This window comes from Podarcis erhardii, assembly GCF_964252035.2.
Source record: "Podarcis erhardii genome assembly, chromosome: 15".
NCBI classification, from domain to species: Eukaryota; Metazoa; Chordata; class Lepidosauria; order Squamata; family Lacertidae; genus Podarcis; species Podarcis erhardii.
Window position 1 is genome coordinate 5,773,586 of NC_138505.1, and position 71,505 is coordinate 5,845,090.

Below are 71,505 nucleotides of genomic sequence, written 5' to 3' on the forward strand. Positions count from 1 at the left end.
ATGGGAGGGCATTCCACAGGGCGGGGGCCACTACAGGAAACATTAGTACAGTAATAACCTGCAGTTTCACAAGAGTATATATTTACAGTAGATAATCAAATAAGCAATGAAATGAATTTGGATATGCAGAAAAGAAATTAAGTAATTGCAGAAAGGGGGGAGGAAGTCAAATTTTTAAATGCTCAATTGATTGTAAAACCAATGAAATGTATAAACTTGAAAAGAAATAAAAAATGAAAACAAAATAAAAATGATTATATTATATACACTTTGGATCTCCCTGCCTATTGATATCTGTCAGGCATCTTCACTGTACTCTTTTCGATGCTCGCTAAACATATTTTAAATGTTTAGAAAGCTGATGTGAGTTTTCATCTGTTTTTATTCTATTGTCATTTTAACTTTTTGAACTCTCATCATTGTTAACTTTTTTTTAATTGATAATTTTTTGTTGTATCTTGTTTGCAAAACTGCTTTGAGGGTCATCGTCCTCCACCCGCCAACGTACAATTATGCTTTGTATAAATTTTGTGATAATTATATATCACGACTTAGGTTTGTTAAAAGAAGGAAGTCGCTGGACAGTCCAGTTCCACAGGGTTCTTCTCTGTAGACAGGCTGGGGTCACGAAGAGTCGGACACGACTAAATGACTAAACAACAGCAGAGAGGAAGTACACAGAGACAGATAGAGTGAATCAGTTTGGGCTAAAACAAGCCAAAAAAAAAACCCTACTGAGAAGCTGCTCCATGTGTCATAAACACGAGGGGAGATTGCACAGCTGTTTTGCTTTGCTAAAAAGAAACTTAGGTGTTCTGGGTTCTGAAAAAAAAGGAAGAAGCTGGATGGGGTGGGGTGAGAGGGAGAGAGCGAAAGGTTTTGCTCATCTATTCAGACTGAAACTAGTCCCCATCCACCCCCCCTGGCTGAACCGATGCATGCTCTAGAAATGCTGCAATCGCCCACTCCTTTTTTGCTGCCTAATCTGTTGCGTTAAAAAAAGGTCAGCTTTTCTAAATTTGTGTGAGGAAGCTGAATGGGGAAAAGAGGAAGAGGTTTTGCTCATGGTGCAGATTGTTATAAGAAAAAACTGCTCCTTTTCCCTTTATGGGGTACCCAAGACCCAGTATAGAGTCCTTATGTAGGTTCTCTATTGGTAGGAGAAAATAACAGAGGCCAAGCAGAGAATATTGAGAAGCAAAGCAGCTAGTAAGCCTGATCTTTATTGATCTGTTGCAACAGGGTCCTTGCTCACCACAGGTAGGAGAGGGGAGGAACCCAGAACAATGGTGCGCAAGCTCTTACATAGGCTTTTGAAATTGCTACCCTGTAGCTCAAGGCCACCCCCACCCCCAATATATCATACATCCATCACAGAAGGATGCGGTCTACAGCAGAAAACCTGTCTGCCAGGATACCTGATAATGGTCACTGATTGCTTTTACCTGGGCATCCTGGCCATTCTATTGTGATGGTAAATATTCAGGTCCGCAAGGGCTTCGTAAGCAAAGAAACCGTCCGGGCTCAGAGAGGGAAAGCTGGTTGTAACATCTTGTAAATAAATACGTGTGTGAAAGAAAGAAAGAAAAAAGGAAGGAAGGAAGGAAGGAAGGAAGGAAGGAAGGAAGGAAGGAAGGAAGGAAGGAAGGTGCAGCTGGGCACTTTTGTGGGTGGAAACAGATGTGGGTGAAGAATTAGGATCTCTTGCTCCCAACAGAGCAAAACTTGCAGGCTGGCTGTGTGTGTGTGTCCTGTTCTGGATCTGCTTGGCCTATGTTTGAAAGATCAGGTGTGCGGCATGGGAGCTCCTTGGGCCCATTCCCCCCCCCCTTCTGGGGTGCTCCATTCATAGCTGCTGGCGTGACTTGCTTTGCAAAGCTTTGGCCAGTGTGGTGTAGTGGTTAAGAGCAGTAGACTTGTAATCTGGTGAACGGGGTTCGCGTCTCCGCTCCTCCACATGCAGCTGCTGGGTGACCTTGGGCCAGTCACACCTCTTTGAAGTCTCTCAGCCCCACTCACCTCACAGAGTGTTTGTTGTGGGGGAGGAAGGGAAAGGAGAATGTTAGCCGCTTTGAGACTCCTTCGGGTAGTGATAAAGCGGGATACCAAATCCAAACTCTTCTTCTTCTTCTACCTACATCCTCAAGCAAGGTTGCGCTATTGTGTTAATGTTGGAGGCGAGTTCCAGAGACAGTCTTCAGTCCAGCAGATACAGAGGCTGCCAAAGAGGGGAGGAGAGAGAAGCTTTTGGCTTCTGAGTCAAAATTACTGCCTTTTGCTGTGGGTCTCTCTAACCACATAAACGGGGCAGGCGATGTGTTGCCCTGCCCCCCAGATGTTAGGCTGCCCGTCCCATTATCCCTGCTGGTTGGTCAAACTGGCTCCTGAGTCTAATGGGAGGAGTTGCTCTTATTGTTCTCTGCTGTGATACTATCTCACCCTTCTTCCCAAAGCCCAGGCTGGCAGACAACAACATAGCAAAACAATACATTTTTTATTTAAAATGAAAAGCATATTTAAAACATTCCAATCATTCAGTAATATCTGGAGAGAACCACATTGATGACCCAAGCCATGCAAAATATAACCTACCTGAAACATGAACCAAGTGTTTTGCTTTTTTTATTTATGTTCAAATGCAATGCTGTTGTATTTTGTATTGGTGAATAAACTCATTTGTTTAATTATCTGGTGTCCACGTATCAGAGGGGCCTCCTGGCTTTGCAGAGGAGGGAAGACACTCCAGTCCCTGACACAGACAAGAAATAAATAATAATAATAATAATAATAATAATAATAATAATAATAATAATTTATTATTTGTACCCCGTCCATCTGGGCGGCTTCCACAAAGACCAAAAATACACTAAGATGTCACACATTAAAAACTTCCCTGAAGGGCTGCCTTAAGATGTCTTCTGAATGTCAGGTAGTTGTTTATCTCTTTACATCTGCTGGGAGAGCGTTCCACAGGGCGGGCGCCACTACCGAGAAGGCCCTCTGCCTGGTTCCTTTTAACTTGGCATCTTGCAATGAGGGAACCGCAAGAAGGCCCTCGGTGCTGGACCTCAGCGTCCGGGCAGAACAATGGGGGTGGAGACGCTCCTTCAGGTATACTGGGCCGAGGCTGTTTAGGGCTTTACAGGTCAACACCAACACTTTGAATTGTGCTCTGAAACGTACTGGGAGCCAATGTAGGTCTTTCAAGACCAGTGTTATGTGGTCTCGGCGGACGCTCCCAGTCTGGCTGCCACATTCTGGATTAATTGCAGTTTCCGGGTCACCTTCAAAGGTAGCCCCACATAGAGCACCTTGCAGTAGTCCAAGCGGACTGTTGGTTATGGACATATGCTACATTAGTGTAGCCAGCTGCAGAAAACCTGTCTGCCAGGATACCTGATAATGGTCTTGACCCTGGAAGCTAATAGTTTGGCCGGGCGGTAGTAATCTGGCTAAGTATACCCAACCACAGCTCGGTCTAGAATTTGGCCAGAATATTCCTAACCATTAAGACACCTCTTTTTTAAAAAATATTTTTTTAATGATTTTCCAAATTTAAAACAAAATAACATACAAACATCAACAAACAAAAACATACAAACAAGTATAATTTCATATCCTCATTTTCATAAACCTTCTTTCTCGGACTTCCCCATACCTCACCCTCTCTGCATCCTTATTTTACAGTTTTTCAGCAACCCTTCACTCCAATTAAGTTATAACTTATTTTCTTTCTCAGTTTCATCTCAATTCATCAATCAGTTTCAGCTGTAATTCTGCTTCTTCCTTTCCCTTGACATTTTAGCACTCATCAATTTTATAACAGTTCTTAAGATAAGCTTTAAATTTCTTCCAATCTTCCTCCACCGCCACTTTCTCTTGGTCACGGATTCTACCAGTCATTTCTGCCAATCCCATAAAGTCAATCACTTTCATCTGCCGTTCTTCCAGTGTGGGTAATTCTTGTGTCTTCCAATACTTTGCTAGAAGAATCCTTGCTGCTGGGGTAGCGTACATAAAAAAAGTCTTGTCCTTCCTTGACACCAGTTGGCCGACCATGCCCAAAAGAAATGCCTCTGGTTTCTTATGGAAAGTACATTTAAGTACCTTCTTAATTTCATTATAAATCATTTCCCAAAAGGCTTCCATTAAGACACCTCTTGATGTAATGTTTTCAGATATGTTATCTTTCATGCCAGGCTCCTCATTGGCACAAGCAGCTGCTTTGATTTATTTTGGCTCAGCTTCATCTGGGATGTAATTTGTGTTCCTTTTAATGAGATTCGGTTACCCCTGCACCCCGCCCAAAATCCTTCATGTTTCTGAAGCACCACATTTGGAGGTGAAGTCATGACAGTTACAGGCACACTATACCTTTCAAGCAGATTTCACCCCCGAAAGAACTCTAGGGTGCTGGGAATTGTAGTTCTGTAAGGGGGAAACTGTTGTCTCTGTCCATGGAGTTTTCTTGGCAGGGATACTGGAGTGGCTTGCCGGTTCCTCCTCCAGGTGGATCACGTTTGGTCAAAACTCTACTCTATATTCATCTTGGGTGGCCCTGCATGGCATAGATCATAGCTTCTCTAAAGCCCCTTCGCCACGGCAAGGCAGTGATCCATGAAGGGGAGTGATCCATGAAGGGAAACTACCTTGCCAACGAAGGTCCGTATAGTCAAAGCTATGCTTTTCCCAGTAGGGATGTATGGAAGTGAGAGCTGGACCGTAAAGAAGGCTGATCGCTGAAGAATTGATGCTTTTGAATTATGGTGCTGGAGGAGACTCTTGAGACTGCAAGAAGATCAAACCTCTCCATTCTGAAGGAAATCAGCCCTGAGTGCTCACTGGAAGGACAGATCCTGAAGCTGAGGCTCCAAGACTTTGGCCACCTCATGAGAAGAGAAGACTCCCTGGAAAAGACCCTGATGTTGGGAAAGATGGAGGGCACAAGGAGAAGGGGACGACAGAGGACGAGATGGTGGGACAGTGTTCTCGAAGCTACCAGCATGAGGGAGGCAGTAGAAGACAGGAGGGCCTGGCGTGCTCTGGTCCAGGGGGTCACGAAGAGTCGGACACGACTAAACGACCAAACATCATCAACAACAAGGGGGAAACTACATGCCATTTTAGAGCAGACTTTCCTTTTCTAAACAGCCTTTTAAGCTGGTACCTTTATCCCATTCTGTTTTGGATATGAAATGGTTTTGATAAATAGGATACCTTTTAATTTGTTGAAGGTTGAAGTCCAACAGGTACACTGTACATTTCTTGCCCGATCCTGTTACCCAGATTTGTTTCTTCCATACAGAAGCGATGGTAGAAGTGCTAAAATGTTGTGTTGCTGTTGTTGGGCCTGATGATGATGACATTTTAGAAGCCATAACTTCTAGTCCTAATTCCTAGTTGCAACAGGGTGGCCGTCCTTAGCCTTTTAATTACGTGAAATGAAGGGAGTTAATTGGCTCCAAGTAGGGAATGTTCTCCATTGACTCTCCTGAAGGCAAACAGCCTGCTCCAGAACATTCCACCTTTGCACTTAAAGCCCTCAAGACAATTTCTCCAACAGTGCAATAAGGTTTGGCTTTCCTGGTTTTGCAAAGCCCTTTTGGTTCAAAGCAGCAGGGGCCCATCAACTTAAGTTCACACTTACAAAGAGATTCATAACAAAATAAAAAAAATCCTTCCAGTAGCACCTTAAAGACCAACTAAGTTAGTTCTAGGTATGAGCTTTCGTGTGCATGCACACTTCTTCAGATACCTTAGTTGGTCTTTAAGGTGCTACTGGAAGGAATTTTTTTATTTTGTTTTGACTATGGCAGACCATCACGGCTACCTATCTGTAAAGAGATTCATGAATGCCAGGCACTTTCAGCCACAGTAGATTACACTACGCAGATTCTGCAAAGCATTTGATTCACCTCAGTCAAGGATACCTGTCTCCTCAGCCTCACATTTGTAAAACCAGGTTTAGCTATTTGTCCTGTTTGGATTTTCTGCCACTCCCGCTCCAGCTCACTCCGAATGCTTTCCAAACCTCCTAGAAGTTGGTAAAGAAGTCTTTGGCATGAGCTGAACCAGGGCTGTCTTACGTATATCCGGCGCGTGGTGCAAAGTATCCCTTCAGCACACCCCACCCCTGTTTCCCAGAGTTGCCAACATTTTTACGGCACTGCCAGCAGCTTTGTGGGGCTGGAGGAGGCGGGCAGCGGCTGGAAGGCGGGTCCTCCGGTGGGGAAGAGGCCGAGGTTCTGGGCATGGCGCTGCTTCAGTGAGGCGGGCAAGGGCGGCAAGCTGATGCCTGGAGGCCCCGCGTGCAGCCTCTGCCTCTTCCCTGGTGCCCTCCAGAACTTGGTGCCCCTGGCGCCCCGTACCACTTGCCTCTATGGGCAAGACGCCCGTGTACTGAATCTCAATGATAGAGGCACGATGAACGTTGAACTTAGATTCTGATCTATTTAAAGGATAGGTAAAGGTAAAGGGACCCCTGACCATTAGGTCCAGTCGTGGCAGACTCTGGGGTTGTGGCGCTCATCTCACTTTATTGGCCGAGGGAGCTTCCGGGTCATGTGGCCAGCATGACTAAGCCGCTTCTGGCAAACCAGAGCAGCGCATGGAAACGCCGTTTACCTTCCCGCTGGAGCAGTACCTATTTATCTACTTGAACTTTGACGTGCTTTCGAACTGCTAGGTTGGCAGGAGCAGGGACCGAGCAGCGGGAGCTTACCCCGTCATGGGGATTCGAACCGCCGACCTTCTGAATGGCAAGCCCTAGGCTCTCTGCTTTAACCCACAGCGCCACCCGCGTCCCATTCAAGCGATAATATGTACCAAAAGGAAGGTGGATACTTATGCTGTGGCCATCATGGCAGTTCCTGTTCCGAAGCCTTGAGAGCAGTGGAGGAGCGTGTCTCCAGGTGCCTAGGATGGGTGATTGTCGGTGGGCCTCGGGTGGGAGAAGGCAACGTGAGGAAGATGCGGCAGGAGAGGCAGGTGCCTTCCATTCATTGTCCTCCTCAGTCTGCTCCCTCCCTCCCTCTTGGCCAGTCCAGTCACAGGCCATGAGGAGAAGGAGGAACCCCAAATCCCATAAAGAGGAACACGAAGAACTTCCAAGATGAAGCTGAGCCAAAATAAAGCAAAGCAGTTTCCTGAGGCAAGACGTTGCCTGACATGAAAATCGCATCTTATAATTGGGTTACATGGTCTCCGAGGGTGGCCAGGAGCATTCTGGTAAAGTCTAGACTGGACTGAGGTGGAGTATACTTAGCCAAATTAGTGACGCCATCCCAAACTGTTGCCGGAAAAGTCCAGAGAGAAACTGTATAAAAGGCTTTTCCACCAGTGCCTTGAAACATCTCGTCTCTCCTGTCACTCGGCTTCTCCATCACTTGGTAAGTTGTCTTTAACTGAATTGCTTCTTAAAGGAGAGAAGGAAGGAAGTGTTTGATTATGGAACAAAATAATTTTGAAATTTGGTTTGACTCAATTAGCTGTCAAGACAAGTAGCAGTTTTGGGAAGAGAAACGCAAATCTCCACATCCTAGAAGTTGTGCTACTGGGATTGTTTAGGGCTCAACAGATAATCTGCACACATTTTAACCTAGAGTTATATTGGGGCTTTTAGAAATGTGAAACTGGGTACTTTCATGGTTGGAGGTGCAGCTGAGGTCCAGTTCCGAGGGCCTTCTGGCAGTTCCCTCATTGCGAGAAGCAAAGCTACAGGGAACGAGGCAGAGGGCCTTCTCGGTAGTGGCGCCCGCCCTGTGGAACGCCCTCCCATCAGATCTCAAAGATAAAAACAACTACCAGACATTTAGAAGACATCTGAAGGCAGCCCTCTTTAGGGAAGCTTTTAATGTGTGACATTTTAATGTATTTTTAATCTTTGTTGGAAGCCGCCCAGAGTGGCTGGGGAAACCCAGCCAGATGGGCAGGCTACAAATAATAAATTATTATTATTATTATTATTATGGAACCAACTCAGGAAAAACAGATAGTCAGCAGCTGTGGTCCTGAGTGGTTTTGCAAAACCTTGCCTAGTGTCCCTGTTCCCTGTCTTTCTGGAGAAAGCTGCTCTGGCCATGGTCACACCTGCTGCCCATGTAGCATCTGAACTGGATTTTTGAGGCTCCCTCTATGCAGGGCTGCCTTGTTCCAGCCACACTGACCCTTTCCTGCATGAGGCAGGTCTGGCAGAGCCAGGTGCTCCCCTGAAACCCTGGAAAGGGAATCCTTCTTTCTGGTGAAGAGAGGTGGGGAACCTCTGGCCCTCCAGTCATTGCCAAACTACAGCCCTCGTCTCCTCTGCTTCCTGCAGCTGCTGAGATTTGTAGTTCAGATTCAAAGCGTTCCCCATTCCTGCTCTAGGGACAACACTCTGCTAGATGGTCACACGCATTAAAAGGAGCTCCCTGTCTTCTGAATGTAATGCTGGGTACAGATCTGGTCTCTTAACCTCAAAAAATATATTGGAGAGTGGAAAAGGGCAGCCCTAATGATCAAGGGATTGCAGAATGTTTGCAGTTTTGGGGACTTTTTAGTTGAGAAGAAAAGCAAAGAAGGGTCAAAATGGTGGGGAGGGGAGGTAGAATCTTTTAGCATTTCCAATTTCAAAATCCTTATTGAATTTATTATGCCTCATTCACCCTAATATCCCAGGCCAGGCTACGGCAATTAAACAACGTTAATTCAAAATCTTATTTCTTTAGGAATCCACATATTTCTGAAATTATCTATGAAAATGTCATTTCAGATTTTAAAGCTTCCTCCAAGATGTCCAGTATCAGCCCCTTTCTTCTGCAGCAATTGCCACCCATGGATGAAACTATTACTCTTAATATTCAGATTACTATTACTGTCATAACTCCAACAGGAAGATACGTTATGCAGTTTTAACCTCTTCCTCTCTGAGTATTCCCTTCTGCTGCCTCCTTGGACGCTCCAGGTGACCTCATGTTCTGAAGAGAAGGCAGAGTTTCAGTGTCACTCACAATATGGATCCAACTGAGAATCCTCCACATTCCCCATCCTAAAGGGAAGCTCCAAGCAGAAAACTGAGATGACAAACCCAGATATGATTTGCCTTCTTTTCAGGGCAGGAAGTCAGGAATGATGAGCATCTGGGATCCAAAGCAAAGATGGTCTCAGGTGCTCATCTTTTCTGACACCTGCAGCTGCCAATGCCTCACCTTTGCTCAGTTGCCCTTGACTGTTCCTTTGCACATCTCCCTTCTTCCTCTGCTCTCTCTCCTCCATTTACGCCCTGCAACCCTCCGTTCTCTGAATAAGGAGAGCCTCAGGATCTGCACATCTTCCAGGGAGTTCCTAACTGGGAACTTTTTAGCTATCTGGGCCGGGACAAAGGGAAAGTCTGGGGAGAACCAACAACCAACCTTCCTTCCTTCCTTCCTTCCTTCCTTCCTTCCTTCCTTCCTTCCTTCCTTCCTCCCTCCCTCCCTCCCTCCCTCCCTCCCTCCCTCCCTCCCTTCCTCCCTTCTGCTTGACCACCTCTCTTTAGAGATATTTTGTTTTCTCACAATCTGTAGCACCTCAATAGTGAATGTGCTCTTTACTCGGAATGGGATCTATTAATTTTTCTTCTCCCGCTTAAACTGCTGACCACAGAGAAGGTTCCTTCCTTTCTTCTCCTCTATTAAAGCTTCATTGCAGCATCCCAGATGTGTCTTGTCTTCCGCCTTCCTGGAACTTGGTCCACCGTCGCCAAAACCCCCAAAGCCTCACCCCAAACCCGTGTCCTGTGATGTGTGAATGACCCGTGTCCTGACCCCCCATCAGTGATATAACTAAAGACCAACGCCCAGGAAGTCCATGCCAAGCCGGCAGTGCTTGAGGTGAAGGAGGAATTCCCAGCCACTGTTTGTGCCATTCCAGGCTCTGCAGTCCTGTGGAGTTCAACCTAAGGAGTACTTTTAACCTCAACTAGGAATTAAGGAGAAGGTCATTTCAGTTTGTATTTAAAAGCGAATCTATCTAACTCACAGCCACCCTCTGGAATTTGCACTTATTTGAATCTGTGATGCAGTTCCCCATCCAAACATTATTTATTTTAAAAAGAGCATCTCTTAAGGGATAAGTGGGCACAAGAATGAATTTATTAGTGCAGATTAGCAGATTAGATGCGCTGCAGAAGGCATGCTGGGGAGACCACACATTACAAGGAACGCAGAAATAACTGTTGCTAGGTTTTAATAACAAAAACAAAAGCTCCTTTTACAATATATCAATAAGCATGACCCGTCCACCAGAGTACTGAGAGAGCTAGGTGCTGCTCTTTATATCCTATACCCAACAGCTTAATTAACATAACAGACCTGCTATACTGCTTCACAGCTGTAAAACTAGGTCTCGTTATTTGCTCTGGCCCTTAAAGGAATACACATCTTGTGGAACAATAATGAACCTTCGAATTTAAAGAGACCATTCAACACAGATAGCATACAATAATGTATTGTACCAGGGAAATTTTGTATATTAGTCAAAATGTTTTTACTAGGAGAAAGTTTCACAAGGAGGTTTATAAAAATTGAAAACTGCTGCAGACCTGTAGGGAGCCGGATTTTCATTTTAAAAGAATGGGGAACAGAGAGAAGCAAAGCCGACAGATTAAACTCAACCAGTTTTCCTGGGCCAAAAGTACAGCGTATTCCCCTCGTGTAATGCGCAGGATGAAAGTGGGTTTTGGGGCAGCAGCGAGCTTGACAGGTGGGCTCCCTGTGTCTGTTCTGCACCTGAGCAGCAGCCTCAATGTGCAATATGGCCTCTCTTGCAACCTTCTTCTGGCATCTGCAGTCAGCTTGGCAGTTCTTTAAGACATTGAGCACTTCTGGGGGCAAAGACATCACTTTGCCAGGACCCGGCTGCTTCAAAACCCACCTGAGGACCAGGACACGTCCCAGGCAGGAGCACCTCTGCCTGCATGGCTTAATTCCTGCTTTCTGGACCAAACTCAGGAATTGCATACCTTCAGTAGCTTAGGGCCTCATCAAACCTAAATCTGCCCCTGTTCCTTTGAAGGGGTTAATCCTTGCCACCCCCCCCCCTGCATCTACAGATACTTACAGAGGTGGACCAATGGCATTAAGGCAGCTTTGCAATAATAAATACAAACATCACAGTCACTTTGAAAAAGGGAACACAAACTATAGTACAAAATACGGTCATGTAACACCCAAGACAACAGCAAATCATAAACAAAAGTAAGAAATGGAACAATATGTTGCAGAAGTGGTCCCGTCCTCGTTTCCAACAAGTCCATTTCAGAGGCTCCCAGCTCCAACTTTTGTCTAGAATACTGTGCCACTGAACACACCCAGGCCCCTAAACCAGCCACTTTCCCTATATCTATCCATCATCTACCTATCTACCTACCTATCTATCTACAGTCGTACCTTGAAAGTCGAACGGAATCTGTTCCACAAATCCATTCGACTTCCAAAATGTTTGAAAACCAAATTGGGGCTTCTGATTGGCTGCATGAAGCCACGGAAGCCGCGTTGGACATTCAGGTTCCAAAGAACGTCCTCAAACCGGAACAATCACTTCCAGGGTTGCAGCGTTTGGGAGCCAAAACATCCAAGTTCCAGGGTGTTCGACAACCAAGGTACGACTGTGTCTGCCTGTCTATTCTGTGAACTTTGGTCCCCCCTAACCCAGCTGTGCCTCCATCTTTGGCGTGGTTACAACAGAAGCCACTCATTATGATGTCTGTGTATTAAAAATGGAGAAAACACAGTAGCATGGAAAAGCAAACCCATGGTCCACAGTTCTCCTGTCAGGAGTGCGTGCAGGAGCCAGGCCCTGTGACCAGTAGGGCTTCGCAGGACTGGGGCCTTCTTAAGTTTGTTCTGGAGAGGCAAGGCGTGGCCGAAAAGGTGAGGTTCTTTGCCACAGCAACACAGCAACACGTTTCCTGCCTTGCTGCGTTTGGCTTCTTGCTTCCTGATCCTCGGTCCTCGGCTTCTTGACTCCTTGCTTCTCAACCCTCGAACCCCTGACTTTGTGACTCCTTGCTTCTTGCTTCTTGACCCTTGACTTTGTGATTCCCTGCTTCCTGACCCTCGGACCCCTGGCTTCTGGACTCTCATTCCTGCTCCCACCCCGCCATCTTGCCCCCGGTCCCGACATCCTCAGCCGGGACTTCGATCGCCCGTAGACCGGACCGTGACACCTCCTGACAAGGCCTAAGTCGATAGCTGTTCGAAAGAAGAGATTTTTTCTTTTCTTTTGCAAAAACAGAGAATCAGAAGGTAAAGCAGCTCTTAGCAGGGCTCTTCTCAAAAGTTTCCTCCTCTTGCAATCAAAGAGGCTTCCATTTTTCTTCCTGATTCTCAGAGCTCTTCAGAAGTTATTATAAATTTGGTGGCTTTGAGGGTTTGGGGCTGATCTTATCGCTGCCAGGTGACTGAGGGCTTTTTCTGAGTAAAAGTTTCCCTGGAACTTTAGAGGCCCCCAAGCTGTCAGCACTTCCGGACCTCAGACACGCCTTGCGATGCCTTGATCTGCAAAACTACCACAAGAATGTGTGGGACTATTCATGAGGCTCTGTCACCATGGGCAAATCTGCTTGGTTTTTTGTTGTCGTCTCCCCCACTAAACGCCTCTGTGAATTGAACTTCTGTTGCAGAAACTGTTCCCCCCAGACTGACCCTCTCTGGCAGAGGAAGTAGGAACAATTCTTTTTCGTTCTTAGCGAAGTACATTTCTAATTATAAATCATATGCTGTGATAGAAGGGCTGATAATGTATTGGCAATAAAATAAAAAAGGGAAACAGAAAAGGGAAGTTACTTTTTTAAAAAAAGAAAACAAAAGCATTGACCTGTTCTCAAAAGGGGATATGAATTAGATAGATATAATTTATATCCACATCTTCCCTTGAAATCTCCAGTACTAACAAAATGAGTGTGCATAATGTCAAAATGGAACTCTAAGTGGTTTATAAGCTCCATATGGTGCCTGCATGTCTGCCTTTCTGACAATTCACTAATGGTTCCTTTTTTCCCTTTTTTTGCGGTGGGGACCAGAAATTGCTTTTGCACAGACATCCTCTTGGCCCAGCACACCTAGTGCGCTGTTTTAAAAATAAATAAGCAAGTAATTCTGAATTTCTGCAAATACGTATTTGATTCAAGACTGCAAACTGACCAAATTTAAAACAGAGTAAGATGCTTTGATTGGGGCTGGATTCTACAGGCGGTGGAAAAAGTAAGCAAGGAAGCTGTTTAACCAATTGCATTCATGTACTTGGCAGGAAGTGGAATGTATACAGCAGCGATTCCTGAGATTCCCAGCAGCCCAGGCTTCCGTGGTAATGGAAAGATGCCTTGAAAATTTGGAATTCCCCGTTTCATCAGACCTGCAGGGAAAAGGGAAACAGAAAGAAATGTACAATCTATGGGTTGTTGTTTTTTTTAATTGCAGGGGGCACCAGTTTCAAGAAACTGCCACTGCCTTTTCCAGTCCAAACTGGACTGACTTAGTGGAAATAACCCAAGCTTGTTTCCTAAGCCAGTCTGAACTTAAAAAGCACCCATCTCCCACCCAGCCAATATCTTTTCCCTCTAAAGCTCCTCTGCCCAGGGGCAGAGGAAGAGATGTGCGGTGGGGGTGGTATGCCCTGGGTGCTTCGCTGAGGGGGGGGGGGGTGACTTTTGGCACGCTATCTGCCCGTGACTCCCAAGCCTACCCCGAGCCGTTGGGGGAAGGGGGGAGCTGTGCCCCATTGCCAGCTGCATTCCTCCTTTCCCCCTTTGTTTTGACAGCTGGGGGAGGCTTGGGGGTCATGGGCACGCGGTGCACCGAATGTCCGCCATTGGTGGCTTGCTGCTCACCTGGCTGCAGGGTGCGTGCACCGCTCCGCGCACCTGAGCTGCTATGTTCTGCCGCCGCTTCTGCCTTCGCTTTTATGAGGTCTTCACTTGGTTCAACCCTTCCCAACCCCAGTGTAAGTCAAGACCCAGATAAAACACCTTAAGAGAGACCATCATCTCGGAAGCAGGCAGCTCGCTTTGCACCCCTCAGGTTTGTAGCACGACTTTACTGAGATAGAATGTCTGGGAAGTTTCCTGTGTCCTTTACATTGTATTTTGCACAACAGCTGGTTGTCACCATTTGCAGTTCTGCTGTGGTTGACCACACACACACACACACACACACACACACACGGTAATTTGTAATTTGTTTTGCAGAGTGTTTGTTCTTGGCTTTGTGCAAGAGCAACAGAACGTTTTGTGCTGGTGACCTGTTCGGTTCCCTTTTTAAAGCACACTTTTTTCTCCTGGCTTTGGTCAGAGAGACTGTCCTTTTTTTATATGACAAAGAGTGGTTCTCTCTCTTGAATTTGACAGTGACTCATTCATTCTTTCACAAATGTGGAGGAGCTAAAAGGAAGTGGGAGTGATATCTGATCAGTTAAGTGAAAGTGAGCTTAAAAGTCAAAACTGAAGATGCTTGGAGTATTTTCATCTTTGCTCATCAAGGTTGGAAAAATGTGTGTTTTGCTGAGAGATGTATGGTTTCGGGGTTGTTGTGTATTGTAGCCCATAAAATCAGAAGCTGCAGAAGCCCCGTCAGACGTTTGGGTTCCAAAAAATGTTTGCAAACCGGAACACTCACATCCAGGTTTGCGGCATTCAGGAGCCAAAACGTCCAAGAACCAAGGCGTTCAGGATCCAATGTACGACTGTTTAGGATTGCTTTCAGACGGCTCGGGGGCCGGATAACTCCATACCCTCCAACATTTCTCCAGTGAAAACAGAGATGTCCTAAGGGAAAGCGGGGCATTCCGGGATCAAATCAGAAACCAGGGCTGCTTCTCTAAATCATGGACGTCCCTGGAAAATAGGGACACTTAGAGGGTCTGTTAGCATGAATTCCCCCTGTTCCGAATTGCAGCCTCACCTTGCTCACGTGACCTGTTCAGAATGACGTGCAGGTGGTTGTAGCTCCGCATACACTGTTGATAATGACGTTGGGGTATCTTGGAGACGAGCCCGTTCCTGAAAGAGGGAAACAAAATGATATCCTTTACAGACCCTGCGCTAAAACCATCCAAACTCCTGCGCTTGGATGATGCACGGTGAATGGCCGAGATTGGCCGAGCTGCATATGTGATTCTCTTATATCATTTATGGTGGCCTTTGGGAGCCACTGGGGATGCAGGTGGCACTGTGGGTTAAACCACAGAGCCTAGGACTTGCCGATCGGAAGGTCGGCAGTTCGAATCCCCGCGACGGGGTGAGCTCCCGTTGCTGGTCCCTGCTCCCTGCTCCTGCCAACCTAGCAAGTAGATAAATAGGTACCGCTCCGGCGGGAAGGTAAATGGCGTTTCCGTGCACTGCTCTGGTTCGCCAGAAGTGGCTTAGTCATGCTGGCCACATGACCCGGAAGCTGTACACCGGCTCCCTCGGCCAATAAAGCGAGATGAGCGCCGCAAACCTAGAGTCAGTCACGACTGGACCTACTGGTCAGGGGTCCCTTTACCTTTACCTTGGTTGGGAGCCACTGAGAATGGAGGCATGGGGGCTACACAAGACTTTGGATCTTGCAAACGCTGCCCATCTTTCCCAAAATCTTGCAGGAGATTTTGAGGAGTGGACCTGGGACCTTCTTTCAGGCAACGTGCGGGCTCTGCCATTCAGGTATGTCCCCTGAAAACACGGCTGCAGTCGTCTCAGATGCTCTAAACCAAGAAAGGACAGGCAGAAAATTCTAGGCGAGATGAAGCGCAAAAAGAAAAGAGGTGTACAAAAGCAAGGATGAACAGATGATGGACAGGAAGAAAACTGGCTTGCTGATAGCAGCTTCCAGAAAGGGAGCAAGGGGTTTATATTCAGGAACCAAACAGGGGAAAGTGTTGAATCGGGGTTGGGCAACCTGTGGCCCTCTAGAAGTTGTTGAACAAGACCTCTCATCCTCTCTGACTGCTAGTCTCGGGTGACAGGAGCTTAAGTCCAGCAACACCTGGGGGACCAGAGGTTTAAGGAATAAAGGAGGGATGGGGAACTGGTGACCTTCCAGATGTTGTTGGACAGCTCCCAGTAGCATTTGGACACCCACAGATGTTCCCCATTCATGCTTCACTGCCTAGATCAGGGATGGGGTCCTAGTGTCCCGTCCCCCCAGGCAGTGCTGAGATCAAACTCCCAGGAGCCTCAGCTGCTGGCATGGCCAATGGTCAGGTGTCAAGCATCAGGGAACCCGACCCCCCTCCCTCACGGCAGGCTGCTGGGAGTTGGAGCCACAAGTGAGAGCTGAGTGCAGGATATTTGACATATCCCCCACCAGAAGTACCACCTCTCCCCTAATACCCTCAGGTTGCATATATGTGTAAATAAAATCATGCATCCCAAAGACTACACGGTCTCCATTCACCTTCATTTGCAAGGAAACTGAACCCCTGAAATTCCCCCCACCTGTTTGGAGGTTGGGATGCATGCAATATCTTCAAGACTCACCCTACCAGTAATCTAGAAGAAGAAGAAGAGTTTGGATTTGATATCCTGCTTTATCACTACCCGAAGGAGTCTCAAAGCGGCTAACATTCTCCTTTCCCTTCCTCCCCCACAACAAACACTCTGTGAGGTGAGTGGGGCTGAGAGACTTCAGAGAAGTGTGACTGGCCCAAGGTCACCCAGCAGCTGCATGTGGAGGAGCAGGGAAGCAAACCCGGTTCACCAGATTACGAGTCTACCGCTCTTAACCACTACACCACACTGGCTCTACCCACATGTTTTTTTATCTTAGTGTTTATAGTACATAAATTAAAAAATGGGTTGTATCCAATGTTGGTTCTACTCAAAGTAGACCCACTGAAATTAAAAGGTGTGATGCAACCGAGTGAGTGCTGCTCTGTGTATGCCTAACAATGGATTTATATCTAGCAGCTGCTAAGGGGTCATTTCCAAGATATCTTTAGGTGCTATTAAGGCACTGGGCAAATATCATTTTCCCTGCACAAACATGGTTGCCTAGAGGAAGTTGAATTGTTTCCCATCTGTCTATCGATTTGCATCATAAATAAGCAAAGTGTGTTCCATAAGGTGGAATTTACCGACTTAGAAATAACCAGCTGTTATCTCGTTACTTCCTCGTTACTTTATTTTCATAACAACGAATATATTTCCCCTGTTTCTTTTGCAGAAGCACCAAACAACCTCAATGCCCCCTAAATGGAAAGCCTTGCAGGATTTGCAACTTTCACTTTTGTATAAATAGATGTGCAGTTTAGCATTAGCTGAAAAAATAGCTTATAAATTATGTGTTGCCTAAGGCTTGGAGGAACCTGAAAAGTTCTAGGCTGCTTAGCAGGATTCTATATTATATACAACAAATACATACCCTGAAGAGCATTTATTAGGAGAAATGTGTCCTAAGATCGTGATTAATTTTCATGGGGACATAAAAAACAAAACAAAATCACAAGTGGATGCAGAAATGTGTTGAAATAACCTTGGGATTGGCAAAATCAGAAATCGAAAGAAACAGAATTTGATGGATCCATGATCCATTGCTAATTCTAGTGCAAAGTTTGCAAGATACATTCCAACTGTGGCTTTATTAGGGGTCAAAGTTAAGGTTAGATATATGTTCCTGCTTAATTTTTTGATGCTTGCCTTTAAACTCACTTAAAAGCATAGGGAAGAAGATATTAACAGTAGGGCCCAAGTCTGACTCGGTCTATATTTTAAGAAAGCGAGTTCTCCTTCATGGAGACCATGTGTTGTGGTGGGGGCCGACAGGACACTCCAAAGTTGTGGGGCGGGCTAATTGATCTTTGGCCACTGTTGTGATTGGGCTTCCCTTGTAGTTGGGAAGAAGTTAACATTGCCATTTGATGACTGACAGCCAGAAATGTTAAAACTCCCTGCACGAGGTGTAGAGCTTCCTCTTTTCGCCCCGTGGATCGGATTGCCTGTCCCCCCCTCCCTATATTTAGGGGTTGTTCGCTTTGACCTTGCTATGCCTGTCATGGGGTTATTTGCTCTTGGGGCAGGGGCCCGGTAGGAATTTTGTCTATCTGGCTGATTGGCTGGGGCCATTTGGTTTTTGCCTGCTGCGTAGCAAATCATCACAACTTGCAGTTAGGCATTGGTTTATGGTTTGGTTGGTTGAGGGGCATAGACTGGCTGTGCCTGCCCCTCTAATGCTGCTGCTGCAAGGGTATTCCGTTAAAGGAATTGGGAGCTAACTATTGCTTGTCCACTCTGTCAAGGGGGCTCGGGCCATAGCAATAAGCTCCTGGTTGCATTTGGGGTGAGGGCAGGTTCCCTGCTCCGCGTAACCCCCAAGTGTATTCCCCCATTCTGACTTTCGCATCGTGCGGAATGTCAGTCTGTCCCCCATGGTGGGGGCAGATAGTCGCAACCAATGCCTACGCAACCACTCACAAATTTGTATTTTAATAAAGTTGTGGCCAAAATTATGCCAAAAATCTTAAACAAAAATTCTGTGTGATGTGTGAGTTATTTGGGGTGGCCTGGGGACCTCAACAGGCAAAGGTTAACCTAAGCTGATAGGACACTCTCAGCATCTGTGAATGAGGGTGTACAGGTGCTTGGGTTAACATGTTTGTTCAAGAAGTGTTTGTTCAGTCTTCTATTCCAAGAGACTGGATTTCCTGTGGGTTTCCTCTGAGCTCTGAACAATGTTTGTGGAGGTGGGTAAATGCTGTGGTTATTTGTTTTATGCAATACAGTAAATTTGTGGAAACTTCCTTTGACTAGCATTGTTTTCGAGGCAGCCCTCACTTCCAAAACAGAAACAAACATGCAAATTACAAACGAAGGAAGAGGGAAAATACAACAACTATAAGCAGAAACATTTATTCTAAGCAACTGTAGAACAAGAACAGACTGAAAGAGCCAGCTGATTCCTGTCCTGTGATTCAACAAAATGGGAAAACAAAACCGTATTTTCATTTGGCAACCTGCGTTCATGTCGACAGACTGCAGGTGCAGAGAACCAGAGAACAAGTAGGGTTTCAGGACTGAGACAGCTTCATCCTCAGCTACCACCTGCAACGCCTGGGACACGGGTGGTGTTGTGGGTTAAACCACAGAGCCTAGGACTTGCCAGTCAGAAGGTCAGCAGTTCAAATCCCCGCGACGGGGTGAGCTCCCGTTGCTCGGTCCCTGCTCCTGCCAACCTAGCAGTTGGAAAGCACGGCCAATGGCATGGCCAATGGTCAGGTGTCAGGCTTCAGGGAACCCGACCCCCCTCCCTCATGGCAGGCTGCTGGGAGTTGGAGCCACAGGTGAGAGCTGAGTGCAGGATAAAGTATGATGTATCCCCCACCAGGGACGTGGGTGGCGCTGTGGGTTAAACCACAGAGGCTAGGACTTGCCGATCAGAAGGTTGGCGGTTCAAATCCATGCGATGGGGTGAGCTCCCGTTGCTCGGTCCCTGCTCCTGCCAACCTAGCAGTTCGAAAGCACGTCCAAGTGCAAGTAATCAATCAATCAAACAAACAAACCTTTATTGCATTAGCATACAGCCATAGCAGGATAAAACAAAAAATGCTAGAAACAAGTGCAAGTAGATAAATAGGTACCGCTCCGGCGGGAAGGTAAACGGTGTTTCCGTGTGCTGCTCTGGTTTGCCAGAAGTGGCGTAGTCCTGCTGGCCATATGACCCGGAAGCTGTACGCCAGCTCCCTCGGCCAAGAAAGTGAGATGAGCGCTGCAACCCCAGAATTGGTCACGACTGGACTTAATGGTCAGGGGTCCCTTTACCTTTACCACTTGCAACCTCAGAACAGGGTTATTAAAACAAGCATCTCTCCTGATGACAAAGAAGGTTGAAATGGGGTGGGGAGGCAGGGGTGTAAGGCAAAGGGATCTGTTTCAGATCTCTGGACCTCTTGAAAGAGGAGCAGCTGCCAGAGCACCCACACAGCAGAAATGACATTTGCCACCTCTTCCTGCTTTGCATTTGCTGCTGCTATCTTTGCAAGCCACCCTAGAGTGGTTGGGGAAACTCAGCCAGATGGGCGAGGTATAAATAATAAGACAGCTGATGAACTGCTTGTGGGGGAGGACTCAGCTGGGGCAGGTGGAAGTGCAGAGTGCAGAATGGCTTGCTGAACACGAGCATATTTGGTAAGGATATTTAAACGTACATAATTTTGCCACTTCAATTGTGACTTCACTAGCCTGGCGAAATGAGGGAGAACTGTAAAAGTTACCAGGGACTAGGACTTTCCCAGGTGTCAAAAAAGATTATTTATGTATGCCACCACTGCGGCCCATGTTTCGTTAGCCCCCAGATGGAAAATGAGCGAGGTCCCAACTAAAGAAGAGTGGCAACATAAACTGATGGAACATGCACAGCTTGCGGAACAAGAAGAACAGAATAGTATAACAGAACAAGAAGAACACACGTTTGAAGAAGATTGGAAAATGTTTATTGAATATATGGGGGGGGGGGAATGTGTGCACTTGAGAATGTTGGCAGCATTAAGATAAATCCAACAGTGTAAACAAGATTTGATGGATGTAATAATGAAATACTGAGTGGTTTAGCTTATGTGAAATATGCAGGGATTTACGATATGCAAAATGAACCATGGAAAAAGAAGAGGGGAAGTCATTGACATTTTAAGGTTGTTTGAATGAATATTCTAAAGTGTGAAACAGAAAATTTAAATTAAAAATAGATAGGTATATATCTATATATCTCAATATTGATATATAGATATAGATATATAGCTATGTATATGTATAGTTACCAGGGACTCAGCTACATTGATTAAAAAAAGGTTTTTAAATCCATTATAACACTGACACCAGATGACGCTGTAGAGTTCCATCTTTAGGCAACGTGATTTCCCCCTATGAGGTTTGCAACACATTTTCCTGAATTTTTTTTTTTTATGTGTCTAGATCCAGCCCAGATCTGCCCCTAACATTAATTAAAATTGGTGCTTTATATAAGGCATGAATGCCCTATAATATGAACAGTACAGTAATACATGCTCAAGCGTTTTAATGCAGAGCAGACACATAGATGTTGAGTGTAAATATTTCCCTTCCAATAGTGAAGATGGTAAGGACTTAAAGGGCGTCTTACGAACTAGGCCATATCACCACCACCACTGGGATTGCCACAATCATCTCCATCACCACCGCAATTTCCATCACCCCCACCGTTCTGTTCTGCAAGAAGTTCTCACCTGGTCATCATCGCCTTCTGGGGGGCTTCTCTTTGCAACCTCTGAGTATTGAAGCTCAGGAAGTGGCTCCTCCCTTGGCATCATGGAGGTAGCTGCAGAGGGGAACATAAGACATTTACTCTATTGGGTCACCCACACCTGCCTAGCAGGTTCAGGTAAGTAGCCGTGTTGGTTTGACACAGTCGAAATAAATCAATTTTTTTTTTTAATCCAGTAGCACCTTGGGTATAAGCTTTCGTGTGCATGCACACTTCTTCAGATACACTGAAACAGAAGCCACCAGACCCTGATATATAGTGGGAGGGTGGGGTGGGGTTTTTCTCAGGAGGGTAGTAGGAGATGGGCGATTGACCCAATGGGTATGGTAAACCTGTTGACGACTGTTAACAACTGCAATTAGTCCTATAAGAAAAAGCAAGGGATACTATGCAGATGTCCAAAAATAGCCTTAGCATATGTGATGTAACGTCTCATTACATATGCCAAATATGCTAAACATGTCTCATTACATATGCTAATTACACACAGTGCGTTTCCGTGCACTGCTCTGGTTCGCCAGAAGTGGCTTAGTCCTGCTGGCCACATGACCTGGAAGCTGTACGCCGGCTTCCTCGGCCAATAAAGCGAGATGAGCGCCGCTACCCCAGAGTCGGCCACGACTGGACCTAATGGTCAGGGGTCCCTTTACCTTTACTTAAGGGTACAGAACTATGTATAGGAACCCTAAACCCCCACTGAAAGGGACTCAAGTTTCGCAGAGATAAGCTGTGGGGGGCAGGATGGTCATCCCCACAGATTCTTTGGTCGGTTCCCTCAAGACTTTCCTTCTGCTCTTACGAAAAGCTTCCTACCTCTGTTGGGTAGCATCTTCCTTCTTTTCTTCCAGGTCTTTAGCCCAAATCCAGCCAAGAGGAGCAAAATTATGAAGAAAATTATGAGAAAAGTCCAGCTCCAGCTCCAATGGAGTCCGGGTTGATTGCCACCTGTAAAGATTGGATAAATAATAGTTTTTTCGTGCAAGGTATTGGAAGACCTCTAAAATGTTGGGCAATACGAGCTCTGAAGGGAGAACCCACAGCTCATTGGTGGGTTGCATGCAGTGGCGTAGCGTGGGTTGTCAGCACCCGGGGCAAGGCAAGTAATTTGCGCCCCCTAACCCGTGGATTTGCGCCCCCTAACCCGTGGATTTGCCCTAACCCCAGATGTTGCGCCCGGTGCGGCCGGCCCCCCCTGCACCCCCCACGCTACGCCACTGGTTGCATGCACCATAGCTGTCAACATTTTCCTTTTTTAAAGGGAAATTCCCTTATTCTGAATAGGATTCCTCGCAAGAAAAGGGAAAAGTTGACAGCTATGGCATGGACAAGGGTCTCGGCTAGAGCTGTGCGCAAACAGCTTCTTGAAAGCCTCCACTTATCTGATGGGATCAGAGCTACCTCAGCAATATAGAAACTTATTTATGTATACAGCTACAGCCACAGGAATATATTTGCCCCCAAACGAAAAGAAGATGTAGTTCCAATTAGAAAAGAATGGTTTCAGAAAATAATGGGATATGCAGAAATGGCAAAACTTACTAGAAGAATTAGAAATCAAGACAACCTTTTTTTTTTTATTAAGGAACGGAAGTGGTTTATTGAATATTTACAAACAAATTGCAAACAGATCATTAAGACGTTAGCAGGATTACTGTGAAAACTTGCGGTTTTTAAAACAGATATAGAAGAATAAAAAGAATATTGCGGGGTAAAAAAGTTTCACCCAGTGGTTATCTGCAGTGATCCATCTCCTATTCCTGATCACTTCACCTGGTTCCTATTTCTTTCCTTGCTGTTTTCTCATTATTATATGTACTTAGAGGTAAATTATTATTATTCTTACTATTATTATGTGGTTTATAAGCTATGCTGAGAGTGATCGAATGGCTGTGAATTCCTTTCATTTTTAGAGAACTCCATTCATTGCCAAAGCTGCTGTTTTCCATGGAAAGAAAACCCACATTTCATAATCCCCAGATGTTTTCTCATGCCAGATGTTGGCTTGACGGCTGCCAATGAATGACCTTCTTGCTGCTCTGAGAAAGCAAGCTCAAATAATGGTTAGTCCCAACAACGTGTGTTTTAGACTTGGAGACAAAAACACAGCTGGGTCTGTGTCAGGGAACTGCCATCAGTGCCGGAGGGAGAGAGCAAAATCCAGAGGGATTCCAGAGAGCGTCCCGGGATTGGGAGAGGCAGCCCATCTTCTGGGGAAGAAAATCAGCGTAGCACCAGTGGAGAAGGGGGGCAGATGGGGGAAGCGGTGAGGTGGTCCCATGACTCCTTGCCGGGGACCAGCGGGGAGAGTAGGGGTCCTCCGCTGCCTACGCCCTCCTTGCACAGAAGGCTTTTGCGCAGAGAGAGTAGAAGGAGACTAGGCGTCAAAGAGCTTCTTTGCTGGAAGAAGTTTAAGAAATGCCCACTGACGGATTCTGCCAGCGATTGAGACAGCCACGGGCGAGTGGCTGTCCGGACAGAAAAGCTTCACTCAGGCAATACAGCCGGGTGTTTGCACCGGCTTACGCACGAGCAACCCCTAGAACCATCACAGTCTGTGAAGTGGAAAAGAGGTGGAATATTTTGGACTTTGTGAGAAAATCTGTCCCATAGCAGGCTACACTGTTTGGGGTTTAATATATACATATCTAGGGAGACTTTCAGATAACCACTGTTATAAATGTGCTTTAAAATATAATGCCGTTATCTGGATGATAAGAGCCACATAAATGACTTCACATAGAAAGAGGCCTGTGTTTACGATGTCTGTTATAGCTTTTGAAGCTTGTGAAAGCTGCAATTTTCAGATGATAAAAGGCAGCTGGAGAGGGAAGTCTTTCCCCATAAGTTTCTCTGTTAAAAAATGTCCAAGGCTTAAACGGAGAGATACTGGACCATCTGTCCATATTTTTGGGTGGGGAAATGTTGTAAGGTAAAAAGAAAGAAAGAAAGAAAGAAAGAAAGAAAGAAAGAAAGAAAGAAAGAAAGGAAAGGCTGGATAGTGCTGGAGTTCTTTGTTAAAGTTGCCAGATAATTTTAAATCACCAGAGCATGCACTTTTTAACATACGATTTTAGTAAGAACGATTATTTTCAAATTACAGTCGTACCTTGGAAGTCGAACAGAATCTGTTCTGGAAGTCTGTTCGACTTCCAAAACTATTGGAAACCAAAGTGCGACTTCTGATTGGCTGCAGGAGCTTCCTGCAGCCAATTGGAAGCCGCGGAAGTACCATCAGATGTTCAGGTTCCAAAAATCATTTGAAAACAGAAACACTCACTTCCGGGTTTCGATCGTTTGGGAGCCGATTGGTTCAGGAGCCAAGGCGTTTGAGATTCAAGGTGCTACTGTACTGATTTCAGTTCTATCTCAAAAGTTTATGTAACGTGCTTTTGAGGGCTGCTTTTAAAAGTATGTTTTAATGAATATTCTAGATTCCTTTGTAAACTACTAGTATAAAGAGAGAGAGAGAGAAGAAACGGATAAGACAACGCCCTGAATTTCACCCGTTTGCTTTTGGCAGGAATCGTGCAATCGTCCCCAGCCATCCTCGGCTAGTTATGAGGACTGATTCCTAAGTTTGCACTGGCTCATGAATCTGTCTAGATTTCCATTTGAAAAAATTAAAATCTTTCCATTTCATTGACCCCATGATAAGGCTCATTTTGAAATTAACATGGAAGCGAAGTGTTGGGTGTTCAGCATCCCAATCAACTACCCAGCTAATGCATAATGAGGAAGGGGAGGAGGACAAATAACTGTTCAGCTTTCACTGTGCTTTATGCGCTTTTAAAGATTAAATTAATGAATTTTTAATTACTGTATTTTTTGCTCTATAAGACTCACTTTTCCCTCCTAAAAAGTAAGGGGAAATGTGTGTGCGTCTTATGGAGCGAATGCAGGCTGCGCAGCTATCCCAGAAGCCAGAACAGCAAGAGGGATTGCTGCTTTCACTGCGCAGTGATCCCTCTTGCTGTTCTGGCTTCTGGGATTCAGAATATTTTTTTTCTTGTTTTCCTACTCCAAAAACTAGGTGTGTCTTGTGGTCTGCTGCGTCTTATAGAGCGAAAAATATGGTAAGTGGTTTCTGCAGTTTTCTAAATAAAATAGAGAGTTGCTCACCTTCAGTTTGGCAGATGTGCAGCAAGTTGGAGGAGATGCTTTTCTGATCTGCTGGATTGGTGACTAGGCAGGTGATGTTGGGCTCTGAAGAGTTGAGCTTCCAGAACAAGTGGAGATTTTTGCCATTGCCAGAGAGGTGATATGACTTTGAACCATCTTCTAAGTCCCTGAAGGCATCCCCTCTTTCCCAGGAGATGTTGAATTCCCCCTTTCCAGGCACCTGACACTGCAGGGTCACATTGCAGCCATCTGGGCTCTTGGAGACAACTTGGGAGAGGATTTTTGGTTCTGGGACTGGTTCTGTGGAAAAACATATGAAAAGCTCATATGTTTCCCAGCATAATTCAAAGTGTTGGTGCTGAACTTTAAAGCCCTAAATGGCCTCAGCACAATATACCTGAAGGAACATCTCCACCCCCATTATTTAGCCCAGACACTGAGGTCCAGCTCGAATGAGGGCCTTCTGGTGTTTCCCTCCCTGTGAGAAGTGAGGTTACAGGGAACCAGGCAGAGGGCCTTCTCGGTAGTGGTGCCCGCCCTGTGGAACAGCCTCCTTCCTTGACAGATGTCACAGAAATAAACAACTATCTGACTTTTAGAAGACATCTGAAGGCAGCCCTGTTTAGGGAAGATTTAATGTTTGATCTTGCATTGTGGTTTTAATATTCTGTTGGGAGCTGCTCAGAGTGGCTGGGGAAACCCAGCCAGATGGGCAGGGTATAAATAATAAATTTATTATTAGATAGATAGATAGATAGATAGATTCTTTATTGTCATTACACAAGTGCAACATTGCACAAGTGCAACAAAATTGGATGCCATCCCTTAAAAACAACAAAAGCAAAACAACAACAACAACCAAACAAACCACATTCCAGCCACACCCACACCCACACCCATCAAACTCCCAGGTCACACTATCGAGTTACAGCATTTAAGAAGGCCACAGCTCTTGGGTAGAAACTATTTTTCAAATTTATTATTATTATTATTATTATTATTATTATTATTATTATTATTATTATCTGTGCCCACCAAAGGCTGGCTCCTTTTCCACAATAAATAGACACTGATGAATAAATAAGTACTTACCATACACAGAGAGGTGGAAGGTGTAATCTTCATACTGTGTCGAAATAAACCTCACTTTAATGGAATATATGCCACTGTCATCCATTTCCAAGTCTTTGATCCTCAGGGTGGTCTCATTAGCCATCTCCAATCTTGGCCCAAACCTGTCCTCTGTATTGAGCCTCTCCAGTTTTCCATCCCTGAATTCAGCCAGTTGAAATTTGAAACCATTTCCTCCCTGGAAATCCCACTCAATTGTTTTCAGTGTTTCCGTGGGGGGAATACCTACAGGGAGCAACACACAGCTTCCCAGGATCCCATTCAACTTCTCCTTGTGGGGATTCTGTACTTTGATATTTGCAGTACCTTAAAAAGTTCAGGAAGATGGAAAAGAAGGAAGGAAAAGGGAGAAACAAAGTCAAAGAAAGGGACAATGGCTGGAAGAGTCTCTCAGAATCACAGATTTAAGGCTTTACCAAATATGTAGATTTATTCGTTATTTTTACCTAACAAAATGTATAAACCACTTGATTTTAAATAGAAAAACCCTTTTAAAAATAACAAAGTTAAAAACAGGTATTTTTAAAAGTCAAGATATAATTAAAACAAATGCAAGCTGGGGCTTCCGGTTCCACTCTGCCTTAATGGAGGAAGACCCCACAGCAGCGGGAGATTGTTGGCTATATATAATTTGGTATTTGAATAATTGGTATTAATAATTGTATTATAAATTTGTATTGCATTTTTTTGAGGCTATTACTGGATTGTAATTGAAAACTAATAAAAAATATTAGCAAAAAACCCAACAGAGACAAGCTAACAACAGTTTGAAAAAGATTGCGGGAGTGTAGTATTTCATGAAATTGAGAATATAACCAATCAAGATATAGAAATGGATTGTCATTTAGCTTTGTTAAGCAGTTTCTCAAACAGCAATAAGGTTGAGAAGTAAAGTGTTGATCGGTCATCTTTTAAGGGAAGGCAAAGTGAAGAACTATCTGTTTTTGGAGGACTTAGAAGGAGCTACACCAGAATATAGGTATATTAAAAGGTTGAGGAGACAGCTTCAGTTGAAAGGTTGATCAATAAACTGAAATTAGTTGAGAGGGCTAAACAGAGGGTACATTTTGGATCAGAATAGTTTGATTCTGCAATTTATATGAAAATGAGAGTGAGTGATGTAATGACACCATCTCAGTCTGCGACTTTAATTGATTAAACTCATTATAGTTTAATTAATTACTTGATTGCAATATATTGGCCACCCTTCGCTCTAAGGTCCCAGGGTGACTGACAAGGATTAAAACACATTAACATTAAAACATATTTTTGCACAATATCTTTTGTGATTTCTGCTTGCCTATTAATTTCAGCAACTGACCTTTACTCAAGCTTTTAAGTTATGCTCTTTGTACGTTTCTGTGGATAAAAAAAGATAAAAAAAATAAAAAGGTTTCTGAATTCTGGGAGCCCCGCCCTCGATTAAAACACATGCCAAATTCTGTATGTCTGGGTAAGGTTGCCTGGATGGAGAGGTTTTAAGCATTGAGGACACCTGTCTGATGCCAAGTAGCAGGGAGTTCCAAAGTCTAGGTTCTGCCACATTAAAATTTTGATTTCTTGCAGGTGTGAAATGAATATTATGTGCCACTGGTAAGCAGTACCAATTCAAGAGCCTGTATGGGGCAAGGTGATCCTTCACATAAACTGGTCTCAAGCTATTGAGGGCTTTATGTACCAGTAGCAATGCCTTAAATTTAGCAATGCCTTAAATTTAAATTTAACCCCATAACAGAGCACAAGCCAATGCAGATCTCTGAGGAGAGGTCAAAACAAAACAAATTCCTTCCAGTAGCACCTTAAAGACCAACTAAGTCAGTTCTTGGTATGAGCTTTCGTGTGCATGCACACGAAAGCTCATACCAAGAACTGACTTAGTTGGTCTTTAAGGTGCTACTGGAAGGAATTTGTTTTGTTTTGACTATGGCAGACCAACACGGCTACCTATCTGTATCTGAGGAGAGGTGTTAAATGTGGACAGGGTCTCACTCATACCAGAATTATACACTAACTGCAGCTTTTAATTCAAGCCCAAAAGGAGACCCACTCAGAGCGCATTGGATATCATTATTCAATTCTGTAAGGTGCTTTGTCAGACTGCAGAAGCATCATTGCAAGCTGCCTTTTTGAACACAAAGCAGCCAGATATTCCAGGACTGAGTCTTCGAAGGATCGCTTGCGGGAACAGCTTTCCCCAGCTAAAACTGAAATGAAATTTCCTGCACATAAGAATCCCTCCACCTCCATTTTGAGAGGAAGAAAACCGAGGCATCTCGCTCTGTTTCAACCCTAAAATGCTCTTGCTTGAGAAGGAAGCAGTACTGTTTCATACGATTTTATAGTCGGCGGCCTCTGCATCCATCCATTACAGCACAGCGAGCCTCCTGGCTGCATCCCCTCTGTTGTTTGCGCTCTGAGCGTAATGTAGCTTATTTTAATGTTACCAAATACTGTAACAGAGCCATGAAGGGATTGTGAGGCCGCTTCAGCAGACAGGGAGCCCTTCTACACAAACGTCTTCTCCTGCAAAAACACGCGCATATCACCTTAGCAAGCTTGGAGGACTTACCAGAGGGAGAAGAAAGCAAAGACAGAGTCAGAAGAAAGAGCTCCAGGCTTCGTTTGCAGCCATTCGCAGCCCCCTTTTGCCTGCTGCGTGGAGGACTCCTCTTCAAGACACCCAGACATGGGTCGTTCATCGTAAATCCATTCAGAGGATGGGTCTGAAAGCGGTGTGAAGTGATGAGAGGTTGAGCATTTTTAGGAGGAGAAAAATTGAGAAGAAAAGAGGAAGGTGGGGGCGCTTATGGAGAGGAGAGGTGTGGTTACGAGCTGGCAGCCAGCCCCTTTTGTTCGACCTCCAGCTGGTTTTTAGCTCCTTCTTAGCAGAGTCTGCCAATGCACAGAATAATAGAATTGTAAGCACTGGGAGAGACCCCAACAGTCCAGCTCTAGTACCCAAATGAGAGTTATCTCCCTTCAAATCTCTTGGAGTTCCTGCCCTCTGTCTTCATCAGAGATGGAGAAAAATGCATTCCCCTTAGACCCCATGAGCCTCTCTTCATGTCACACCCGTTCCCAGACCTGCTTTGTGTGCAGTGAAACTCCCTCGTTTGCAAAGGCCAAATTCACAAAACAGAAAAATAGAAAGTTTTTTTAAAAAACACAACAAACCTTCTCATAACTTATCTTTCATTTGCTTGTTTCCTTGACCACCTCACACCTCTGACGAGAACCTGCTCTTATGTGCAAACAACCATTTTCCCACACACCTCCCTTTTTTGTATTCTAGTTCAGTTAGCTATTTCAGCAAATCCTTTCCATCTTTCCCAATTTTTATCCTATAATTTATCTTAATATAATATAACTTTACCTTTCCTCCTTTCATCCATTAACAATCTATTTTTACTTATTTTTTTAAAAAATATATTTTATTTGGGTTTTAAACATAAATGCAAAAATAAAAACAGCATAACATATATCATAACATCTTTTCTTGACATCTATGGACTCCCTCCCGCCTCCCGCTCTCATTTGCATCATTTTCAATTCTTGCCAGCAATTTATCATCTTGTTTACACTCTTGTGTCAAATTCATTTAAATATAATCTATAAATTCTCCAATAAGTTTATAATTTTTCCTCAAATTTACTTATCATCTTAATTCCTTCTATTTTAGTGGTGCACAGTTATTTATGATCTAGCATCCTTTCTTAACATTCAACCAAATTACAGTATTTTTTTAAATAAATCTTGAATTTCTTCCAATCTTCTTCGACCCTCTCCTCTCCCACTCTCTATTTTTACTTAATCCTTTATAATATTTCTGCTAAAGCCACATAACTTCATTCCAACCTCCTTCTAACATTCCTTAATTTTACAATATTTCTGTAGATAAACCTTAAATTTCTTCCAGTCTTCTTCCACCGACTCTTCCCCCTGGTCTCGGATTCTGCCAGTCATTTCCGCCAGTTCCATATAGTCTATTACTTGCATCTGCCATTCTTCCCGGGTGGGTAGATCTTGTGTCTTCCAGTACTTTGCAATAAGTATTCTTGCTGCTGTTGTTGCATACATAAAGAAAGTTCTATCCTTCTTTGGCACCAATTGGCCGACCATGCCCAGGAGAAAGGCCTCTGGTTTCTTCAGAAAAGTATATTTAAATACCTTTTTCATTTCATTATAGATCATTTCCCAGAAAGCCTTGATCCTTGGGCATGTCCACCAAAGGTGAAAGAATGTACCTTCGGTCTCTTTACATTTCCAACATTTATTATCGGGCAAATGATAATTTTTTGCAAGCTTGACTGGTGTCATGTACCACCTGTATATCATTTTCATTATATTCTCTCTTAAGGCATTGCATGCCGTGAACCTCATACCTGTGGTCCATAACTGTTCCCAGTGAGCCATTGTAATGGTTATAAGGGGGTTACTTGTGCGTAAGTTGCCGTTACTGCTGGCTAGATTGCCTGGTTAACCTTGCCTCGGCTGACAGCCCTTCACTCCGTGGCCGTTCAGTCGCTTGCAGAATCCGTCAGTGGGTGTTTCTTGAGCCTCTTCCAGCAAAGAAGTTGTTTGACGCCAAGTCTCGGCCTACTCTCCCTGCGCGGAAATCTTCTGCGCAGGGAAGGAGTGGGCAGAGGCGTGCCCGTGCTTTCCCCACTAGTTTCGGGTGAAGAGTCTTGGAGACCCCTCTCCGAATCCTCCATCTCCCTCCCTTCTCTACTGGTGTTGCATTGATTTCCTTCCCCTCTGCTGGGCCCCTCTCCTGCATCGCTTGGGAGCCTTGCCTCCACCTCTCGCTCCGATGTCAGTTCCCTGACAGCCATCATTATGTTATGTCCAACATCTTGTGCCCATTTAATCATAGCAGATTTCACCGTTTCATCCTGAGTGTTCCATTTTGCCTCTCTTCTCACCCACCACCGGCACATGGTCCTCACTCAGGTTGAACAAAGTTTCCCATCCCTGCCTTAAGCTCAGCAGGCTCCTGTTTTCTTCCTCTGGCTCCACTTTCAAAACTTCCCTTCCCTTTCCATTGCTGATGTAAAGCTTATGCGGAAATCGATCTCTGAGCTTGATCGATGGAGCCGCGATCTCAGACAGCTTTACGATCCCAATCAATCACTTACAGCGGTCCGGCACGCTTCTTCTGCTGTCTCTTCAGTCACGGCTTTAAGCAGAGTGAAACACGCAGCGTTGTAAAGCAGCCTTACTTCTCCATGCAAGCATACATAGACAGTGTGTCTATTTACAGGTCTTTATTAAAACATTACAACATCAAAGTCCGTCACTGCTGGCAGCCATTGCTGCAAAACATGTCTCCCTCTCCGGATACACAGAGGGAACAACAGCAGTACAGTCTCCTCCCAGACTCCTCCCAGCTTCTATAGCTGACGTCGGAAAGTGACGCACACCTCAGAACACTTAACCAGTTAAGTTCTGAACTATCACACACCCCCTTGCGTTGCTTTCTGACAAGACCTGTGTAACATCTTCAGCAACACCGTGTGAGATCAATCCCTTCCCCAATGCCTTGCGCCCTACCTTGGCGTACCTGTTTGGCATCTGTGGAATCACCTCACAACTCTCAGAATCGCACTGTGCGAAACTTACCCACGTACCTGTGGCCTGGTACCTCTCAGGTGGAATACCCTTGGTCGTGCGACTGGATCGCCTAGGCACAAACTCTGGTGTTTCCTCTGGCTCACTGTCACCAGCAGGTGTGTCCTCTGCATCACAAGATTCCCCCTCTGACTTAAAGCGTCTTCGAATCCTCTCCATTACACTTACAGGAGAATTAGGCTCACTCTTGGGCTGTCCTTTTCTAACAACTTGTGGAGACGCCCCACCCTGCTCCTGAACCTGGTCAGTGACCTGGTCGTCATCAGCAGACTCAGCCTCTTCTTCCTCCTCACCAGAACTGTCCTCTGAATCAGAGAGACATTCTGAAAGAACATCACGCTGTGCAGAAATCTTTGGCCTTTCATCCTGCTCAAAGAATTCAGCGTGTTTACTGATCAGCACCTTACTCTGATCACCTGACGGGTAAGCAAATCTCCATGCACGAGCGTCTGGCTCATACCCACAGAAGATCATTTTCTGGACTTTGGCTCCATCTGGCCCTTGCAAAGCCTTAGGCACAGGGACAACCGCAGGAGATCCAAACTTGCGCAGAAAATGAACCTGGGGTTTTCTGCAATTCAACAAAGAGTACGGTGTGTCACCTACCAGTGAGTTGTAGATACGATTCCAGGTGAAAGACACACATTGGATTCCCTCCAGCCAAAACTTAGGAGGTAACCTAGCTTCTTTCAGCATCACCTGTGCAGCTTTAACCAGAGCTCCACTCCGCAGCTCTGCCACCCCCCCCCTTGCTGGGGAGAAGTAACTGTGTGACGTATCCCTCTTCTGTGAAAGAACTGCTGCAAAGCAGAACCAGTGTACCTAGCATTTCTGTCACTGACGATTGCTTGCACCTTGGTGGAGAATCTCTGTTCCACCCCCTCAACCCAGCTCTTGATCAGCTGTGCTGCATCCTCCCTGGATTTGAGACCAAGAGTCCAGGTGCTCTGCGAGAAATCATCCAAAAAAGTTAGCAGAAACCTGGCCCCTCCCAGACTTGGTTCCTTGACAGGACCTGCCAAATCTATGTGAACCAGCTCAAAAGGTTTAGTGGTTACCCGTTCCACCTTTGGGTAACTGCACCCCCTCACCTTCGCCTGCTTGCATGTGGCGCAACTAATGGCACGTCCACAATCTCTAATTTTACACCCTCTGGTAACCTCAGGAAGTACTTGCAGTTCTTCTAGAGAACTATGATTGGTCCTCTGATGCCATGCACAAGCACATTGAACATGAGTGGGAACTGTAGCACGCTGCGCCTGTGCTCTCTCAACCTTCCCCTCACCCCTAAGAGACGTTTTAAGAATGAAAAGATCATTCTGCCCCTTCTTAACCTTGGCAAGTACCCTCTCCCCTTTGGAGATTGTGCAGACATCATCCTGAAAACAAACCTGAAACCCTTTTTTCAACAAATAAGGCACAGATAATAAACAGTGATGCGCCTCTGGGACAATACAAAACTCCATCCTTTCCTGCAAAACAGAAAAATAGGCATTAGCAAACTTATAAACTTCAGCCCTTTGTCCATTTGCAAACTTAACAGTCTGTCCCTGTCCTTTTGGAATTGCCGTGCAATTCCACATCTCGACTGCAGGGGTCTCTGGAACCATGTTGCGGTTAGCTGCTGAGTCGATTACAAAAGCCATTTCGAAATTTTCCATTCGGCCGTCTTCGAACAATGCCATACTCGCAGAGACTTGATAAGCCTCTTCCTGTTGTTTACCACGACCACCTGGCTCAGTTCCACGCCTGCCTGTCTTCCCAGGCCTGTTGCCATGGAAACCCGCTTGATTCCCATGGGAAGTGTCCTTGCAAACATCCTGCATCGGCTCTCTGCTCCGGTGGGGGCAGCTGCCATGCAGACGTTGTATTCCAGTGGAAAAATACTGCCTGGGGCTCCTCCCAGCTGGCCTGGCCATCCTCCTGCTGGAACGGCGCCTCCCACCAGCCTGGCCCCCTCTGAAGGCACTCTTAGTGGAAAACTTTTCAAACTTGCCTTTGGAACTCTTCGCCCCCCCGATCTGCCCAACAGTGCTCCTTGAGACTGAAGTACCGGGAACTGGGGCCGCAGCCATCTTGGGGCTCTCCATTTCTTCTCCAGGGCCCTGGCCTCCTGCTGCAGTTTCACACAAACTTCGCAGCACATTCCAGGCAGCCCCTGGTGTCTGTACACCTTCCAAATGAGGCCTCAGTGAAGCATCAACGCATGCTCTGAGCATATTCAGCTCTTTTTGCATTCTCTGCTTGCCATCTCCAGGCACCGCAGATTCACAGCCTGCTTCAGCTGGCTCTGACTGGCTTCCTTCCCAAAGCCCAGTGACCAAGAACCAACCCCTGACTCTTCTTGACCATTCTTGCCAACTTTTTAAAGTTAGCTTTGCAAACGGAATGTCCACAAGAGCCTGGCTCTCTGCCATGTTCTCCCGTTCTCCCAAGGTGCCCCTCAAGCTGTACTCACTCAGAACTCAGTACCAGCTCCTCCGGGCTCTCCCTTCTCCGTGGAGAAACGATTTTTCAGCTGCCTTTTAGCTTTTAGCTCTGTCTCTGAGCAGCTCTGCCTTCCAGCCAGCTCTCTGTATCAGAAGCTCTCACTGTCTCTCGGAAGCAGGCAATTAATCATTCTTGCTCACCGGCATCCACGCTGACTTCAAAGCGTTCCTGGAGCTCACACCGACTGCTTTACGAGCGTTGTCTGACCTTCCCATAACCTATGCGGAAATCGATCTCTGAGCTTGATCGATGGAGCCGCGATCTCAGACAGCTTTACGATCCCAATCAATCACTTACAGCGGTCCGGCACGCTTCTTCTGCTGTCTCTTCAGTCACGGCTTTAAGCAGAGTGAAACACGCAGCGTTGTAAAGCAGCCTTACTTCTCCATGCAAGCATACATAGACAGTGTGTCTATTTACAGGTCTTTATTAAAACATTACAACATCAAAGTCCGTCACTGCTGGCAGCCATTGCTGCAAAACATGTCTCCCTCTCCGGATACACAGAGGGAACAACAACAGTACAGTCTCCTCCCAGACTCCTCCCAGCTTCTATAGCTGACGTCGGAAAGTGACGCACACCTCAGAACACTTAACCAGTTAAGTTCTGAACTATCACAAAGCTGCAAAATTCCAGCTGATCACCATCATTAAGAACTCTGTGAAAAGTGCCCCTGGGCATGTGCAGAGGGCTTGCCCTTCAGGCGCTGCTCTCGCCAGGCATAATGCCGGGCAACTGCATATCCCCAGGCAGAGTTTCGGACTTCAATTTATCTCAAGGCTGAAGATGGAGTAAGATGCTCCTTCTATCAATGCCTTCTAAGAGGCACGACTCATAGTCAGTCCTCTAGGAGAGAGAGCAGCCTTTGCAAAATGATGAAAAGCAGGCAGAGAGAAGAAAGTGTAGCAGGGCGTTCTTGGCTGTCTTCATTTGTCCCATACTTGCATGACTGCAAAAGATTCCGCCCTATGGAACGCCCTCACATCAGATTTCAAGGAAATAAACAACCATCTGACTTTTAGTAGACATCGGAAGGCAGCCCTGTTTAGGGAAGTTTTTAATGTTTGCTGTTTTATTGTGCTTTTAATATTCTGTTGGGAGCCGCCCAGAGCGGCCGGGGAAACCCAGACAGATGGGCGGGGTATAAATAATACATTGTTATTATTAATACAAACAGTTTCCTTTTTCTTTTTAACAATGAATACCACACAGACATAAAAAACGGGCAGTTCCTTTAACATGTTTCCTAAAGATTTCTGAGCTGCCTTTCAGCTTATGCACATAAATGAAACCTATGAACAAGAAGTATCTCCTTTTAATTAAAAATGGACACACATATAAACAGCAGCCCAGCCAACAAACCTCAGAAGGCACAGTGATAATATAAACCTGATTTAGAAGAACATGGATTTTTTAAAAATAAAAAGGACAGCAATGATTGATATAGTTTATTGATATGATGATGATTATTATTATTTCCATATATTGTTGTTGTTGTTTAGTCGTTTAGTCGTTTCCGACTCTTCGTGACCCCCTGGACCAGAGCCCGCCAGGCACTCCTGACTTCCACTGTCAAACTCATGTTGGTAGCTTCGAGAACACTGCCCAACCACCTCATCCTCTGTCATCCCCTTCTCTTTGTGCCCTTCATCTTTCCCAACATCAGGGACTTTTCCAGGGAGTCTTCTCTTCTCATCAGGTGGCCAAAGTCTTGGAGCCTCAGCTTCAGGATCTGTCCTTCCAGTGAGCACTCAGGGCTGATTTCCTTCAGAATGGAGAGGTTTGATCTTCTTGCAGTCCATGGGACTCTCAAGAGTCTCCTCCAGCACCAGAATTCAAAAACATCAATTCTTCAGCGATCAGCCTTCTTTATGGTCCAGCTCTCACTTCCATACATCACTACTGGGAAAACCATAGCTTTAACTATACGGACCTTTTTTTAAAATATAATTTTTATTAACAGGCCAATCAAATCACATTAATTCCAAATCACATTAGTTCCAAATCATACAGCCAAATTTTTAAAATTTTTGTTGGGGGTACCCATACTTCAAGCTCCGAAAGGGATCCAAACTTCGCCTTTGCTGCTGCTGCTTTGATTAAACAGTTCTATCCAGTTCTGTCCAGATAGTCTCTTTATTATTTTCCTCATCTTCTTGTTGTTATCATATATTCCTTTCTTTGTGATCTCTGATAATCTTCACAAGCGGGTTGCAAACAAACATATTCTGTGTGGATTTTACACTCTCCAGTAGTCATATCACATAAAGGACAGATGCCATTTCCACATCTCCATAAAAAACATTCCCACCGTCTGTCCGTTGATTTCTACAGGCTTGCCAATCCATATCTCAGGGGACCTGCCAGGTCAAGATCACATTCCGATAACCATACATTCACATTCCCATGACCCTGGACCTCCTCCCCCTCGTCTTCCGGCAAGCCTGTCTTAACGGAAGTCCATTTTAACTGCGTCATAAAACTTTCTTTCCCCGATATTTCCACCAGTCCTCTCTTTGATCAGAAATTCATTTCCACACAGTTCTTAGCTCCTGCTTGTGATTAGGAATTAGCAACGATTCTTCTCTCTGGAGGGGAGGGTTATTGGTACTCACATAAGACAAAATAAGAAAGGTTTTTTCCTCCCCCCCTTTCCGTTTCACTCCAACATACCAGTCTTTTAATGATGATTCTTCACTTGATTTATTTGTCCAACCCGTCACTCCGCTCGTAGAGATCCCATTAATCAGCAGTCTTTACTCCCGATCTTCACTTGATGTATGTGCATTAGCTTCTTTCCAATTATATATTTTGTGCTAATGCGAACCAGTGCGTGATTAGAGACAGCGTCAGGGAGAGCCGACGTCACCCGAGGGCTTCGTGCCAAGTGTCCTCACCCCATTCTTTCGAATCTGGGGGTGAATTATGGACACAGCTGGCAAGGCAGTCCCCCCCATTCCCTTGGGGGGGGGCAGGGAGGCTGCATACTCCCATCACAGCCTCTTAATTACCTCGTGTGAGTCAGAGAGATGTTATTGTCGGCCATCTTCCAATGCGCCCCCTGGTTGCCCCCCCGGACTTTTGTTGGCAAGGTGATGTCTCTGCTTTTTAAGATGCTGTCCAGGTTTGTCATTGCTTTTCTCCTAAGAAGCAGGCATCTTTTAATTTCGTGGCTGCTGTCCCCATCTGCAGTGATCATGGAGCCCAAGAAAGAAAAATATCTCCCTGCCTCCATTTCTTCCCCTTCTATTTGCCACTGTAAAAGATCTTGAGGTGGTTTAAAATCGACATTCCCTAGAAGCTGCAGAATTAAAACAGCAGCGTGGGAGCTACAGTCCAGTCACATCTGGAGGATGGATGTGGCTGGACTGCAGCTCCCATCAGCCCCCACCAGCACCCCATGACTGAGCCAGGGCTGATGGGAGTTGTAGTCCAACATCATCAGAAGGGAAGAAAGTGGCAGCAAAGCAAGGAGGAAAGTAAACCAGCAAAGCATGAGCTATTAAGTAGTGTTATGAGAACTATAAGGTCTAAGATATAAAATAAATGTTCATAAATGTACATAAATATATAAACCACATGTCTGAAACAGTACAGGAAAGAAGTCCTGAAACCATTTTGACTCTCCCAAATTGACCTCAAATGTTTCTCTGCAAGGACAAAGGAAATGGGAAAACCTACCCATTGTCCCTTTGCTCACAAATCCTGTCTTAAGGGCATGTCTGTGTATGAATAGTATGAGCCTGTGGCCTGGATTCAGGAACTGAATATTTACCATCACAAAAGAATGGCCAGACTGCCGATGTAATTCAATCATTGACCATTATCAGGTACCCTGGCAGACAGGTTTTCTGCTGTAGACCGCCCCTTCAGTGATGTATGTATGATGTATTGTGAGGTGGTCTTGAGCTACAGGGTGGCGATTTCAAAAGTCTATATAAGGGCTTGCACACCATCGTTCTGGGTTCCTCCTCCTTCCTGCATGTGCTGAGTGAGGACCGTGTTGCAACAGCTGAATAAAGATCAGGCTTACTAGCTGCTTGGCTTCTCAATAGTCTCTGGTTGGCCTCTGATACAGTATTTTCTCCTACCAATAGGGAACCCACTTAAGGACTCTATACAGGCTCTTGGATACCGAATAAGGGAAAAGGAGCAGGTTTTTCTTATAACAGTAGTACCTGAGTTCACCCTTCATGGATCATCTTCTGTGGTTTTCTGGGGGCAGCTGAGGACATGCCAGGATCTGGCTGCCATGGACACTTCCATCCCAGGATGACCTGTATTTAGAGGCATCCCACCTAGAACAGCGGAGGGAGAACGTAACCATTGTGGCTGGCAGGCACAGAGAACCTTCTCCTCCATATATTTGTCTAATCCACTTTTACAGCCATCCAAGCTGGTTCCCCTGCTGAATCTGGTGCACAGCCTTATCTATCTCTGCACTCAAGGTAGCTATATTTAAAAAAATTAGAAACCCACAATAGGGTGCTAATGCTTTCCATTTGGGCAGCTAAAAGATGAGAAACAGGTGTGCAAGTTTCCAGGTACTCCAGCATCAAGCAAAGGACAGGTGGTGCGTGGGAGAAATTTGCCTGCAGGTGTAGCCATTTCTGTTTACATGTTGCAAAAGATGAAGGAGGGAGGAGCAGGCAGGCATTCAAATGAGGCTGCATGAAGCATCCTTCAGACATCAGTTTGCACTCAGGCCTCTTAAAGGTAAAGGGACCCCTGACCATTAGGTCCAGTCGTGGCTGACTCTGGGGTTGCAGTGCTCAACTCGCTTTATTGGCCGAGGGAGCCGGTGTACAGCTTCCGGGTCATGTGGCTAGCATGCCTAAGCCACTTCTGGTGAACCAGAACAGCACATGGAAACGCCGTTTATCTTCCCGCCAGGACTGTACCTATTTATCTACTTGCACTTTGACGTGCTTTCGAACTGCTAGGTTGGCAGGAGCAGGGACCGAGCAATGGGAGCTCACCCCGTCACGGGGATTCAAACTACTGACCTTCTGATTGGCAAGTCCTAGGCTCTGTGGTCTAACCCACAGCGCCACCTGCGTCCCCTCAGGCCTCTTAGGAAGTAGCAATCTCTCTCTCTCTCTCTCTCTCTCTCTCTCTCTCTCTCTCTCTCTCTCTCTCACACACACACACACACACACACACACACAGAAGCTATTTCTCTGCCCCTAAAATCCAAATACCAGCCATCATCCCTCAGACCTCTGCTCCATCCTTAGGTGAAACACACAAAAGTGACTCACGTGTGATGTTCACTTAGAGCTTATCCACACCTACGCTTTCAGAAATCCACACTTTTTTAAGCATTTCCACCCCTGCACAAGCTTTCACCATGAAAACCCACTCTCTGAAGCTGAATCAGAGCAAATGTCAATCCAGGTCTTCCACGGACAGATGTTTGCTCTGACTGAGCTTTAAAGTGCGGGTTTTCGCGGGGAAAGATCTGGAGCAAAAAAGAAAGACTCAACATTGAATCATAGAGTTGTAGAGTGGGAAGGGACCATTAGGATCATGTACTCCAACCCCCTGCAATGCAGGAATTTTTCACCCAATGTGGAACTTGAACCCACAATCCTGTGATTAGGAGTCTCCTGCTTTACCAACTGAGCTATGTGCACACCCTTCCACAGTTGTGCATGTGTACCAGAGACAGCGTGTGCCTGTGTTCTATTCAGTGGGTGGAGAAGCCTGTGGAGTATCCTTTGGAAGTGAAACTTCTCCTTCCAGTATTCCTGATCCCAAGCGCAATGCTGGCACAGAAGGAAAAACCCCTCCTCTGCAAAATAATGTGTTTTTATGCTATAGCCACAAGGTGGCAGCTCCTGAATGAAAAACACAACGGAAAAGATGCGTGCCAAACTTGTGCAGCTTCCTCAGCGTGCAGGTTCATAGCAGTGCAGTTTTGTGCTGGAAGAAATTCAGACAGACTCCAGTTCTTCAGTCAGTTCAGTGCTTTACTGACAGGACCAAAGCATCTCTAGACTGTCATCTTTCCTACTAGATCTGTGATACTTCCACAATATTAACACATCACTGCCATCTAGAGGGGCAACTCAATAATGCAAGAAAAGTGGGATGAAAAGTTGGAGGCTTTCAGCAAGACGTTACAGGCTATGCACTCATTGGAAAGGAAGCAGTTCGTCCGCCTTAAAATTTTTGCAGGTGCAAATGGTATTGAGACTAGGGTCACCTTCATACCATACAGTTAAAATTCTGAGATACCACTTGAAATATACTCGGAGTTGAGAGTGGATTTCATGCTCTTTATTTGGCTCATAGTGGTGAGGAGGAATGGAAGTTCCCCTAGAATGTCTGCTTTATATACATTATTTACACAATGGGTCCCGCGTGATTGGCTAATTCCGGGATTCTCCTGTAGGCCAATCAGGTTGCGGATTGACTTCCACCTGGAGCTGGATTGGGTGGCTCCTGTGGACCAGTCAGACTGCTGCATTCTGGACCCTATTGTTCTAGGACCAATCAGACTGCTGCATTCTGATTCCTATTGTTCTAGGACCAATCAGACTGCTGCATTTTGAATCCTATTCAACTCAGTACATAACACCACTTTAAAGTGTAGTTTATAAAGGGGGCAGAGAAGTGTTAGGAGATCCCTGTTCCCCCTCCCTGAACTACATTTCACAGAGTTCTTTGGAAAATGGGCCCTTGCCTGTCGCAGCCATGTGGTTAATGGAACACTTTCCCAGGCAGGTATGGCTGGCGCCAACTTTGTCATCATTTCAGTACCACGCCAAAAGCATGTTCTGTTTTCCTAGGCATTTGGGTAGCAGCAATGACATTATATGACATTGTTAAATCTCCTTTCTATTTATTTTATTACTTTATTTCTTACCTTGATTGTAAATCGCTTTGGGGCTCCCCCCCCCCGCTCTATATATGAAGTTCCTCTATATATAAGAAGTTGCACTGGTCTGTTGTCACACTGTTGTTTTACATCATCAGACAACCCTACCTCTCCTGCGAAGATTCAGTTGAACCCATGGATAACACAATCCCATTTATTTCAATGAGTCTGCTCCAAGTTACTTTAATGAAACCTATCAAGCACTTTGACCACTTTGACCAAACTGTGGGAGGCAGTGGAAGACAGGAGTGCCTGGCGTGCTCTGGTCCATGGGGTCACGAAGAGTCGGACATGACTAAATGACTAAACAACAACAAATCAAGCACTTTAATCATTGATTAAACTTTGAGATAAAACAGTGCAATTGGGACATACAAACAACATTTGCGTGCCTTCAAAGGCACGGCTTAGTCATGAATCTGAATCAAAGTGCCCTGACTCCATCACAAACAATAACATAATCAGAAAAGGTTGGGTTTGGTAGTGTAATAAACAAAAATCTGCCCTTATTCCCTTATGGGGGTCACAAGAGCCCTTATAGAGTCCTTTGTAGGTTCTCCATCGGTCGGAGAAAATAACAGAGGCCAACCAGAGAATATTGAGAAGCAAAGCAGCTAGTAAGCCTGATCTTTATTGAATTGTTGCAACAGGGTGCTCCCCTCACACGCAGGAAAGGAGGAGGACCCAGAACAAAGGTGTGCCTGTCCTTTATAGACATTTTAAATTCCTTGCCCTGGAGCTCAAGACCACCCCTCCATACTTCATACATACATCACAGAAGGGGTGTAACCCAAGACTACCCCCCCACAAACATCATACCTACATCACAGAAAAGGTGGTCTACGACAGAAATTTGAATGTTGTTGTTTTTCCTGTCAGCTAGGTTATCTGATCATGCCTTATCTGACTGCCTTTCCTGGTAGCCTGCCCATTCCTTTGAGATGGTGATTACCCAATTCCTGCCCTCCCTCTTTGCAGAGAAAACACTTGGTCAGTTTGGGAGTCAAAATGGTTTCAGGGCGGTCTTCCTGTGCTGCTGCAGATGTGTGGTTCCCATATCTATGTACGTGCTAGATTGGTATATTTATGTACACACACACACACACACACATGACCTTAATTTTTTTATTTCAGTGATGTACCTATGGCCCCCAGTATGAGAGTAAATTACTCTGTTTGGGGTGGGGCAGAACAGAAAATGGGGTTTGCAGCACACAGCTGCACTAAAGCAGCACTCTGGCACCAGTTTGGAGTCAATCAGGTAAGGCTGGATTTGGGGGTATATCTATGGCCCTTGGTTGACTGTCAATCACTCAGGTTTGGGGGGGGGTGCAGAAAGCAGGGTTTGTGGCACAAAACGGCATCAAACCAGCACAGTACTTTGACACCAGTTTGGAGGCAATCTGACAAGTTTGGTTTTCAGCCATTTGCTTGTGACCCCGGTTCGAGTGACAATTACCTAGTTTGGGGGGTGGCACAAAACGTGGGACTTGTGGTGCAAAACAGCACAAAACTAGTGCTAAACTTTGGCATCAGTTTTTTTTTTGGGGGGGGTGGGATCTGAAATTTCAGGGGTGTTCAGTTTCAGAGCTGACAGCCTGCCACTCCTCCTTTCCCGGCCAAACACTGCTGGCTTGGATGAAGAGAGAGAGAGAGTTGGAAGATAGCCAAAGTGAAGCCAGGCTGCAAACAGATAAGATAGGCTTGGAAACTCTGTCCACTGACAGTGGGGAGGGGCCAATAAAGACTCTCAGTCCTCACCAGGTGCTGGAAAAGGCTCAGAGAAGAGTGGAAGAGGAGGGGTAGAAAGGCGAGTGTCACAGTCTGGTTCACGGGTGATCGAAGACCCGACTGGGGATGTCGGGACAGGGAGCAAGATGGTGGGGTGGGAGCAGGAATGGGAGTTCAGAAGCCAGGAGTCAGGAAGTCAAGAGTCCGGGGGTCAGAGAGCCGGGAGCCAAGAAGCCAAGGGTCTGAGGGTCCGGAAGCAAGGAGTCATGAAGTCAAGGGTCCGAGGAACAAGAAACAAGGAGTCCAGGAGTCAAATGCAGCAAGGCAGGGAACGTGTTGCTGTGGCTGACCTTATATCCCTTCCCGGCTCTTGCCACCAGGTGCAGTGAGTTACCAATCAGCCTCACCTGTGTGGCTGCGCCTTGCCTCTTCAGAACAAACTTAGCAAGGCCCCAGTCCTGCAAAGTCCTATTGGTCACAGGGCCTGGCTCCTGCACGCACACCTGACAGTGAGGTTCTGGCGCTGTTCTTGTTGGACACAGGGATCTGATTCAGACTAGAGCATCTATCGTTGCTGGGAGAGAGTGCGAAGCTCTGGGTATTTGCTTCTGTAAATAAAACTATCTTGAACTGATGGGAGTCTTGTTACTGCTGTTCAGCTGGCTCATTTCCAGGGATCGTTATAGGGGGTCACACGTTAATGAAGCTGGTGGAGATGAATGAGCTGTCTTTGTGCATCTCGACCTTTTCCTTTTTTAAATAAAAATATTTTTATTAGCAATTTCCATATAACAGCTTATCAAAACATATCTTAATCATTATTTCCCCCCTTTCCCCCCCTCCCCAAACACCCCTGCCCCAGAAACGTCCCTCAGCTCTCTCTCTGATTTCTCAGCACATATTATTCTCTGCATACTGTAAAATTGTCTAAATCCTTATATGATCTTTCTACTATGTTAACAATCAATAAATTTGTGTATGTTTATCCAGAATGCAGCAGTCTGATTGGTCCGCAGGAGCCACCCAATCCAACTCCAGATAGAAGTGAATCTGCAACCTGATTGGCCTACAGGAGAATCCCAGAATTAGCCAATCACGTGGGGCCCATTGTGTAAATAACGTATATAAAGCAGACATTTCGGGGGAACTTCCATTCCTCCTCACTACTATGAGCTGAATAAAGAGCATGAAAGCCACACTCGATTCCGAGTATATTTCAGAGTCCAATTCATTTTGGTTTTTTTAAAAAATAATTTGTAAAAAAGTTCCCATTCTTCTTTGAAATCACAGTTGTCCTTATCTCGCAATTTGTATGTCAATTTAGCCAACTCTGCATAGTTCATTAATTTCTCTTGCCACTGTTCATTTGTCGGGGTTTCCTCGTTCTTCCATCCTTGTGCTATCAAGACTCTTGCCGCTGTTGTAGCAGACATAGATAAGTTCTTTGTTTTCCTTGGCAGGTCTTGTCCTACAATCCCTAACAAAAAATCTTCTGTTCTTTTTTTTTTTTGCAAATGTCATTTCGAACATTTTCTTCAATTCATTATATATCATTTCCCAAAATCATTTCCTTTTCCATAGCCACTGGTGGGGTGGCATTGCATACCTGGCTTCAATTTGGTGCTCCTGCTGCCGAGCTTGCAATGTGCCCAACTTCCTGCTGTCTTGCCACTGCCCAATTGGTAAGCAGTGGCGATGTGTGGCATTGGAAAGTCACCTAAACCACCTCACCACTTCCTGCTGGGTACTGCTGCCAATCACACCCTGACCATATGTCCAATTTAAACCCTGATTTCTGGTTGGCCAGAAGCGGCTTAGTTATGCTGGCCACATGACCCGGAAGCTGAATGCCATCTCCCTCGGCCAGTAAAGCGAGATGAGCGGCGCAACCCCAGAGTTGGTCACGACTGGACCTAATGGTCAGGGGTCCCTTTACCTTTACCTATCATAGAATCATTGAATTGTAGAATTGGAAGGGACCCCAAGGCTCATCTAGTAGCTAGCCCAAATCCCTACAATGCAGGAATCACATCTAAATAACCCTTGCAGATACCCATTCAACCTCTGTTAAAAAACCTCTAATGAAGGAGAGCCTGCCGCCACTCCATTGTCAAACGGCTCTTACCCCCCAGAAAGTTCTCTCTGATATTGAGCTGATATTCCTATTCTTCCCAGTAGTGATGTATGGAAGTGAGAGCTGGACCACAAAGAAGGCTGATCACCGGAGAACGGATGCTTTTGAATTCTGGTGCTGGAGGAGACTCTTGAGAGTCCCACTGGACTGCAAGAAGATCAAACCTATCCATTCTGAAGGAAATCAGCCCTGAGTGCTCACTGGAAGGACAGATCCTGAAGCTGAGGCTCCAAGACTTTGGCCACCTGATGAGAAGAGAAGACTCCCTGGAAAAGACCCTGATGTTGGGAAAGATGGAGGGCACAAGGAGAAGGGGAGGACAGAGGACGAGATGCTGGGACAGTGTTCTCAAAGCTGCTAACATGAGTTTGACCAAACTGCGGGAGGCAGTGGAAGACAGGAGTGCCTGGAGTGCTCTGGTCCATGGGATCACGAAGAGGCGGACACGACTAAATAACAACATAATTTGAATCCATTAGTTTGGGTCCTACCCAGTAGAAAACAAGCTTGCTCCATCTTCCTGGTGACAGCCCTTAAGATATTTGAAGATGGGTTTCATGCAACCTCTCAGTCTTCTCCAGTCTAGACGTAGGACTCCCCAATGCAGTTGGAGCATGGGAAGAGAGAATGTTATAAATGCTAATTAAAATGTGTATGACCCCTCCCACCCAATTTCGATTTAGGGCCCAGATCTTCCCATGCCAGATTGGTTCCACTCCAAATACTGGATAGGGCCTGACTACCATAAGGAGGGACATAATAACTCTAGTAATGAGCAAGATTTGCCAGAGATTCCGTGTCTTCAGACATTGCTTGCAGGTTTGAAGTGCTTCCAATGTAGGTGTATGTGTGACCCAGCTGAGCCTTGATTAAAGGACCCAAACCAGGTGTGCTTCATAGGGCATCACTCACCTCCTTTCATGCAAGAAACACCCCTGATAAGCTCAACCATCCCAGCAATTATTTGCAATCTGCTGCAATTGTGGTTACAAGGAATCCTTTGCGGCTCTGTTTCTTTCCAGTAAAGGTGGGTGAAGAAGCAGTTGCTTCACCCAAAGTCGTAAACCAGTCTCTGTGCCGGGATAATAAAACAGAAACACTTGTTATGAATGTCTATTTGGGTTCCTTGCCAAGAAATGACATTACTTCCTTAATGGACTGGACAGAGATGGGATGTCTTTTTTCCCTGTGATCTGGGGCCTCTACGGACTTCTTTTTCACTGCACATTGCACATTCAGGATGGTTTGTGCTCTGAACAGTATTAGGGTATTCACAAAAGTTCCCAGGATTTTGTTTCACTCAGGGATTGGGTTTTGCAGGACAGAGCTAGCACAGCTAACTTTTGCTACTAGGTTCCCCCCCCCCAAGGTAAAGGACCCCTGGTCAGTTAAGTCCAGTGAAAGGCGACTATGGGGTTGTGGCACTCATCTCGCTTTCAGGCCGAGGGAGCCGGCGTTTGTCCACAGACAGCTTTCCGGGTCATGTGACCAGCATGACTTAACTGCTTCTGGCGCGACGGGACACCGTGACGGAAACCAGAGCGTACAGAAACGCCGTTTACCTTCCCGCTGCAGCGGTACTTATTTATCTATTTGCACTGGTGTGCTTTCAAACTGCTAGGTTGGCAGGAGCTGGGACAGAGCAACAGGAGCTCATCCCATTGTGGGTATTCGAACCGCCGATGTTCTGATTGGCAAGCCCAAGAGGTCAGGAAACCTTTTCAGCAGGGGGCTGGTCCACTGTCTCTCAGACTTTGTGGAGGGCCGGGCTATATCTTGGGGGGGGGGACAAATTCCTATGTTGGATCTGTGGCCCTCCAGATGTTGTTAGATTCGATGGGGTTGGCTGGGAAACTGCCCTGAGTGCAAAATATTGTGTAGCACAACTATAACCAGGAGTAGGAGCCTGTCATTGCATTAGGCCTGTGCTCAGACATCTCCACTGGCTGCCGATTTGTTACCAGACCAAGTTGATGGTTTTACTCCTGATATATATAAAGCCCTTGCCAGATTGAGGCCAGTTTAGTATGCAATGGCATTGCTCCAGGAATGGGAAACATGCAACATTGCTGGAGAACAGGCTTCCATCCTCCTTGGCCATTGTCCATGCCGGCTAAGGGGGAGGTGGACTCCAGCAAAATCTGTAAGGCTCCAAGAATCATGGGTCTAAACGTAGGTTCTGTTGCCTCTCCTGGTATGCCCCACGGAGGACCTTAAGGTCAATATATAGCAACACTCTAGAGGTCCCAGGCCCTAAGGAAGTTAGATTAGCCTCAACCAGAGCCAGGGCCTTCTCAACACTGGCTCCAATCCTGGTGGAATACTCTGTCTCATGAGACCAGGGCCCTGCGGGATCTGATTTCTTTCTGCAGGGCCTGTAAGACAGAGTTGTTCCACCTGGCCTTTGGCTTGGAATCAGTTTGATTTGCTCCCCCTCTTTCTTTTTCCTTTCTCCTCCTATGAAGAGATTGCACCCTAATGTTTTAATGTTGTATCTTAATCTTTTAAATTGCATTTTAATCAACTTGTTTTTATTATTGGTTGTTAGCCACCAGGTTAGAGCCCAGTCTTGGCTGGGGAGGGCGGGGTATAAATAAAAAATCATCATCATCATCATTATTATTATTTATTGTAATTGCCGGACTACAACTTCCATCAGTCTTGACCAGTGTTCCCCAAAGATTGTCCCCAGCACTGGAATTATCATCAGGTGGAAGTACAGTAGTGTCAGGTGGAATTGGAAGGGCGTTGGATTTAAAAAAGGGGGGGGCAGGGGAAGCATAAAGAACGAAGAGAAGAGATTTTTGAAAAACCATTCGTACAGGTTTCATCTGCTGTGTAATTGTGCTTACCACCAAGTCAGGTGCTGTTGTGGGATGGCAACAACGTCTCCTGTGGATTCGGCAGTTGTGCTAGAAGCAGGGTTTTTTTCTGGGCTTTGATGAACCCTTTTCAGTTTCACCCAGGCCTGGGAAATGGATCTCAGCTTGCCTGCCTATTTGGCTGATGGCAGGCGGGCCCAAGCACCAGTTGCACCCCTGGGACTGATTGGACTGAGCCCGGGGGGACACTGAATATTTTTTCCCCCTTGAAAAGAGGGCAGTTGGCCTCACAGCATTCATAAGGGGACAATTAGACCAAAAATTATTAAAATAATGGGGATGTGCTAAAGAATATATTAAAAAAACATTGTTCTGGAGTAAGTATATCGGTATGTGACGAATGAAGTTTTGCAGGGTTAAAGAAAGAGAAAAATGGTGCAAAAAGTATAAAAATAAACGTAATCTACATTAGACACAACAATTTAGAAAGAGGAAAAATTTTGAGTGAGAGCTGGACCATAAAGAAGGCTGATCGCCGAAGAATGGATGCTTTTGAATTATGGTGCTGGAGGAGACTCTTGAGAGTCCCATGGACTGCAAGAAGATCAAACCTCTCCATTCTGAAGGAAATCAGCCCCGAGTGCTCACTGGAAGGACAGATCCTGAAGCTGAGGCTCCAAGACTTTGGCCACCTCATGAGAAGAGAAGACTCCCTGGAAAAGACCCTAATGTTGGGGAAGATGGAGGGCACAAGGAGAAGGGGACGACAGAGGACGAGATGGTTGGACAGTGTTCTCAAAGCTACCAACATCAGTTTGACCAAACTGTGGGAGGCAGTGGAAGACAGGAGGGCCGGGCATGCTCTGGTCCAGGGGGTCACGAAGAGCCGGACATGACTAAACGACTAAACAACAACAACAAAAATTTTGAGGTCTTAGAACAAAGGAAGGAAGTCAATATGTGTATATGTACGTAATGATTAGAATGATGATATGGTTTTATTTGTAGATGTGGGTTTTTGTTTTTTGTTTGTTTCTTTGTGTTTGTTTCTCTTGTGTTTTGTTTTTTCCTTGTTTGTACTGTTTTATTTTGGATTCAATGTTTGCGATTTTTGTTGTAATTTTGCATTGAAAATAAAATATTAAAAAACATATTAAAAAAGAAAAAAGAAAAGGGGTTAGTAGGCCATACACATTTGGGAACCTCTTGGTCTTGAGTCTTGGCCATGCTGGCTGTGGGTGAGGGGAGTTAGGGGTCTAAGTATCTAAATACCAAGTTAATTACTCAAATTGGTTTATCTGGAGCCGTACACTCCTGGGATGACCAAATGCCTCTTCCCAGAGAGCAGCGTAGGATGGGGGTTCCAGCAAGATGTCCTTTATCAGCACTATTCTAAGAGTATGTCTGCTTGGAAATAAGGTTAATTGGGTTCAGTGAAACCCGCACACAATAGGATAAAGAATGTCAGCCTTCCTAAGTTATTCCTCCCCGCCTCTGCATCTTCACACACCCATGCTACCACCCTCAGGTGAAGCGATGGTGGGATGAAAAACATCTTGTGAAACAAGGAAGTGAAAATAATTAGAGAGCGCCTATTAAACAGCTGACAATTAAACAGCTGACTGTTAATTTTAGGCTCCCAGAATTGAGCAATAATTATGTCCTCTATGCGCACCAGCGAACCGTATAAAAAGGCTTGTCCCCCAATGGGTTTACACCAGAAGCACCCGATCCTCTGAAACCATCTCTTCGGATCCAGTAGGAAACCAGGTAATTTCTTTCCTTTTAATGGGCAAATGGTTCTGCAAATGCTTCTCTTCTCTGAAGGTTCTTCAATATCAGACTAATCTGATTTGATCTCTCCCCCCCATACCCAACTTTTACCCAAAGTGAAATATTGAGGGAAATTTCTGAATTCCTCCCTGGGCAAAATTCTGGAGAAATGTCATAAAGAGTGTTTCAGCTGAGCTACGGTTTGGTGTTCCGATGCTTCTCGCTGATTTCAAATGTCCTCAGGGGACATCTTCTGGAGAAAAGAGTCTGTCCAGTTAGCTTAACTGATAATGTTTGGGGACTCAACTTGGCATCAAACATTTCCTAAATAGGACCTTCTGGTGGATTTGGAGCGCACTAGGGGAATATACGGGACGCAGGTGGCGTTGTGGGTTAAACCACAGAGCCTAGGACTTGCTGATCAGAAGGTTGGCAGTTCGAACCCCCACAATGGGTTGAGCTTCCGTTGCTCAGTCCCACCTACCGCCAACCTAGCAGTTTGAAAGCACGTCAAAGTGCAAATGGATAAATAGGTACCACTCCGGTGGGAAGGTAAACAGCATTTCTGTGCACTGCTCTGGTTCGCCAAAAGCGGCTTAGTCATGCTGGCCACATGACCTGGAAGCTGTACGCCGTCTCTCTCGGCCAATAAAGCGAGATGAGCGCTGCAACCCCAGAGTCGGCCACGACTGGACCTAATGGTCAGGGGTCCCTTTACCTTTACCTTTAGGGGAATATATGGAGCTGCCCTCTTGAGATTCAGACTGCAGGTGCATCTAGTTCAAGTCCTGACAGCACTTAATGACAGCTGAGTTTAATTGAAAGAACACAGATAAAACATAGAAGGTGTGTGTGTGTATGTATACACACACACACACACACAGTGGTGCCTCACAAGACGAAATTAATTTGTTCTGCGAGTTTTTTCGTCTTGCGATTTTTGCGTCTTGCGAAGCACGGACTTTGGAAAAGCTTCAAAAATCACCAAAGTCTTCAAAAACCTCAAAAAAGGCTACCACACCTCGTGCTATGAGTTGCTCCTCGAAGTCAAGTCGCAACTGCACCCCCTGAATGCACAGTTTTAAGAAAAAGGAAACAAGCTTGCAAGACAAAGGAAACAAACTTGCAAGACGTTTTTGTCTTGCGATGCAAGCCCATAGGGAAATCCGTCTTGCAAAGCAACTCAAAAAACGAAAAACCCTTTCGTTTTGTGAGTTTTTCGTCTTCCGAGGCATTCGTCTTGCGAGGTACCACTGTATATATATATATATATATATATGCTAAAAACAAAAAGCTATAACAGAAATGTAGTTTTGGAACATAGGACCAGGATTTTTTTAAATATCCATTTTCACTCTCCCCACCCCTTTCTCTGAAAGTAACACATAGTGTCTTCTTCTTCTTTGGCGATCCCTCGTAGCCGAGTAAGATTGTCTTCCATAAACACAGTTTTAACAATGAGTCTGTAAGGGACTGTGGAGGCCAATTCTGGATCCACACGTCCTTCCACAGTGGGGACATTGGTTTCCCAGCAGGATTGATCACGGTGAGGGTTTTCCAAGCGTGCCTTCCTCTTGGCACGTTTCTCCCTTGCGTCCTGAGTTCGAGTGTCTTCAAAGCCCATGACACCTTTGGTAAAGCTGGAACGCTTGCAGGCCAGTGCTTCCCAGTTGTCAGTATTTATACTACATTTTTAAAGATTTGCCTTAAAAGGGTCTTTAAACCACCTTTGATGACCACCAGCATTACGCTTTCCATTTTTAAGTTCGGAATAGAGTAGTTAACACATAGTGCATTGCATTCTGGGTAACTTCTTGGAAGCCACATGGCCGTGGTGGGTTGGGACCAGAGGGAAAATTGAGGCTGGGGGCTGGAAGCTCAGGGTGGATAGAGGGGGGGGGGAGAAATAGGTGGATGAAGCAACAGGTGGAAATATTACCTTTATGCAGTAGTCTAGTATCTACTCACACAGTCCCTCTCTGTCCTCTACCCAGCCATGCAAGAGGCATGACCAGAGTTGAAAGACACATTTCACACATACCATAAAAAGGTTTGGGACGTGAAGCAGGGCTTTGTGAGGGATGCAGAGAAGAGGCATGGCTGCCAAGAGGGGTGTTTGATCTAGTAGTAGTAGTAGTAGGAGTAATAATAATAATAATAATAATAATAATAATGGGAAGAGTTCTGAGGGCAAATAGAGAACCTTCAATGGCTGCATTCGACCCCTTGGCCTGAGGTTCCCTACATCTGCTTTAACCCAATTTTGCATATTATATCCGCTCTTCCAAAAACCTCATTCTTGGCAATAGGCCTCATAATTGTAATAAACTTTATGCAATAGATAGAACACAGTAGAAAAGATTTGAGTGAAAACACTGCGGAAATCAGGGGTGGGAAGTCAATTTATGAAACGATGTAGCTGTTTGGTACGAAGATGATTGTGAAAATGTTTGAAAAAGTTAATAACAAAATGATACTGCAATAACCTCGTTTCAGATCTTTCCCAACCAGCTTCAAGATGTCTCTGCTGAATGATGGAATCTTGATGGAGGACTTCTATGACCCAGAAATGGAAGGCCTGGACTCCTTCTATCAGTATCCGTACTGCTACCGACCACGTCAGCGTAGCTGCTACTATCCTAGGGGTTATGGCTATGGTTATGGTTATGGTTATGGCGGTGGCTATGGTTCCAAGTGGCGTCCTGGCTACACTTGGCAATATCCTCAGTACTGCCCCCCACAGTATTATGGCCCCGGTCGCTGGCCATGTTACTACCCTGGTAAGAGATGGCCATGTTAAGTCCAGATGAAACATGGATGATCCAGGAAAGAAGAGGCAGGATTCTGACCCGCAGCTGAATGAATGGACACAGTAGTCAGAATTGCTGAGAACTCCAGAGGCCCTACTGTTCAGCCGGTGGGATTTGTGAGGTCTCCGCACTTCTGTTAATGCTTCATGCTTGGACTTTATTCCTTTGGTTCCCCCTGTTTCCTGGTGTCTTGTATCCTAGCCGTTGGTGCTATGCTAGGACTCTCTACCAAATTGTGTTTCAGCAGCGCTTGGCTGAAGGAGGCTCATCGCATAATAGCAACCAACTCTGCTTTTTTGTTGTCGCCTCGATCCATGATGATGTATATCAGCTTTCCAAGAAATAAGATGTTTCATATCTCTGTTACTGCTGCATGTTTTTCAACTGCAACAGGCCATTTCCACTGGCTCCTTCCTTTATATCCTCAATAAAAAATTTCAGCATCTCATAGAGCAAAATGGTTTTGTCTACTTCTCTTCATTTTCTACCACAAGAGTATTCAGTGGTGGGCCTCTGGATGTGGTTGGGGTCCATCTCACAGCAGCTCCACCCAAGATGGCCAATGGTCAGAGGTGGTGAGGGTTGATATCCCACAACTGCTGCAGGGCACCATGTAAACTATCCTTGCTCTTTGACAAGGGAACCTGTGCTAGAGACAACTGGTTGATTACCAAAATCATTTCTAGATACATTCTGGGGATCAGGGGTAGGCAATAGTAGCAGCAGTAGTAGTAGTAGTAATTAACAATAATAATATTTATACCCCATCCATCTGGCTGGGTTTCCCAAGCTACTCTGGGTGACTTTCAGTACATATGAAAATATAATAAAATGTCAAACATAAAAAAAATCCCAATACAGGGATGCCTTGTCTGGTAATATTCAATTTTCATCCTCCTGGATGAAATAACAATATATTATACCCCGCCCATCTGGCTGAGTTTCCCCAGCCACTCTGGGCAGCTCCCAACAGAACATTAAAAGCATGATAAAACATTAAACATCACAAACTTCCCTAAACAGGACTGCCTTCAGATGTCTTCTAAAAGTCAGATAGTTGTTTATTTCCTACACAGCTGATGGGAGGGCATTCCACAGGGAGGGCGCCATCACTGAGAAGGCCCTCTGCCTGGTTGCCTGTAATCTCACTTCTCGCAGTGAGGGAACCGCCAGAAGGCCCTCGGCGCTGGACCTCAGTGTCCGGGCTGAACGATGGGGATGGAGACACTCCTTCAGGTATACTGGGCTGAGGCCGTTTAGGGCTTTAAAGATCAACACCAACACTTTGAATTGTGCTTGGAAACGTACTGGGAGCCAATGTAGGTCTTTCAGGACCGGTGTTATATGGTTGCGGCGGCCGGTCCCAGTCACCAGTCTAGCTGCTGCATTCTGGATTCATTGCAGTTTCTGAGTCACCTTCAAAGGTAGCCCCACGCAGAGCGCATTGCAGTAGTCCAAGCGGGAGATAACCAGAGCATGTACCACTCTGGTGAGACAGTCCGTAGGCAGGGAGGGTCTCAGCCTGCATACTAGATGGAGCTGGTAGACAGCTGCCCTGGACCTGCGCCTCCATGGACCGCTGTGAGTCCAAAATGACTCCCAGGCTGGAGACCTGGTCCTTCAGGGGCACAGTTACCTGATTCAGGACCAGGAAGTCCCCCACATCCGCCCGCCCCCTGTCCCCACAAAACAGTTCTTCTGTCTTGTCAGGATTCAACCTCAATCTGTTAGCCGCCATCCAACCTCCAACCACCTCCAGACACTCACACAGGACATTCACTGCCTTCACTGGTCCTGATTTGAAAGAGAGGTAGAGCTGGGTATCATCCGCATACTGATGAACACCCAGCCCAAAGCCCCAGATGACCTTGCCCAGTGGCTGCGTATAGATGTTAAAAAGCATGGGGGAGAGCACGGAACCCCGAGGCACCCCACAAGTGAAAGCCCAGGGGTCTGAACACTCACCCCCCTGTCGGCATGCAGAGGGTTGCAAGGCCAGCTGGCTAGCCCCAGCTGGGTCGCCTCCTTCCAGCCATCCCACTGCAAAGACCCATCGGTCTCTAATATGACGTAAATCAGTGAACCAGGCTTCAAAGCCAGGGCACACTATATCAGCAGATCAAACTGTGCACACAGAATAGGAGTGAGGCTTGTGGAAGCTATACACACAACAGAAGTTCCCAGCAAGCTGTGCTGGTATGTAAACGGACATGTGACATGCAACAGTTCCATGTCTACAACTCAAGGTGGAATGGAATTTTCCAACACACACCCTCCACCACGTTTTGGACACGGCCCAGGAGGAAGGAGCAGAACCACTGTTTAACCACTGGCCCCCAGCTCCAGAAGGATGTCGTGGTCGATGGTATCAAAGGCCTCTGAGAGATCCAGCAGAACTAGGAAACAGCTCTCACCTTTGTCCCTAGCCTGCTGGAGATCATTGACCAGCGCAACTAAGACAGTTTCAGTCCCATGATGAGGCCCGAATCCTGACTGGAAGGGATCCAAATGGTCCATATCCTCCAGGTGTTCTTGGAGTTGTTCAGCAACCACCTGCTCAATCACCTTGCCCAAGAATGGAAGATTTGAGACTGGTCCAAAAATGGTTTTTTAAGAAGCGGTTTAATTACCGCCTCTTTAAGTGGGTCTGGGAAGGATCCCTCACAGAGAGAAGCATTCACCACTCTGCAGAGCCCATCGTCTAGCCTTTCCTGGCTCGCTTTTATGAGCCAGGATGGGCAAGGATCAAGGAGACAGGTGGTCAGTTTCACTTGTCCAAGCAGACTGTCCACATCCTCAGAGGTAACAGATTGGAATTGATCCCATGCTACTTGACTTGACTTGACTTGACTAGACTAGACTAGACTAGACTAGACTAGACTAGACTAGACTAGACTTTAGCACTTTTTGCTGTGTTATTTATATGGGTAAAAAGCCCACCCAGGATGGGCCCATATGTATCTTAAAAAGTTCTGGAAGGAGCATGTCCTCACCTGGTGCTTTGATAAGAAACTTTTGATAAGAGTTTTTATTTCCATGGGGGTTTCCGCTTGCCCTCACAGTAAATTTCACCAATCAGTGGTCATCTCAGCAACTGCTGGCTGCCTGGCCTGCTCTCCCAGTAGTTTTACAAAGTGATCCACCCAATGTTGCGTCATTATGGTGGCATCTAATGTTGATCTTGTGTTGTTCATGGCCCAGGACACCAATTCCCCAAATTTATCCTCCCTTTGCTCAGACACCACTAGCATCAGCTACTGCCACTGTCTTCTCACTATAGGAACTTAAGAAACTTAAGGAACTTCTTCTATACTGCTCTGACTCTACTCATGTTTATCTTGTTAATTTCAAAGGGTCCCCCCCAAAAAAAAAGTCCTGATAGCCCTTAACAGGAACATGTTTGCTTTTCTGCACTGCCTGTAGAACCAGACTTTCTTGTTCTCTTGTATTCCCTTGGCAGCATTTGAATTGATCAGATGAGGTCTGGTAACTGGTAACTGGTAACTGTAAATATGCATGTAGTCCACCAGCGGATTGGACAAATCGCTTATGAAATAGTGTTGCAATCTCATCCTATGAACACCTGCCAGGATCCTGCGTATCTTATCGTTCATGTTCAGAGACCGTTTCACTCTCGTCACACCCAGGGATTGACAAGGAAATAGGCTAAAGTAGCCGCTGAAAACAGGGAGTGGTCCTTTTCTGTTCTTACCGGCGCATTAATTGTTTTTGCCAAGTTGGAAAGCGGGGCCGACACAACAAAGTAGTCTATGACGCTTCCGCCCTTATTTTGTAAAAAGGTAAGCTGGCAGTTAGAAGAGTCATCTGGACTCCCATTTAATTTATATATATTTGTTGTTGTTTAGTCGTTTAGTCGTGTCCGACTCTTCGTGACCCCCTGGACCAGAGCACGCCAGGCACTCCTGTCTTCCATTGCCTCCCGCAGTTTGCTCAGACTCATGCTGGTAGCTTCGAGAACACTGTCCAACCATCTCGTCCTCTGTCGGCCCCTTCTCCTTGTGCCCTCCATCTTCCCCAACATCAGGATCTTTTCCAGGGAGTCTTCTCTTCTCATGAGGTGGCCAAAGTATTGGAGCCTCAGCTTCAGGATCTGTCCTTCCAGTGAGCACTCAGGGCTGGTTTCCTTCAGAATGGAGAGGTTTGATCTTCTTGCAGTCCATGGGACTCTCAAGAGTCTCCTCCAGCACCAGAATTCAAAAGCATCCATTCTTTGGCGATCAGCCTTCTTGATGGTCCAGCTCTCACTTCCATACATCACTACTGGGAAAACCATGGCCTTAACTGTACGGACCTTTGTTGGCAAGGTGATGTCTCTGCTTTTTAAGATGCTGTCTAGGTTTGTCATTGCTTTTCTCCCAAGAAACAGGCTTCTTTTAATTTCATGGCTGCTGTCACCATCTGCAGTGATCATGGAGCCCAAGAAAGTAAAATCTCTCATTGCCTCCATTTCTTCCCCTTCTATTTGCCACGAGGTGATGGGACCAGTGGCCATGAGCTTTGTTATATATCTATATCTATATAATTTGTGCAGGAAGACCCAATCCAGCAGTTCCAGTTCCTGATGACTGACTCTCTCGTCCATAGAAGTTCATGGGAGGAGGAAGATTTCCTCTGTGCCAAGCCCCTGTCCCTGGTAGTGTAATTCCCTCTGAGCTGCCTCCAACGCAGGCATTGAAATCTGAGCAGACATTTCACAATAATCTGTTCTAAAGGTTTTGTCAGATTCAACCAAATGTTAATGCAGAAAAAAATGAACCTTCTGGTACTACACTAAACTGCAATGGCAGGAAATATTTATAAAGCAAGCCAGACTCTACTACAATAATTTCCCCAGCTAGATCAGATGGTCAGGGCCCTCGTTCCTCACCCTTTTGAAGACTTCTTGACTGCTGGGAGACTAAACTGGTAAATAATAATAATAATAATAATAATAATAATAATAATAATAATAATTGTTTCCCCAGACACTCTGCGTGGCACCCAACAGATTAACAAACAGAACAAAACATCAAATATTAAAAACTTTCCTAAACAGATGCATGGGCCAAGTCTCCTGCGGCCAAGTCTCTTGTAGGTAAATACGAACCTTTTTTTTTGTTTTGCACGAATTCTATCAAATCTTTTCCCCCTTCTCACCCCACAAGATTCCAAGTAAGAATACCGTATTTTTCACTCCATAAGGCGCACCGGACCATAAGGCGCACCTAGTTTTTAGAGGGGGAAATCAAGGAAAAAAATATTATTCCCCCCCCCTCCCGCAGCCCCAAAGAGCAGTGGACAGAGCTTCTCAGGGCTGCCGGGAGAAGCCTGGGTTCTCTCCCCCCCCCCCGCCCTAAATAGCAAAGAAGCCAAGACAGCGAATGGGATCCATTCCACTGGCTGTCTTGGCTTCTGCCATAGCCAAGCGGGATCCATTCCACTGGCTGTCTTGGCTTCTTTAGCCACACACAGCCTCTCCAGCCAGGAGAGGCTGCGCGCGGCTATGGCAATTCCCCCACCTCCCGCAAAAGCCCACAGGAGCCGTGCACCCTTTAAGGAGCGCGCGGCTCCGGGGCTTTTCTATGAGGAGGGAGAAGGGACTGACTGGCCGCGTCAGTCCCATCTCCCTCCTGGGGAAAAGCCCGCAAGAGCCGCACGGAGCTTGTGTGTGGCTCTTGGGGGCTTTTCCTGCCTGCCTCCCCCCTGCATTCGCTCCAGAAGATGCACACACATTTCCCCTTACTTTTTAGGAATGCGTCTTATGGAGCGAAAAATACTGTACTGAGATATTTCTGGGAGCTTTCGAGTTAATGGCAAAGTCTTTCTGGCAGTCTTACAGTAGTGCAAGCATTGCTGTACCTGTTTCCCCAGCTTTCGGCCATGAGAGTACCTTAACTGCAGAGCTTATAGGAGAGTGACCAATTCTCAGTTCCCCTTCCCTGGATAAGAAACTTCTGCAGTCTCTTAGAGCAGATCCAGATGTTATTGGGGGAGGCGTTAAATGCCAGGGTCTCAACCCTTTGTTGTGCCCTGCCTTTGTCTTACATTTCTGGGCCTCTCAGTCCAACTTCCATTATGTGTTGGGGATGTTATGTTCCTCTGTTACGCCCAGCATTTGTGTGGGCCCCTTTTAACTCATAAAGGACATCTCTATTTGCAAGCAAATATATCAGAGACCAGAATTCATCTCGTTTTCCATGGAAACCAGTTCAGTACTGCCCTTCTGATCATACATGCCCACCCAGTTGCAACAAAAGTCATTGTCAAGTTTCATAGATGGCCCTAAAATGTCCCACATGTCTGCTAGCAGTTGGGTCTCAGATCTCACTGGTCCACTGGACTTCAGAACTGGCCACATGTATGATCACATCAAGCCCTGGGAACACGATAAGATTTTGAATTAGCTCCCTTCAGATGAGGGACTCTCTATAGTAGTTATCACACCAGCATGGGAACATTCAAGTGGTTTCTGAACACCCAGAGAGCAGTCAGAAAAAGCTGCCCAGGCAGTAAAACATTGCTTGGTTACAAAATGGTAAAAGACCTTAAACTATTGGTATACAAAAAGCCCTAGTTTCAGATTCCATCCACGTCTGAAACAAAAGTGGCTGGTTAAAGCCATGCGGCTGAGCAGAAGCAACCAGTGCAGCCCTCCTCACAAACTGAACCCACATATAGAGTGAGTATGACAAAAGGCTTGGTTTCCAATTTCCTCCCAAGGTGAGGGGAAGTGACATAAGCTAAGGCTGGCAGGACAGTTTACTCTATGACATAAACCCCTTGAGGCATTTATTAGACTCAAGTATGCTGGTTGTGTGAGGCTGCCTACTCTACAGATCAGAGGATCAGACCTTCCAAGTATCCTTGTTTTTCAGGGACAGTCCTGGTTTTACAGAAGCCATCCCGGTTTCTGATTTGATCCCAGAATGCCCCACATCTCCTTAGGACAGGCATAGGTAATTTTGGCCCTCCAGATGTTTTGGAACTACAACTCCCATCATCCCTAGCTAACAGGACCAGTGGTCAGGGATGATAGGAGTTGTAGTCCCAAAACACCTGGAGGGCAGAGTTTCCCTATGCCTGCCTTAAAGTAAAGGTAAAGGGAGCCCTGACCAATAGGTCCAGTTGCAGACTACTCTAGGGTTGCGGCGCTCATCTCGATTTACTGGCTGAGAGAGCCGGTATACAGCTTCTAGGTCATGTGGCTAGCATGACTAAGCCACTTCTGACGAACCAGAGCAGCGCATGGAAACGCTATTTACTTTCCCACTGGAGTGGTACCTATTTATTTACTTGCACTTTGATGTGCTTTCGAACTGCTAGGTTGGCAGGAGCTGGGACCGAGCAACGGGAGCTCACCCTGTCCTGGGGATTCGAACCGCTGACCTTCCGATCGGCAAGTCCTAGGCTCTGTGGTTTAGACCACTGATGTCCTTATTGGAATAATGTTGGAGGCTATGGAGGATGATCCTCATGATGAGGATGTTCAGTAAAACTGCTTTGGCTGTACACTCCTGTTCCCTCCTAGAAAGGGGTGTCTGCAGCCAGTTTCAGAACTGAACCCTGTGCTTCTGTCAATCAACTACCATCTGATGGGTGTGATTTGGAGGGAAGCGGCCTTGCAGGCCAATTAGGATCCCACTTGTGGCTCGAAATTGGCATGTGAGCCAGAAACTTCCTACTATAGCTTTTCCATGGGAAGGGACGCAGCCTTTTCACCTTTGAACCCACCCACTTAATTCTTTTGGCCTCATCCACCGCTGCTCTGCAACCCCTGAGATGTTCCCATGGGCAGTTGTGCTTCCCTGAGCTGAAAAAGGGCCTCATCCTTGTGCTTTCACTGGAAGGAAACAACACTTGGCCTTGGGCTCCATGTAGATGTTTCGGAACGGGACACCTGCATGCTTATCAGCCCACACTTGTCATCTGGCGTGCGGTTGCATTCCGAATCTGTTTTCGAGCCGTCTTCAAAGGCGGCTGCTTGTAGAACATGTTGTAATGATCTAATCTGGAGGTTGCCAAAGCTGGGTGACTGCAACCGAGCCTGTTTCTTCCAATGGATAAACGATGATGATAAAATATAGCTGTTGCGATTCTCAACTAATACCTTGTGCATGCTCTCTCGGCCTGCCACACCCTCCAGGAACATGAGAAGAGAAGAACCTGATGGTCAGCGAGGTGTCCGTAGGAAATCCTCAAACTAAAAAGCAATTCTCTCCTTCTGTGGTTTCTAGCCTCTGACAATGAAGGCAGAGCTTCACCCGTGAGGTTAGTAGTCGTTGATACTCAGTGCCAGATCTAAAGGTAAAGGTAAAGGGACCCCTGACCATTAGGTCCAGTCTTAACCGACTCTGGGGTTGCTGTGCTCATCTTGCTTTATTGGCCGAGGTAGCCGGCGTACAGCTTCTGGGTCATGTGGCTAGCATGACTAAGCTACTTCTGGTGAAGCCAAAGCAGCGCACGGAAACGCCGTTTACCTTCCCGCCGGAGTGGTACCTAGTTATCTACTTGTACTTTGACGTGCTTCGAACTGCTAGGTTGGCAGTAGCAGGGACCAAGCAATGGGAGCTCACCCCGTCGCGGGGATTCGAACCGCCGACCTTCTGATCAGCAAGTCCTAGGCTCTGTGGTTTAACCCACAGCGCCACCCTTAGTGCCAGATTTACATATAAGCTAAACAAGCTATAGTTTAGGGCCCCACTTTCTTGCCCCCCCAATATATTTCTTCTTAATTGTATTTCACTATTAATATACTTCTTCTTAATTGTATTTCAGTTCAACAATTATTTTGCTAAAATACATATTTTTTTATGTGCAAATGGCTTTAGATACCTATGAAGTCCATAAATTACCATATAGCATATATTCAACACAAAAAACAGTGACGGTTTGTTGTTGACAAAGGACAGCTGGACATAGAAAGGGCCCCATGACCTTCAGTAGCTTAGGGCCTCATCAAACCTAAATCTGGCCCTGTTGATACTCCTAACCTTCCCTTTTGTGACTTTGTTTAATCCTCTTTTAAAGCAATCCAGGTTAGTGGTCATCAAGAGTCTCTTATGGGGAAGAGTGCCATAGTTTAATGATATCTGTCCTGAATCTTCCCACATTCAGCTTCGTGGGATTTCCATGAGCTCTAGTGTTATGAGAAAGGGGGGAAGAAGAAGAAGAAGAAGAAGAAGAAGAAGAAGAAGAAGAAGAAGAAGAAGAAGAAAAGAGGAGGAGGAGGAGGAGGAGGAGCAGCATTTATATATTGCCCTATACTCAGAGGTCTCAGAGCGGCTTACAGAAAAGATCACAATACAGTCATACCTAGGAAGTCGAATGGAATCCATTCTGGAAGTCCGTTTGACTTCCGAAATGTTCAAAAACCAAATTGCGGCTTCTGATTGGCTGCAGGAAGCTCCTGCAGCCAATCAGAAGCCACGGAAGCCCCGTCGGACATTTGGGTTCGAAAAGAACGTTCACGAACCGGAACAATCACTTCTGGGTTTGCGGTGTTCGGGAGCCAAAACGTCCGAGTTTCAGGGCGTTCGGGATCCAAGGTACGACTGCATATAAAATCGAAATCAAAACAATAATCCAATAACAGCACCCCCCAAGAGCTACATTTTAATATGGTATACTAGGTTTAACAGATTAACCAAAGGCCTGGTTAAAAAGGAACGTTTTTGCCTGGCGCCTAAAGGTGTATAATGAAGGCGCCAGGTGAATTTCCCTGGGGAGAGCATTTCACAGACGGGGAGCCACTGCAGAGAAGGCCCCGTTCTCGTGTTGCCACCTTCCGGACCTCTTGAGAAGGAGGCATATGAAGGAGGGCCTCAGGGTTCATATGGAAAGAGGCGGTCCTTGAGGTATTGCGATCTTGATATTATCTATCTATTTCCTCCATGCTGTGCATCATGGGCACTCTAAGGGGCCCAGACCCCTTGGCCTTTCAAAAATATTTGTTCCCCGCATTGACCATGGCGAGCTGCCCCAGTCCTTTTCACCACCGCTATGTGAGAGCGCCTCCCTCTCTCCTGGGGAGCCTTTCCTCCTGCCCTCCCCTCCCCTCCAATGACCTCAGTCTGGACCCAGTGCCCCACAAATCCCTTGCCATGGAGGGGACTTGGCTGCCGCCACCTGCTGGCATCCAGGCAGGGAGAAGAGCACAGCCTGGGCCTGCCGTTGTAGCTTTGCCAGTCCCCTGTTAGAATTCCTGCTCCAAGATTGCAGTCATGGGATTTTTGTCTATCACATGACGGTATCTGTCTTGACTCCACAGAGTGGGGAGTGACGGAGACAGGATGTTTGTGTTACTGTGTTCCATGAAGTGGGACTATTGTCCTTTGTTCTTTCTCTTTGTTGTCTGATACTAGAGAGAGAAGGAGCCATGTTGCAGTGCTCCGTGTGTGTTTATATGTAAATAAAGTAGATTAGCCAAAACGCTGAGTTGCCGAGGTCTGTCACGCAAGCTGCGAAGACTCTGCGGATCCCTAAGTGTGCCGGTGTCGGTTGGCATCGGTCGCTGTGATGTTCAGGCAGAAGAAAGCTTTTGAAGCTCCCGAACGACCGACCAGGAGGGAGGGAACATGCCAGTAGGGCATGTGTCTTTACCAGGGTCCTACTCAAGTGTAGGCCGAGCTCCTGACATCCCCCGCCAGCTCAGCGCCACCTCCCGCACCCAGAGCCCAGCCTGCCCAGGCCTCAGAAGTGCCAGGGCTGTCCAGGGCTGTGTTTGCTTGACTCTGGCCTCCGTCCCTCCTTCCAGTGCCCTTCTGGAGGGGCAGGGCAGGTGTGTGTGTGTGTGATCATTCCTCATATTTTATTCAACTTGGCTCCACTTCAATGCATTATTTCATAAATTTTGATCATGCACCTCTCTCTCTTTTTCTTTTCTTTTCATAATATTCTTTATCGGTTTTCATTTGCGCACTCCACATACACAAATTGTATTGCATTTCACATTTACACCTGCTCCCCACAGCCGACTTCCTTTCTTCCCTCTTCTGGCCTTTTATATCACATCTAACTTTTTCTCATTGTCTTCATCTGTTTTGTATACAGTGGTACCTCGGGATGCAAACAGGATCCGTTCCGGAGCCCCGTTCGCATCCTGAACGTAACGTAAGACACGACAGCATGTCTGCGCGTGGATCGCGTTTCGCTGCTTCCGCGCATGACGTCATTTTGACTGTCTGCGCATGCGTGAGCGGCAAAACTTGGAAGCAATGCACTCCATTACTTCCGGGTCACCGCGGAACGCAACCCGAATGCGCTCAACCTGAAGCGTATTTATCCCGAGGTATGACTGTATTATTGTTCTGCTTTTGTATTTGTCCATAGTGTCTATAGTCAAATAAATCCTCTTGTATACGCAATTCTTATTGTCTGTCTATATTCATTTACAACAACCATTGGTTACATTAATCACATTGTACATTTTACTTTTTCTTATTTTCATTATCCAGAAATTTTCTTTGTATTTCACATTATGAGGTTGATCCTGGCACCTCTCATTTGCTTCTTCTCAACCCCAGTCTCTGCGATCTTTCCTGACAAGGGAGGCCCTGCACCCACTCGATCCTATCGGTTGCCTTTTTCTAATCCTTTTACAACTCCACAGTATTCTTCTCGAGGTGAGGCAATCAGGGGCAGATCTACACTCATGGTTTGTAACATTCAGAAGGGGTCAAGGGAAGATTTTTTTAAATGTAAGGGTCACATCACGTTCAGCTTAGAATGCTAATACAGTGGTGCCTTTGTTCTCAAACTTACCATATTTTTCGCCCTATAGGACGCACTTTTCCCCCTCCAAAAATGAAGGGGAAGTGTGTGTGTGTCCTATGGGGTGAATGCAGGCTTCAGGAAGCTATCCGCAAGCCTTGCAAGGCCGGCGGGAGGTCCCGTGGGCTCGCAAGGCTTGCGGGCAGCAGCTTGCAGCCCACAAGCTCGGGGAACAGCGGGGAGGCGCAGCGCCACCACCCCGCTATTCCCGGACCTGATCTGGAGGCTGGTGGGGGGGGGGGGAGAAGCAAGCTTGCCCCACAAGCCAGCCCCACAAGCTCGGGGGATAGTGGGGAGGCGGAGTGCCGCCACCCCGCTATTCCCCGACCTGGTTTGGAGGCGGGCGGTGGGGAGAAGCAAGTTTGCTTCTCCCCATCGCCAGCCCCACAAGGTCGGGGGACAGCGGGGCAAGCCGCTGCCCCACAGAGGCTAGAGAGGCTGTCCCTGAAGGCAGAAGAGGGAGACGGAAATGATAAAAATTAAAAAAAAAAAATTCTTACTTGCACTGATGATATTCATTGTTCGGATGGAGGGCTTTTATCCATTTCCGCAATCACACAATCAATCAATCAATCAATCAATCAGTCAAAAAATGAAAAACAAGCCACAGACACAAAAATGAAAAAGCCACACAAACAAAAACGCAAAGAAATAGCAAAAAACAAAAGCCCCAAATATTACCTCAGAGCACTGCAATCAGAAATGGAGGGCTTTCATTACGATGGGGGTCGGGGACTTAAATTTGCTGCTTAAGGGTAAAACGGAAGGAAGAAATCCTTAATTGCTATGCGGGGGACTCAAATTTGCTCGCAACAGTAAAAATGGAAGCTCAGGAGCATGTTCGGCTTCTGAGGCAAAGTTCGAAAACCGGACCACCTACTTCTGGGTTTGCAGTGTTTGGCTTCCGAGTTGTTTGGGAACTAAGCTGTTCAAAAACTGAGGTACCACTGTAATGCGTTATTAAAATGTGGCACCAGAGGGCGCTGCAGAGCAACCAGGAACCAACAACAAGGGAAACTGCTGTTAGAGAGGTAATGAACAGTTGGTATTTTTTTTGGGCAGTGATGTTTTAGAACAATACCGTTAATATTGTTCTAATAACGTTTAAAAAGTCATCGTAGAACCAGCCCAGAATGCTACACAGTATTCCGAAAGTGGCTGCACCACAGACTTGTATAGCAACATTGTGATATTGGCAGTTTCATTTTCAATACCCTTTCTTGTGATCCTTAGCAAGGGATTTGCCTTTTTCCCCGGGTTAGTGTCTCTGTTAATCCATCCACAATGACCTTAAAAGTAAAGGGACCCCTGACCGTTAGGTCCAGTCGTGGACGACTTTGGGGTTGCACACGCATCTCGCTCTATAGTCCGAGGGAGCCTTTGTTTGTCTGCAGACAGTTTTTCCAGGTCACGAGGCCAGCATGACTAAGCCGCTTCTGGCGAAACCAGAGCACAGAAATGCCGCCGGAGCGGTACCTATTTACCAGTGATGGCTCTGAACTGGTGGAATGGTCTATCCCATGAGACAAGGGCCCTGCAGGATTTAACTTCCTTCCACAGGGCCTGTAAGACAGAACTATTTCGCCTGGCTTTCAATTTGAACCTGACCTGATCTTTTGTTCCCCTTCCTTCCCTCCCCTTTTTGTGAAGATTGCCTGCTCTGGGATCCCACAGCTGGTTCTCCCTTGGTCTCACAGCTGGCCCAAGTGGGACTAATTTAGCCAGCTAGCCCTGGTGATCATCTGAGGCTGAGGCTCCAAGACTTTGGCCACCTCATGAGAAGAGAAGACTCCCTGGAAAAGACCCTGATGTTGGGAAAGATGGAGGGCACAAGGAGAAGGGGACGACAGAGGACGAGATGGTGGGACAGTGTTCTCGAAGCTATCAACATGAGTTTGACCAAAGTGCGGGATGCAGTGGAAGACAGGAGTGCCTGGCGTGCTCTGGTCCAGGGGGTCACGAAGAATCGGACATGACTAATGACTATACAACAACAAAGCTGTATCCCAGGTTGTCTGTTGTTTCAGTTTTCTGTACACATGTTTTTAATATATTAAATGGTATAGAAATTAAATAATCCTCCGTCATCAACACGTGTCTCTTTATAGTTGTTTACACTGAGCTATATTTGTCATTTCCCCACCCAGTCATTCAGTTTCCAGAGACCCTTTTGCAGCTTTCCACAATCTCATTATGCTTTAACAACCCTAGGCAATGGAGAAGCCGAATTTGCTGGATTACAGCTCCCCAAATCTCTTCTCTACTGGCTATGTTGGCTGACTGGGGCTTCTGAAGGTATGAGTCCATCAACGCCCAGAGAGGACTCCACCCCATATGAAAGGACATATTTGTATAGAGTCTGATTTGACTACAAAACCCATCATTCATTATCCTTGTCCTTGCTGGCTGTGGTTGACTGGAGACGGAGCCAAACATCATCTGAACTTGCACATACTGTAGCTCTAAATTTGTTATTATACATATAGGAGAGTGTGCAGATGCTATGCAGGCGGGTGTCCTTTATTGTCCTCTTCTTTTGGGTGGTGATGGTGCATTAATGAAAATAAAAAAAATAAAATAAAAATAAAAATAAAAATAAAAATAAAAATAAAAATAAAAATAAAAATAAAAATAAAAATAAAAATAAAAATAAAAATAAAAATAAAAATAAAAATAAAAATAATATATCCTGTCCATCTGGCCATCTGGCTGGGTTTCCCCAGCCACTCTGGGCGGCTTCCAACAAAAGATTAAAAGTACATTAAAACAGGGCTGCCTTCAGATGTCTTCTAAATGTCAGATAGTTGTTTATTCCTTTGACATCTGATGGGAGGGTGTTCCACAGGGCAGGTGCCACCACCAAGAAGGCCCTCTGCCTGATTCCCTGTAAGTTCACCTCTCACAGCAAGGGAACCACCAGAAAGCCCTCGGTGCTGGACCTCAGTGTCTGGGCAGAATGATGGGGATGGAGATGCTCCTTCAGGTATACTGGACCAAGGCTATTTAGGGATTTAAAGATCAGCATCAACACTTTGAATTGTGCTTGGAAATGTAATGGGAGCCAATGTAGGTCTTTCAAGACCAGTGTTATGTGGTCTTGGCGGTCACTCCCAGTCACCAGTCTAGCTGCCGCATTCTGGATTAGTTGCAGTTTCTGGGTCACCTTCAAAGGTAGCCCCACGTATCTACTTGCACTTTGCTGTGCTTTCGAATTGCTAGGTTGGCAGGAGCTGGGACCGAGCAACAGGAGCTCACCCTGTCGTGGGGATTTGAACCGCCGACCTTCTGACCAGCAAGCCCTAGGCTCTGTGGTTTAACCCAAAGCGCCATCCGTGTCCCATTTCATGGTTTCATGCCTAACTGTGCCTTAATGGATAGAATACTAGCAGGAGAGCACGTTTAGGGAGCAGAGGTGCAGCCCTTTAGGATGTTTACCCATCATTCCATCCTTAGGAAACTCGGTTTCATTACAAAGTCCCACATTCTGTAGTTTCACCCTCTGTTCTCGCAGAATGGAGTGACAGGCTAGTCCTCAATTGCTGATTCCAGGCAGGTTGAAAGATTTAATTTTAGAGCATGTGGGAAAGCACTGCCAATGTTTCCTTTTTTAAAAAAAGTGAAGTAATTACTCATTTTCCACCCCCTGACAGATGTCTGAAAGAACTACCTGCAACGACGCCCTGCGGCACATTTGTAGAAGGATCTCAGAATAATAAAGCTGAGTCAGAATAGCAACCCTAATTGGCCAGCAGGGGGAGCTGCTGCTCTTGCAATAGTATATTTTTTTTGTTGTTTAGTCGTTTAGTTGTGTCCGGCTCTTCGTGACCCCCTGGACCAGAGCACGCCAGGCCCTCCTGTCTTCCACTGCCTCCCACAGTTTGGTCAAACTCATGCTGGTAGCTTCGAGAACCCTGTCCCACCATCTCGTCCTCTGTCATCCCCTTCTCCTTGCGCCCTCCATCTTTCCCAGCATCAGGGTCTTTTCCAGGAAGTCTTCTCTTCTCATGAGGTGGCCAAAGTCTTGGAGTCTCAGCTTCAGGATCTGTCCTTCCAGTGAGCTGATTTCCTTCAGAATGGAGAGGTTTGATCTTCTTGCAGTCCATGGGACTCTCAAGAGTCTCCTCCAGCACCAGAATTCAAAAGCATCCATTCTTCAGTGATCAGCCTTCTTTATGGTCCAGCTCTCACTTCCCTACATCACTACTGGGAAAACCATAGCTTTAACTATACAGACCTTTGTTGGCAAGGTGATGTCTCTGCTTTTAAAGATGCTGTCTAGCTTTGTCATTGCTTTTCTCCCAAGAAGCAGGCATCTTTTAGTTTCGTGGATGCTGTCACCATCTGCAGTGATCATGGAGCCCAAGAAAGTAAAATCTCTCACTGCCTCCATTTCTTCCCCTTCTCCTTCTATTTGCCAGGAGGAATAGGATATTAGTACCATACTTTTCCGTGTATAACACGATGATTTATTATCTTAAATTAACAGTAAAAAATTGAGGTCTTCTTATAGACGGGTAGCGCAGAGGGAGGACGGCGGATGGTTTCCTGCCACGAGCAGCAGATTGTCACTGGCGTTAGTGCGGGTGATTGGTGGCAGTGCCAACGGCTGCTGTCTCTCGGCCGTTGCTGCGGCAATTGGGCGGGTGTTTGGTGGCTGCTGGCAGCGAGCAGAAATACGATTGGAGGCTTCTGCATCACGTGTGACCGGGTGAGCGTTTTTAGGCATCCCTCCCCCCCTCCAAAGTTCAACAACTCCGGGTAATCTCCCCCATTTTCTTAATTTTGAGTTCCCCAAATGGGGGGGGGGTCTTATACACAGGGGCGTGTTATACAGTGGTGCCTCGCAAGACGAAATTAATTCGTTCCGCAAGTCTCTTCGTCTTGCGAGTTTTTCGTCTTGCGATGCACGGTTTTCCATAGGAATGCATTGAAAATCAATTAATGCGTTCCTATGGAAACCGCCTTCCCCCGACCTCTTCTGGCGGGCGGCATTTTAAAATCGCCCGGGACAGCGGAGGACTTCTCCGCTGTCCGGGCGATTTAAAAGCCCCTGGGAAGGCAAGCAGGGGGGACAAAGACTTTTGCCCCCCGCCTGCCTTCAGAAGAGGTCCAGGACAGGCTTCGCGGACCTCTCCGCAAGCAGCGGGAGCGCTCCTTGCGGAGAGTTGCCAGCGCGCCCAGGCTTCGCGGCCCCGCCGCCCAGCTTCGGGACATCGTTCCGATGCCGGGCGGCGGGGGGAGATTTTCCCGCCCCGCCGCTCGGCTTCGGGACATCGTTCCGATGCCGGGCGGCGGGGGGAGGCGTTCCCGCCTCGCCGCCCGGCATCGGGGCATCCTTCCGAAGCCCGGCGGCGGGAGGAGGTGTCCCCGCCCCGCCGCCAGGCTTCGGAGGAGGTCCGAGGACAGCGGGGAAGACGAGCTGCGCTTCCCCACTGTCCCGGAGATTTCCCTATGGGCTGTCGTCTTGCGAAGCAAGCCCATAGGGAAATTCGTCTTGCGAAGCGCCTCCAAAACGGAAAACCCTTTTGTCTAGCGGGTTTTCCGTCTTGCGAGGCGTTCGTCTTGCGGGGCACCACTGTACACGAAAAAATATGGTCTGTGGCATTAATACACCCCCTTAGCTGCACTTAGAATCAGAGAATTGTGCAGCTGAAAGGGACACCCAAGGCTCATCTAGTCCAACTCCCTGGAATGCAGACTTCCACTGTGGCAGTGTACCTCTGAACACCACAGGCCAGAGGCAAATAACAACAACAACAACAACAACAACAACAATAAACATTTTATTTCTACCCCGCCCTCCCCAGCCAAGACCAGGCTCAGGGCGGCTAACAACCAATTATAAAAACAAGTTGATTGAAATACAACTTAAAATACAAGATTAAAATATAACATTGAAACATTAAAGCATAAAATATCACAGGAGGAGAAAAGAAAAAAGAAAGGAGGGGGAATCGAACTGATTCTAAGCCAAAGGCCAGGCAGAACAACTCTGTCTTACAGGCCCTGCGGAAGGAATTCAGATCCCGCAGGGCCCTGGTCTCATAAGACAGAGCGTTCCACCAGGCCGGAGCCAGTGCTGAAAAGGCCCTGGCTCTGGTTGAAGCTAATCAAACTTCCTTAGGGTCCGGGACCTCTAGGGTGTTGCTATTTATGGACCTTAAGGTCCTCCATGGAGCATACCAGGAGAGGTGGTCCCGTAGGTACGAGGGTCCTAGGCCATGAAGGGCTTTAAAGGTCAAAACCAGCACCTTAAATCTGACCCTGTACTCCACTGGGAGCCAGTGCAGCTGGAAAAGCACTGGGTGAATATGCTCCCATAGCAGGGACCCCGTGAGGAGCCTCGCTGCAGCATTCTGCACCCGCTGGAGTTTCTGGGACAGCTTCAAGGGCAGACCTGTGTAGAGCGAATTACAGTATTCAAGCCAAAATAAAAAAATTCCTTCCAGTAGCACCTTAAAGACCAACTAAGTTAGTTCTAGGTATGAGCTTTCGTGTGCATGCACACTTCTTCAGATACACTTCAGATACACACTTCTTGGTATCTGAAGAAGTGTGCATGCACACGAAAGCTCATACCTAGAACTAACTTAGTTGGTCTTTAAGGTGCTACTGGAAGGATTTTTTTTATTTTGTTTTGACTATGGCAGACCAACACGGCTACCTATCTGTAACAGTATTCAAGCCTGGAGGTGACCGTCGCATGGATCACTGTGGCCAGGTCGGGGCGGGAAAAGTAAGGTACCAACTGCTTTTTGCGGCAAAGGTGGAAAAATGTCGCCTTGGCTGTTGCTGTAACCTGTGCCTCCATGGAAAGGGAGGTGTCAAGAATTACACCCAAACCCTTAAAGGAAGGCAATGACAGGGAGGGTGGCTTATGGAGGAAAGTATCTTATAGAGAGTCAGCCAATTTGTCCATCTGGCTCAGTATCCCCACACTGACTGGCAGCTGTTCTCTAGGGGTTTCAGACAGGAGCTTTTCCCAATCAT

General features: G+C 46.2%; 1 protein-coding gene and 1 long non-coding RNA gene across 5 annotated transcripts; one reads left to right on the forward strand and one right to left on the reverse strand.

Annotated features, from left to right (window-relative positions):
- Positions 1-10,186: 10,186 nt before the first annotated feature.
- On the reverse strand, positions 10,187-29,576 carry LOC309329946 (natural killer cell receptor 2B4-like). Of its 4 annotated transcripts, none has more exons than XR_014151233.1 (8): positions 29,044-29,572; positions 26,436-26,780; positions 25,344-25,643; positions 22,038-22,169; positions 21,187-21,278; positions 14,916-15,013; positions 12,081-13,371; positions 10,187-12,043 (listed from the first exon to the last, which is right to left on the reverse strand). XR_014151233.1 is itself a non-coding variant. In XM_081841251.1 (8 exons), the coding sequence occupies exons 3-7, from the start codon at positions 26,557-26,559 to the stop codon at positions 14,921-14,923; spliced, it is 741 nt and encodes a 246-aa protein (XP_081697377.1). In that variant the 5' UTR covers positions 26,560-26,780; positions 27,796-27,833; positions 29,044-29,163; the 3' UTR covers positions 10,187-13,371; positions 14,916-14,920. The 4 variants fall into 4 exon arrangements, 3 of the variants coding, with proteins under 3 accessions (XP_081697377.1, XP_081697375.1, XP_081697376.1); XM_081841251.1 differs by adding an exon at positions 27,796-27,833 and having other exon boundaries at positions 10,187-13,371; positions 29,044-29,163; XM_081841249.1 differs by having other exon boundaries at positions 10,187-13,371.
- Positions 29,577-49,798: 20,222 nt separating this feature from the next.
- Positions 49,799-53,204, forward strand: LOC309330098. Its single transcript, XR_014151256.1, has 2 exons — positions 49,799-49,933; positions 52,433-53,204. It is a non-coding gene; the product is annotated as an uncharacterized lncRNA (long non-coding RNA).
- Positions 53,205-71,505: the final 18,301 nt, after the last annotated feature.

Coding starts and splice junctions, on each gene's coding strand:
- LOC309329946 (XM_081841249.1), bottom strand. CDS start 29,173: ATGAACGACCCATGTCTGGGTGTCTTGAAGAGGAGTCCTCCACGCAGC. Junction 26,781..29,043: donor TTTGCTTTCTTCTCCCTCTG/GTAAGTCCTCCA, acceptor GAACTTTTTAAG/GTACTGCAAATATCAAAGTA. Junction 22,170..25,343: donor GCACATCTGCCAAACTGAAG/GTGAGCAACTCT, acceptor CAATCTTTACAG/GTGGCAATCAACCCGGACTC.